We start from the raw sequence: 71,454 nt of genomic DNA on the forward strand, positions 1-71,454 counted from the left end.
CCCAAATATTTTGTTGAGACAAAATGGAACACAAAAGGGTAGAAAAAGAAGCAGGGTAGATAGAGTTCCGATTGCAGCGTTAAACATTTTGCATTCACAAGCTTACCAAAAAGAGGACATTTTCAAATCTAGATATGAAGTGAGGCCATATTCCTAAAAGAGTGTCTCGAATGAACGTTGTCTCAAATGAAGTTATGAAGTTGCAAACTTAGTTTAAAATAAGTGCCAAGCTCACCTACCAGCTTATTGTGACAACAACATCAGGGATAATTTTTTCTGAAACTTTCGACTTTGATCCTATGTGAAGAAGCCGCAAGTTGAAGTTAAGATTCTTGAAAGGTTCTCGTCTGAGCAATTTTCCATCTAATTTCACTAACGGAGCTTCAATTTGGGGCTTTCTATGTTCCCTGATCATTCGGCGACCTTGACATTGGGTAAGAGTCACTCGCGTCTGGCCCGACGGCCATGGAAAGTGGTCCGACTAGTTGAATATGCTCATCAATTCATACTTAAACCTGTCAAACAAATGGATTTGATCGAGTTTGGATTGGGTCATAAATGGTCCGACCAAATCGACCCATTTAATCCGTTTATGATCCATTTATCGTAATGCAAAATTCTTGACCCATACCCAACCCAACCATTCTCAACCCATTGTCGACCCATTTAACTAAACCTAAGAAAGCTTATTTGTTATGATTTTTTTTTAAATGGTATTGCTAAAATACTTTCATGCAATACAAATCTAGTGGACAATTTTAAATTTTAATATATATATATATATATATATATTAAATAAGCTTCCGTTTGTTTCTTAGAAAATATTTTCCAAAAGTATTTTTTAGGAAAATTAAAATATTTTTTGGCTTTTGCTTGAAATTTGAAAATCAATTAGAAAATAATTTCTACCATTCGGTATGAAAAATATGATTAAATTTTCCTCGTACACTCATTTTAATAATTTTTCTTTTCTTAAAAAAATTTATAATTATTTTTATTTTTTAAATCAAAATTTAAATTATTTCTTTTTTTTTCTTTATATTTTTTAAATAGAATATTTAATTTTTCTGTTTTCTTTTTCCTTCTTCTTCGGCTAGTCACCACCATGAGAACAATTGACGACTAGCCATAGGCAAGCTTGAGTCTCGCCAGATTAGTAAGGCTTAAGCCTTGTTGGACGTGTTGACACATAATTTGTGTTTTCAAGTACATAAAAAATTCTTTTAAAAAAATTAACTAATTAATTAATTTATAAAAAAAAAAAAAAACGTGGAAGGGGTGGGTTAGGCTAGATCTAAGAAGAAGAAGAAGAAGAAGAAGAAGAAGAAGAAGAAGAAGCCCCCTCATTTCGCGCCATCGTCGCTCCCGCAACCAACAGCCCGAGCCTCCTCATTGCGCCACCGCTGCCCTTGCAATCGGCCCTTCCCCCGAAGAAGAAGAAGAAGAAGAAGAAGAAGAAGAAGAAGAAGAAGAAGAAGAAGAAGAAGAAGAAGAAGAAGAAGAAGAAGAAAGCCCGAGCCCCCTCGCTGCGCCATCGTCGCTCCTGCAACCAACAACCTGAGCCTCCTCATTGCGCCACCGCTGCCCTTGCAATCGGCCCTTCCCCTGCAGCTCGAAGCTGCGACGCTGCCGTTCCCCTCCGAACACCGACCTACAGCACCCACTGTTGCTGCTGTTGACGCCAGTAGCCCAAGCCCTCGGCGCCTGCGACCCGCTCGCCACCCTCTTCCTTCTGGGGGAGCTCTCAACATTGACCCCTTACACTCAATGCCTTTGCTGCTGACGCCAGCAGCCGAAGGTCTACCCTGCCTCAACCCGACGTCATGCTGAGTTACTCATCGCCGCCTCCATCGGGTATTGCTGCCAAGCCCAAGTCCAAGCTAAAGACCGTCGCGAAGCCGAAGGCGGCTGCTCCCAAGGCGAAGGCTGTTGGTGCTGTCGCTGCCAAGCCCAAGATAGCTAAGAAGCCGAAGTTGAAGCCCGTAGGCAAGGCGGTGAAGACTTCCGCGAAGGCGACGCTAATGAAGAAGGTCGTGAAGAAGGTGGCTGCCGTGAAGCCGAAGAAGACACATGTGAAGAAGCCTAAGAGCATGAAGACGCCGGTGAAGAAAGCGAAGAAATGCGTCCCCGCTAAGCTGCAGTCCACCGCCAGAGTCCTTGGCTGGTCGCTGACGTGCGGTGTCTCCTTAGCAACCACCGATGCCGTTCATCTCAACCAGCCTCATCAGCGCCACATAAATGTGAGCTAAGGAAGACAAGGGTCTGACGGGTCAGAGTTGGTCGGGCATGAGCCTCCAATCGGGTAGGGTTTGACCCCAAACTAGGTCGGGCTTGGGTCACTCTTTGGGCTGAGTTTTAGTCATAGGGCCAGCAATTGTTGGGCTTATTTTTGTGCAGGCTAGGTTTATTTTAATGAATTGGGTCTAGAGAATTTGAGAGAGCCCTCTTACAAGAGGATTGGGCCTCTTTGGTTGGGCCCAATCCCAGCCGCACATAGGCCCGACCACCTCTGGTGGGGCCTAGTCCCTTTCGGGCGGGCCGACCGGCCTCCCCTTGACCAACTAGCCTAATCGGGTCAAACCGGACCCGACTTGGTTCGCCCCCAAAAAATATTTGTTCCAATTTTTTTTTTTGAAAATCTAAAAAATGCAGGGTTTGGTTGGGAATTGCCATTTCTTACATTCTTAGTGTAATTTAACCCTTTGTTTGCTTGCATATTGATTATATCGCATGTTTAATTCGTATATTTGATTACGTTTGTGGATGTTTAATTGCTCGTGCTCATTTTTATTGTAATTAGGATCTTGGTAGCTATGATTATTATTTTAATGATTGCGCACCCGCATGATCATCTCACATGTTAGTGGATAAAATCAATCCAAATCGCTTGACAAAAATATTTTCTTTTAAAATGAACAAGATTAGGTATTGAAATGGCACTAATTAATCAATTAGTGTAGTCAAGTCCCCGACCTTAGATTTCTCTAGTTGCATAGGAAGCGAGGTATACTCTCATGCCTTACTTGGTTTCTAGCCGATCCCAATAAGCTAGTGGCGACTCATTTTGGCAAAATTCTTAAAAATATCCCCAACGTCATGGGATGTATGGGCTTGGGAGAGCCCATACCTAATCATGGGCCATAGGCCCGTCATTTTAGGCAATACCCCTAAACCTATTCCCTCCCACGAGGGGTAGGTCGCGATAGCTTGGCGACTTCGCCAGGACTTGGTTTAAATCTTAGTGGACTTAGGCCTAAATCTATCTTGTTCAAAAATAATTTTTATTTAGCAGCGAGGATATCGAGTATGTCCCTAATGTGAGTGTTAAATGTTTTAGTAGGTGGGGGTTATAAGGGGAGGAGTGATTGTTAACCCCTTGTCTTGCAGGTGTGAAGTTGGGAATTAATGTTTATGTTTTGAAATTATGAAGTGTTGCTTGTTTATAAACTATTATGTATGTATTCTTTGCACTGTACTACACTAGCACACATGACTTGCCGTTGGACTTAGGCTGCATAGGATCACTTAGGATGGTGTTGAGGTGGATACCACTCTGACTACAACCATGTAATACGAGTCGCCCATTTCAACCCCGAAATTTCCTTCATAATGTCTAAGGTCCTCACCCTGGTTTGCAACCATGCGACACGGATCGGTTCTCTGATGAAACCAGAGTCAAGGGTAACACGACTTAGCCACAAGCTTGATGGTTTGGTCTAGTGATCCTATGGCTCCATTTTGAGCCATATAGAGTAAAAATCGAACCACATCTCATGTGCCTGTTTATGTAATTAAAAAAAAAAGAAGAGAGAAAAGTCGTCCCTCCTGTAAGTATCATTCTTCTTTTTATTCACTTTTTTCAATTGAATTTCAATTCGTGGAGACTAATCGAATGTCCTCAGTTATGTAGGCCTATAATTGAAAAAATTGCAATCACTCTTGATAAGTGAATATTGAATGCAAGTTCTAAACACTTTGATTTGGCCTTGTTGAACATATGACTTTGTCTAAATTTTCAATTATGAGCTCAAAACCACTTTTTGTTTAGGAATTCTTTCAAGTCAAGATTATATTTTTGGGCGCAAAAAAATTGAGATAATATTTTCGGTCAAATTCTTTCTTTCTCACATTCGGGGATTGAAATTCATGTAATATTTTGTGTATAGATTTCTCAAAACAAAAGTCACTTCATTTTTGCAAGAGAGAAATCATAAATCAATCTTTAAAAATCAATGCCACTTTTGCATATGAAACTTTTAGAATAAGTGTGGATGTTCGATTGATGGTCATTGATTGATTTTTAATGATGTCTTCTCTTATGATAAAATCTTGACAAAATATAAAAATCATGTAATAGGGACTATGGGGCATATACCGTCACCTTGATTTCATTGTAAGAGGCGACCTCATTAAGAGATCATTCTTTCATTCATATACTGATGTTGTCGTCTTTTTGCAGGTTATGTGTGATGCTCCTTGACATTCTCTTGTTTGATTACATAGAGAAGTGAACTCTAGAGCTAGGACAAGCATTGATTTTTACTTTCATCTGTGCAAGAGTTTCTTGTATTTTATCATTATCTTTATTCTTGTTAAGATTCAAGTTTTCTGTTTTGGGTCTTGATTGTGAATCCAATTGATGCTTTTGTAAATCATGCGACTCACATTTTTTAATGATGGAATTCAATTTCATGAAAATCATCCTTTTAAATAAGGAAAACTCATAAGTGTTTCAAGCGAACCTTTACCTCTACCTTAAAAATGTTTTGAAAATGAATTTCAAGAAAGCTTTGCTTAAGGCCCTCTCTTCACATGGTCGCTTTCTCAGGTAAGGTGAGGAGTTTATTTGAGACCGGCATCTACCCCTTCTAAAAGATAAAGGTGTAGACTCATGGAACTTGAGGCGCAAGCATGCGTCGATGCTTCATCGGCGTCAATCTTCCAATAGAGGCAGAATGAAGTTGAATTATGTTCTAGGAAGTTTATTTACTTGGAGATGCCTTAGGTGTCAAAATAGCCCATCGATCTCGTTCATTTTGCATGATGAGACAAATGAAGGGAGTTGCCAAGCATTCAAAAAGGTAATTCAAAGGAAGAGTAAACTGTATCGATTCCAATTATCCATTTTTGATATCGTTTCTAACATGACTTTCTTTTCATTGTCAAGAAGACATCAAGAGTACCAAGGCTTGTAACGTTCCAACAAACGCGATTGAGCATTATTAAGTTCGGTTTATCTTAAACAAAGAAAGATTCAAAAGAAACAGAGAGGCAATATTATCCCTTCCTCCATAAGGGATACCTTGGGATGTTGATCGCCCGACTTTGGAAAAGGATGTATTTCATTCATAAACTTGATTCTCTTTAGCATAAAAAATGACATATCCTTTTCTTTGGTACATGACAGACTTGAACAGAATAAAGGTTTGTCAAATAAAGAGTGGGAGAGCAACGTTTGATTTAGAAAAAATCTCTCATTCCCCACCAATGAAGTGTGCTGGAACAACATTGTCAAATTCATTAAGAAAGGATGCATCGTTCCTCAATTGAACCTAATTAAGTATGGAGATAACTCATTTCATCTCCTCTTCTTACAAGGTGATAAATGGGGAAAAAGTTGCACCTTGACCGTAGAATCAGTGCCTTCCACCAAGGAATCAAGCAATTTGGGCTTGATTGTTCATTTCTGAATCCCGAGTAGTGATCATCTCCCTTCATTGAGGCAAAGCATAAGGATTGACCACATACAATTGACATTTTCGAGAAGACGTGAAAAGTATCTCGAAAGTCATAAGAACTCCAATAGTTCAAAGAGCAAAAAGTTCAACAAAATTATGGGGCATGACAAAGCATTATGCCTGGTAAAAGCAAGGCCAATGTCTGTCAAGAAAAAGAGCCAAAATGTTGCATCTTATGTGAAAGAAAAATTATCAAAGTCCAAGTGCTTGCGTTAAAAAAAAAATCATTGCAAGAGTAAAGGAAATTATAGAAAGGAGCAAAGCTCTCATACATAAATGATTAGTCAATGGACTTTTGAGATGTGCTGTGTTTCAAAAGCCAAATGATTTTGAAAGATCGAGTGACTTGGTTACAATGCCATGATGATCACCGACTCTTAAAAACCCTCTTGAAAATTTTAAGCCTTTTGAGCCTTTCTCGAGCCAACATTACAACCCTTTTCTGAAGTCTCTTCTGATTGGGATGGTTCGAGTGAAAATAAAAATGCCACAAAGAAGCTACGGCTTGAAGGAGTGAAAGTAATTATATCTTGTCTTATCTTCCAAGTTCTCGACTTGTAAACCTGATGAAGATAGCGACAAATGTTCCTTTACTAGCCTCAAAGCAATAATCCCTTTGTGTAAGCCCATGACCAAACCTATATTGCAGTTAGCAATCAGTTACTTCCCATGTGAATGGATGGGATCAAGCAACCATTTTATCGAGAGTGTGTGAAAATCATTTCTAACTAAGAAGCTCTAGTTTGGCATGCTTAATGAGCTTTTTTCATGAGTCGTAGCCGTTTTAATAAGAACTTGACTCCTAAAAAAATTGATGATTAATGATACATCCCCGAACAAGATGACAGTTTTGCGCCACATGATGCTAATTGACATCAAATATTTTTTAAAACAGTCAGACTTAGCTTGATTAACTTGTTCAATTAATGTTGCAATATTGCCAATACGTCTCTTGATGACGTCCCAAATGACATTTGCTCAAGTTGGTTTGACAGGATTCCTAGTGAAGCCATGCAATTTTCAAGGGGTTATTGGGTGCTTCTCTAAATACCAAAGGTTCATGGTCAGCCTTAAACCATGCCGTCTTCAAAGGTTCGTGGGTCATCCTTAAACCACATGGTTAGTGGGTCTATTCTTAAATGATGGGGTTTGTGAGTCTATCCTTAAACCACACTTTAAAAATGTTTATGAGTCTATCTTTAAACTGCAATTTTCAAAAGATTCATGGTCAACCTTAAACCATGTCATCTATAAAGGTTCATTGGTTTTCCTCAAATTATGCATTTCAACTTGGTCGAAACCCGTTGTTACACGGTGAGACCTCATGTCTTTCCTTCTTCTTATGATATGGCGTGCTTCTATAGGCTAAGGTCTTCCTTCTTCTTATCACACGGCGTGCTTTTGTAGCCCGGAGTCTCTCTTTCTTCCTATGATGCGGTGTACTTCTGTAGCTCGGGCTCTCTCTTTCTTCTTATGACATGGCGTGCTTTTGTAACCTGGGGTCTTCTTTCTTCTTCTTATGACACGGCGTGCTTTTGTAGCCCAGGGTCTTTCTTTTTCTTATGACACGGCGTGCTTTTGTAGCTCGGAATCTCTTTTTTCTTCTTATGACATGTCATGTTTTTGTAACCCGGAGTCTCTCTTTATTCTTATGACACGGCATGCTTTTATAGCTTGGAGTCTCTATTTCTTCTTATGACATGACGTGCTTATAGCCCGAAGTATCTCTTTCTTCTTATGACATGACGTGCTTCTGTAGCCTGGGGTATATCTTTCTTCTTACGACACGGCATCCTTATGTAGCCAGGGGTCTTCCTTCTTCTTATGACACTGCGTACTTCTGTAGCCCGGGGTCTTTCTTCTTCTTATGACACGGTGTGCTTTTGTAACCTGAGGTCTTCCTTCTTCTTATGACACGGTGTGTTTTTGTAACCTGGGATCTTCCTTCTTTTTATGATACGGCATGCTTTTGTAGCCTGGAGTCTCTCTGTCTTCTCATGACACGACATGCTTTTGTAGCCGGAGTCTCTCTTTCTTCTTATGACATTGCGTGCTTTTGTAATCCGGAGTCTTTTTTTCTTCTTATGACACGGTATGCTTCTGTAGTCTAGGGTTTTCCTTCTTCTTATGACACAACGTGCTTTTGTAGCCCGAAGTCTCTCTTTCTTTTTATGACACATCGTGCTTTTATAGCTTGAGGTCTTTCTTCCTCTTATGAACATAACACACTTCCATAGCTCGACCTAGTGCGAGCCTATGTAGTCAAGGTCTTTCTACCGCCAAAATAATTTAGGTACCTTCTGTCTTTGAATGAAACCTCTTTAAGGCTACATTCAAAGAGGGGCAACTATTAACACATAATTTGTGTTTTCAAGTACATAATATTTTTTTAAAAATAAATTAAAAATTAACTAATTAATTAATTTATAAAAATGGAAGGGGCCCGGTTAGGCCAGATCCAGCCTTGGCCTAGCCTGCCATTTTCTTTCCTTCCCCGCCTAGCCCCACCCCAGCTTGTCCCTTCTCCAGCCATCTTTGTGCACAAGACCTAGAAAAGATAAAAAGCAAAAAGTAGAGATGGCAGTAGGAGCAGTGCATAAGAAAAGGAAAAGTAGCACGGCATAGTAGAGCGGGAGGAGTGGGACATGTGGGAGAAAAAAAAGAAGAGAAAAGAAAATAAGAAGAAGAAGATGGGCTTCTTCTGGGGTTCTTTGGGGGAGATGACTTGCTCGCTGCCCTATTCCTTCTAGGGGGAGCTCTGAACGTCGACCCCCTGCACTCGCCGCCTCTAGCAGCTAAAGCTCCATCCCGCCTCAACCCAACGCTGATACATCACTTGCAGCCACGAGCATCGCCACGCCAGCAGCCTGAGCCCCCTCGCCGCGCCACCGCCGGTCTTGCAACCAACAGCTTGAGCCTCCTCGTCACGCCACCGTTGCCCCTACAACCAGCCCGTCCCTTGCAACTCAAAGCTGCGACGCCGCCACTACCCTTTGAACGCCAACCTACAGCACCTGTCGCCGCCACTGCCGACGCCAGCAGCTTGAGCCCTCGGTGCCTGTGACCCGCCCATTGCCCTCTTCCTTTCGGGGGAGCTCCGAACATCGACCCCCTACACTCGCCGTCGTCATTGTTGACGCTAGTAGCCGAAGCTCCGCCTTGCCTCAACCTGACGCCATGCCGAGTTACTCGCCGCCACCTTCGTTCGCTGTTGCTGCCAAGCCCAAGTCCAAGTCGAAGACCGTTGCAAAGCCAAAGGCGGCTGCTCCCTAAGGCGAAGGCTGTTAATGCTATCGCCACTAAGCCCAAGACAGTTGAGAAGCCGAAGTTGAAGCCTATAAGCAAGGCAACGCTGACGAAGAAGACTGTGAAGAAGGTGGCTATCGCGAAGTCGAAGAAGATGCCCGTGAAGAAGCCCAAGAGCGTGAAGACACTGGTGAAGAAGGTGAAGAAATGTGTCCCCGCTGAGCTGTAGTCCACTGCCGGAGTCTTTGGCTGGTTGCCGACGTGCAACGTCTCCTCAGCGACCATTGATGTCGTTAGTCTCAAACAGCCTCATTAGCGCTGCAAAAACGTGAGCTAAGGAAGACAGGCGTTCGATGGGTCATAGGCGAGTCGGGTAGGAGCCTCAAATCGAGTAGGGTTTGACCCCAAATGGGTCGGGCTTGGGTCACTCCTTAGGCTAAGTTTTAGTCATAGGGCCAGCAATTGTTGGGCTTATTTTTGTGTGGGCTGGGTTTATTTTAATGAATTAGTTTAGAGAATTTGAGAGAGCCCTCTTACAAGAGGATTGGGCCCTTTTGGTTAGACCCAATCCCGGCCGCGCAGAGGCTTGACCACCTCTGGTCGGGCCTGGTCCCTTTTCGGCCCGCCCCCGATCGACTAGCCTGACCGGCTCAGACTCGGGTCTCTGGTATTCAAATTCAATTGCTATAAGTTCTAAGCCTTAGTCATCCATTTGATCAATGCGGTCTTATTATTGGAGAAGCATTTTTTAGGCTCTATTGTTGGGGTCAACCCTATCCCAATAGTGGGAAGTTCGAACTCTTCCTAAGAAGTCCCCACTTGTCTTTAAGTCAAATACCCTTGCTTCTATTCTCTTTTTCATTGCCTTACACCTTCAAAGGAAGAGTTAGAACTCATGAACTTGAAAATCTAAAAAATGCAGGGTTTGATTGGGAATTGCCATGTCTTGCCTTCTTAGTGTAATTTAGCCCTTTATTTGCTTGCACATTGATTATATCGTATGTTTAATTTGCATATTTGATTACGTTTGTGGGTGTTTAATTGCACATGCTCAATTTTACTGCAATTAGGATCTTGGTGGTTATGATTATTATTTTAATGATTGCACACCTGCATGATCACCTCACATGGTAGTGGATAGATATAAAATCAATCCAAATCACCTGACAAAAATGTTTTCTTTTAAAATGAAAAAGATTAGGTACTGAAAAGGCACTAATTGATCAATTAGTGTAATCAAGTCTCCGGACTTAGATTTTCTGGTTGCGTAAGAAGCGAGGTACATTCCTATGCCTCACTTGGTTTCTAGCCGACTTTGATAGGTTAGTGGCGATTCCTTTTTACAAAATTCTTAAAAATACCCCAACGCCACGAAAGGTATGGACTTGGGAGAGCTCACGTCTAATCATGGGCCATAGGCCCATCCTTTTAAGCAATACCCTTAAACCTATTCCCTCCCACAAGGGGTAGGTCGTGACAGACATCAGCGAGCTCAAGCTCGCCCAAGGCTAGGCAGCTCGAGTCTCGCCCAATTGGTGAGGCTCAAGCCTTGCCAAACATCGGCAACCTCGAGCTCACTTGAGGCCAACAAGCTTGAGCTTTGCTGGCTATTGCCACGCCAGCCACCCATTGAAGATGGAAAGAGAAAGGAGAAAAAGGAAAGAAAAAGAAAAATAATTATAACTTTGATTTTTATAACATTAAAGAGGGAAAGAGAGTGTGTGAGTTGTGGGTTGGAAATGGGTTCTAAGTCCTATCCAATTAGACCCATTTTTTTAGGCTTTCAATTTTTAAATATTTTTTAATAGGTTCTTCAAGATTTAAGTGACCCATTCATGATCCGTTTATGTTTTAAATAAATATATGGGTTTAAGACCCAGTTTAACATCTCTACTCATACCCTTCATCGATTAGGCCCTTTAGTTCTTCTGCTTCTTCACTCATATGATCTAATTCATATTTGCGTCCAAACACTAAGACATTATGCCGTGGAGTGAAGCTCGCTTGAGGACTTGGCGGACAGGGAAACGTAGATGATTGCTACAGTGATCCAACAATGAAACCATCCTAGGTACAATGAATGGCCGAAATGATATTGATTCACCTGTCCATGCAACAATTTCTCGATATGATATACTTACACTGGCACACATATTTTAAATTTTGACCATTGTAGCATTTTCGTAGATACTAAAGTTTATGTCATAAAACCGATGAAGAAAAATTATAAGCTTTATTTAATTAAGTCTCAAATCAACTGACAATTGTTCCCTTATAATTAAAGTATGGGACTATTGTCGCGATGCAACCCCTTGCGCACCCCAGTGAAGGTGTGAAAAGTAAGGTTTAGGGTACTTGACTATGAGAGTTTCTTCATGGTTCGCATTCCAAAAGACATCATCACCTCGCATTTTGGGACATACCTTTGTGATTTCCCTCATACATGGTCACGAGTTCACCCAAGCTCGTGCTTAGTGTGATAGCGGAAGGTGTCATGATTTGTACCTACCCGAGCGACAAACCTTAAAGGAGGAGGTTGGGTTTGGACATCGAATTTCGAGGTACCTTTACCATGGTAACCTTCCCATTAGTACTCACTCTCTATATATGGCATTACTTCATCCACCAGAAACTTTCCACAGCAAGTATGCTAAACCATGATGAGCCTTATCGAGATCCATACTTCTCACGACGGGTTTATTATTTTTATTTTTTTATTATCTAGTTGTTTAGAACAACCTAATAAGGATAGAAGTTGCCACTAGCCTCGTTTTTGGGAGTTGGCTAGAAAACCCAATCGAGAATGAAAGTAGTTCCTCAATTTCTATGCAAGTAGAGATTCTAAGTTTGGGGACTCGGGTTATACTAATATTTCTGTTATCGCCCTTTTGATACCTAATGGTATGTCGTGTTTCTTAAGGGGTCCATGCATTTTTTTATTTTTATTTTTTACTTTTTCGGGGTCGATTATACTACCTAAGTGGTCATGCATGGATGGTTGGTTTCATGCAATTCTATTTATATGAAAAAAAGAAAAGAAAGCATAACGTTGAAATTTAAAGATAAAGCAGTAAGTAAACAACCAATTAAGTAGTTTAAGGAAAGCGATAAATCTAACATGCAATCCTAAACAACATAGGAAATGAACAAATTAAAGCGAGAGAAGTAAAACCCACACCTCGTTGGGTATTTATACAACACAAGGAAAACTTGAAATATATGTTGGGGATGAATAATATAATATTTCAGTCGGATAAGACATCAACCTTTTACCATCTTCAAATATTGAGGAATCTCCATCTCAAAGGACCTAATTTAATTTTAATTTAAAACTAAGACTAAATTAAAAGACCTTTTTATTTTCCAAATATTTTTAACAAGGAAGATTAATGAATTTGGAATAGATCTCATGGAGATGATTAATCCTAATTCAACATGCAAATTGATCCAAAAAAATTATAAAAGAACAACACTACAAAAAGTTGTAACACAAAATCACAGAATAGGGCAAACAAAACTGACAAAATTGACAAAGGACCCATTGATAATTTGTCCTAAGAAAATTATACAAGGCGCACGACATCATGAAGAACAAACTTCATTAAGAATTTTTTTGAAACGAGACACGTAGGCATTTTTAAAAATTCAATGAAGTTCAACATCGCATTAGAAATTCACCAGGATAGTAGGATATCAAGACACAATAACAGAGGTTAAATCTAGAAAATGAAGTCCAAAAAATGTGAAATTTCACCACATGTAGATAAAAAACTAACAATCAAAGTTCATTAAGGGTCCGATTTAAGAATCTCTACCTAGAAAATCACACACAAATAACAAAAGTCTGACTAAACAAGGGGTAAAACTGGGGTTCCGAATTTAACCTAAATCAGATTTCTAACCTAATTTGGTAAAAATGGAAAAAGGGGCCAAATGATAAGCGAATCACACAAAATCAGTGGCATTGAAAGGATCTAGATGAGTCCTACGACTTCTTAGAAAGGTTCGAATCCAACTGAGTTCTGATATTCGAAAATCGATATTTGTGAAATTGCATATGTCAGCCACTAACAAGATAGAATGTGGTGCATGCTTAATAGTTCAAAAGACCATTTAAATAATGCATGAATGGTATGAAAGTCGCATACAACAAAAGATTAACTGCGAAAATGATTGGGTAAAACATCTAATCCTAGGTCAGGATGCAAAGGAATCACACGATTCATCAATATTGCAAAATGACTTAGAACTAAAAATGACATGTTCAATAAGTTTCAAATGCAATTGGCCTAATTAACGCATGATGTTCACATAGCAAATGAAGTTCAAATATGATATGCCATATATAGACACGAAGTTTATAACATGCACTTTAAATGTCAAGGAGGCATTGATGCATGATTTAGTCTTTAAGAGATTTAAACAAATGTGTTTTAGCATACTCGTAATAAGCCCCCAATCTAAGACAACCATCACAGAACATGCTTAATCTTGATGATCTAATGACGTGTGAAAATCTTATGAAAAATTCTATATGTGGAATGTGAGATGAACATTTTTTATGAAGAAATCTAAACTCAATTCAGATCACACAAGCTTACACAAAAATAGAAAAAACAGAGGCATATTATGAGATGCACTTGTAGCAGTACCTAGATACATTCGTGCATGCAATCGACATACCAAGTGATGTTCAAATCATGCAAATCATACCTCTTTAGAACATATACAACATGTATTACAAATCTCATGGAGGACATGAAATCAAATAGAATCATCTACAATCTCAATTTAACACAAATTTAATTCAGAGCTAATGTAGGGCAGATCAACATAGGTTTTGTTTACGACAATTTTACCTAATCAAAACATCTTAAAAAATTCTGGAAAAAATATATGTTGTAAACAAGATAATTTCGTACAAATCTTATGAAGAAAGCTTTTCCAGAATCCAATCCCAAAAATCAGTATGACAAATAATAATACAGCGAGTCGGAACAAAGTCAGAATCACAAATCAACCTAACACTGCTACATAATCAATCGATTTCGGAGGTGTTTTTTAGTGACCAAATGACGTCTGTTCAAGATGTGTGACTATCAAATCGAAGTTTGGAAAGTTATTTTCTAGGCCTAGAAGAGCTCGACGTAAGAAATGTTCATTTACTACCTCGTTTAAGCTAGAACATAAAGTTACTCACAGAGGTACGAAATTGCATATTAATGAAGATCAAATTCAAACAACCACAAGTTCAGCTTCAATGAATATCAAACCTCAACAAATCATCAATCACATCATTATTCTTAGATCTAAGCATAGTTTGTATATCTAAACTTGAATCCTAACCCTATCGGTTAGGCTAATCTCGCCTCATCGGATTCGAGATTCAGATGGTTTACATTTGCATTTTTCTTCGATTTTAGATGCAGTTAGATGAAATCAATGTCGCCGGAACATGATTGGAACTTTCAGGGCGATTGAACTAATGTGGATCACCGAGGGTTTTGATTAGGGCCGGATGACCGCCGATCTAAGGCTAGATAGAACTAGTCTTATTGGACCGATTTAGGAGTGCGGACGAGGAATAAAGCCATCGGATGAGTTCTAGTGGCTGTCCGATCAACTACTAACCTCCAAGGAGTCAGGAATGCTTCAAAATGAGGATCAGAGGTGGCTGGTTCACCATCGAATAGCAACTGGCCATCAGTCGGTGAGAAGGAAGTCGCCCTCCAACCGATGGTTCAACCGCTGATTTTGCATGCCGTGCGAAGAAGAAGCCACAAGATGGTTGAGGTGAATGGAGCTAGGGAATTTGACCACCAGTAGGTTAGACGAAGAGAATATAGCCACTGGGGGGGTTGGTCGACGGCGGCAGAATAGGCGACACGCGGTGGTGGACTGGCGTGTGGCTAGCATGCGAAGGAGAGATAGCAGGGAGATTTGGGCAGGAAAGAGGAGAGAGGAGAGAGGTTTTTCTTTGCAATTTTCATATGAAGATTGATCAAAGGAGCCCCTCTTTTGTGTTTTGGAGGGAAAAAACCTTTTATGCTGTAGTCCAATCATCAAATCTTGACCGTCGATTTAATTTGACAGTCAAAATTTCGATTTAATGGCCAAGTTAAATTCCTTAAAAGCTAATCATACTTAAAATGTGTCTTATGACCGAACGGACGGGTTCGATTCGCAAAAGTCGGGGTTTAAAACAAGAATCGTGATTAGGGCCTAATTGGGGGAAAATCGTAAATTCACAAAATTCAGTGGTCATTTGTTAAAAATCTGAAAAATGTAAGGGTACGGGGTATAATACGCAAGACAAGGATCCTAGAATTAATCATTGGTGAACTAGAAATGGCTGGCAATGGGCCGAACCAGTGTGCTTCACTAGCGGCCGGTTGGATTGGTTAGACTAGTTCATCGGTTTAATCGGTTCTCGACTGATTCCTGATTGGTTCTGACTGGTTTTTAGCTGAGTAGTCCCTATGGGATTAAAAGTTATGTGATTTGGTCCCTTGAGGATCAAATTAAAAGGAAAACTTATCCAATTTTGAGGAGAAATTGTTCGATTTTAACTAAATTAAGCCAATTAAACCCTATAAATGCAATCTATGGTTTTTATTGACCTAATTGAATGACTATCGTGAAAAAAAAGTTGACCTAGGGCATGAGTTCATGTAATTGAACCTATAGGCCAGAATGGGCAATTTTTTGCAATTTTCACTTGAATTCGCAAATTATTTGAAATTGAATTTAATTAATATTTTGATAAGCCTATTTGACTAATTAACCCATGCTTAGGATAGTCTATTGCATTCAAACTGACTTTGAATTGAACCGCAAGACTTAGGCCAAAAATGAATCGAGGTCTAACATTGAAATTGGATCTTAATTGATGAAATTAAATCTTAATCTTAATGGGCTTCTTTGTATTTCTTCCATTGAAGCTCAACAACTTGATTTTTCCTACATTTAAGAGAGACAACTCCCAAAATTGGGTCGCGATTTTCCTCTCTCGTTTATGTTAGAGCTTCTTCTCGCGTCATGCTCGAGTCTTTCTCAATGTCTTTGATATACCCAGATGTCTTTCTGCACTTCGCGTTCTGTTTGCAACACCATCGCCTCCTTCTCATTTCACCATAAATGCTCCCTATCTTTGTCGATACCTTTGCATGTGAAGTTTCTTTCATCCCCTCCAGACATCGCCATCTTCTTTCTCGCCCTAACCCTTTTCTTGTTACTGTTGGTCTTCTCAATTCCACAAAAATCTGCAAATTCATGTATGCATGTTGGCGATCTGGAACATGCAACCCCTGAGAGCTTATTTTCTGTAATCTGTTCCTTCCAATTATCCATACTAGTGAATTACTGTAATTTTGGATATGGAGGAAAGTGACAATACCTCGCGCATTGCTTCATTATGTCATCGTCTAGGCCGTCTGTGTTCGGAATAGGAATTAGAGGTTTGGGATGACATACCTGCTTCGGAAAAACTGAAGGACTGTCGCCTTATACTAGTGGGTAATATCTTTACAAATCCCACTGTCAATTTATCTGCTTTTCAAGTTGCGATGAAGAAAGCATGGCGAGTTGATCATGTAGAGATTTCTCCGGCTAATACCGGGCTATATATCATTAAATTCAGATCTGAAATGGAAAAACGACACATATTAGAGGGCAGCCCTTGGTTATTTTCAAGTCAATTGGTTAACCTACGTCCATGGCAACCTAATACTCCCTTACAATGCTACGACTTTTCCAAGTGCCTGTTCTGGGTGCATGTGATAGGCTTACCTTTGGAGTGGACTACTCCTCCCATCCTACGAAGAGCTGTGCAACAGGTTGGTCGAGTTCTAGAAGTGAAAAATGATACATCTGCACGAATTCGAATAGAATTAGACCTGAAAACTCCTTTAAAGTCAGGAAAACTTATTAGCATTGAAGGAAAAACCCTATGGCTTGACTTTAGGTATGAGCGATTATCTCATTACTGTTATTCATGTGGAAGGCTTGGTCATTATGCAGCTTCCTGTCCAGAGTACCAGTATGACGAAGCAAAATTTGAAGGCCGTGACACGATGGTCTATGAACCCTGGCTAAGAGCAGAGGTTAAATAGTTTAGCCCTTATCGGGATGCTTTTTATCATCATACAATACCTATAGAGCAGATGGAAGAGACAGTACCTGAAACTCCACCTCAATGCAGCCTGCTATCCCGGCTCTCCCTCCCATTCCTGCCTCCGAGGCCACTGCTTCGACCCCTATTCTACCTCAAGGGACTTCCAAGCCTCTGAATCCTGTCAATCCAACTACTATTACTACTAATTTAGTACCTACAAAGGCAAAGATGAAGAGCATTCAACCCCCTCCATTGGACATTCCTCAACAGAAGAAACCCAAAATCCCTCGACCAATGCCAATTGGGGGATCAAGTAAGAAAACGAAACGATACTCACCCTATGACATTAGACTTCTTTCCTCTACAGATTTTGATGAGACTCTCCTACTGGACACTTCGGTCTTGGAGGCAGACAATCCTGCTCCTTGGGCTTTGGCGGCTGGCCCTCAACAGCCACCGTGTTCCAAATGAAATTCAAGCTCTAAAGGCGATGTTAGCCTCTTAAAAGCCCAATGTCGTGTTTTTAATGGAAACTAAGAATGCACAATCAGTAGTGAATAGTTTACAGCGAAGATTTAAATTCCCTCACTCTTTTTTGAAGGACCCAGTTGGCGTCTCGGGTGGTCTTGCTGTGTTCTGGAATGATTTCTTTGAAGTTACTCTTGTTCAATCGGATGATCATTTTGTTGATTTCATAGCCCTTGACCCTTTGACAGCTACCTCGATGCATATCACGTGCTTGCACACACCTTCAACTTATTAGCTATGCTAGGAATTTTGGGATACAATTAGGGTCATACATGCTGCCAATCATTTACCTTGGCTGTGTGTAGGTGATTTCAATGATTTCCTTTCCCCATGGGAAAAAATGGGCAAGAGACCAACCATAACTTCGCGAATGACATCCTTTCGAAATGTAATAAATGACTGTGCTTTATTAGAACCGCATAGTAAAGGATGTGAATTTACCTGGTCAAATAATCGAGCAGGGGATGCTCTGTTAAAGGAGAAGCTCGATCGTGTTTTTTGTTCCACGGAATGGCTGATATCTTACCCTTCTGCAGAAGTGTTTGCCCTACCACCTGTCGGTTCGGATCATTGTCCTATATTGCTGCACACTTGTCCACCATTTGTCAAGCGAGCAAAGACCTTTCATTATGAAGCTTTCTGGAATCAAGATAAGGAGTGCTAAGAAGTAGTCAAACAAGCATGGGAGAAAAGTAATCCCTCGTTGATCTCTAAATTACAGGTAGTTGCTACTCGATTAACTAGCTAGAGCAAGGCACGGTTTAGCAATTGCCATCAGCGAATCTCTCAATTGCAATATCAACTGCAGATAATTATTAACAGAACATATTATCAGACTGGAGATAAGGAGCAAGCCACTGCTATTAGAAGTGAAATTCAGCAACTCTGGAATCAAGAAGAGCAGTTCTGGGCTATGCGTTCCCGTATTCAATGGTTGAAATGGGGAGATCATAATTCAAAATTCTTTCATGCCTGCACTATGCAAAGAAGACAACGCAATAGAATTACTATGCTTAAGGATACTAACCAGAATTGGACTAGAGAACCAGAACAACTCAAAGCTATAACAATGGGCTTCTTTTCTCAATTATATCAATATGAGGGATACCGAGATTTTCGTCCATTCTTAGAGCAGTGTCCAGTAGTGGTAACACCTGAAATGAATCAACATTTGATGAGTAGGGTAACAGAGGAGGAGATTTACCAGGCTACCTTTCAGCTGGGGGTTTCGAAGGCTCCTGGACTTGATGGCCTTCATGGCCTCTTCTATCAGCAACACTGGAATATCATCAAAACAACCATCATTAAAATAGTTCAAGATTTCTTCGCAACAGGTTGTATGCCTCCTAGACTAAACAGAACAATAATTGCCCTAGTTCCTAAAGTTCAACACCCAGAAAGCATTGAACAGTACCGACCCATCAGTCTTTGTAATTTCGCTTATAAGATTATTTTGAAAATTCTGGCCAACAGACTTAAGCCTTGGCTATCTAGTTTGATATCAAAAGAACAGGCAACATTTATCAGTGACAGGCAGATACAAGACAATATCATGGTGGTGCAAGAAGTGCTTCATCAGTTTAAAGTGCGAACATGCAAGAAAAGATTCAACCTTATTCTCAAAACAGATATGCAGAAGGCTTACGATAGGGTTGAATGGGATTTCTTGGAAGCTTATTTGAAGCATTTGGGCTTTAATGATAGATGGGTTACTATGGTTATGGCTTGCATTACTACGGTCTCTTTCAGTATTCGTTTTAATGGGGAATAGCTCCCTTACTTTCAACCTACTAGAGGGCTTCGCCAAGGTGACCCCCTATCTCCATATATCTTCATTCTACTTGCCAATGCTCTGTCAACTACTCTCAGTCAAGTTGTGGCTATGGGACATATACAGGGGATTCAATTCAATAGAGCATGTCCTAAGTTATCTCACTTGTTTTTTGCTGATGATTTAGTATTTTTCCTAAAAGCCACAGTTTATGAATGCCAAAACCTTGCCAATCTCCTAAACCAATATTGCCTCGCTACAGGCCAACTCATTAATCGGAACAAATCAGGTTTGTTCTTCAGCAAACACTGTCCTCTTACTTTACAACACAATTTAGCACAAGAACTCAGAATACCTATTATCAGTAAATATGGTAAGTACCTGGGCATTCCCTCGGATTGGGGCCGTTCCAAATGAGAGATGTTTTCCTGGATCCTGGCAAGAGTCAATGCTAAATTAGCAGGTTGGCAAGAAAAATTCTTATCGAAAAGTGGCAAGGAAATCTTACTGAAATAAGTTATTTAGGCCTTACCTCAGTATGCCATGTCTATTTTTAAGCTTCCCTTGTCGCTCTGTAGATTGATAGAAAGAAAGATATCAGCATTCTGGTGGAGTAAACATAACAGTCAATCTGGAATTCATTGGAAAAATTGGACAGAATTAAAGCACTCAAAAGCATCAGGGGGGATGGGATTCAGAGATTTAATTAATTTTAACAAAGCTATGCTTGGTAAGCAAGCTTGGCGTCTTTTTCAGCAACCTAATGCTATCTGGAGTCAGCTTTTTAAGGGATTATATTTCAGGTATTCATCCTTTCAAACTGCTCAATCAGGATATCGCCTTTCTTGGGGTGGCAAAGTTTATTGAAATGACGAGAAGCTATTACTCCTAAACTTCGTTGGTTAGTTGGGGATGGATCACATATTCGTATCAGAGAAGATAACCGGTTACCAATTGGTCAGATAGGAGGATTAGCAAAGGAGGGAGAACCTGAGGTAGTTGCTGATCTCATAGACTTACCAAAGTCCAAATGGAAGACGTCTCTTGTTACCACCTACTCCTCTCAACCCTTCACTCCTGCATGATTAATTAGTTTGGACTGCTACGTCTTCAGGTACCTACACAGTGAAAAGCTGTTATCATTATCTCTCTTTGACACATCAAACTCAAATAAATGTAGCATCATCCTCTTATACCAACCCTACCTAATTATGGAGGAAAATCTGGCATATGCGAACTGTTCCAAAGCTTCGGGTGTTTCTTTGGTTATCTTGTAAAAACGCCATTGCTACAAAAGAGAATCTCTATCAACGCCATATTTCCCCTCATCCCTTCTGTTCACTATGTAACAACAACATTCCAAAAACGATTGAGCATCTTTTCTTCTTCTGCCCTTGGACAAAAGACATCTAGAATCATGAAGAAATTAGGGTCACGATTTTACCTACCTCAGTTCGGTGTTTTGATGCCTGGGTTGCCACCCGAGCTTCTCTCTCACGAGCGTCTCCAGAGTTCGAAGTGATCGCCAGTGTGCTGTGGGAGATTTGGCGTCAACGAAATAATGCAGTCTTTCATCAGAACCAACTGGATCCACTCCAAGCCGTGGATAATGCCCTTGCCCAAAGCAGAATCTTCAAGCTTTTACACTCCTATGAACAACGGAGTAACAACAACCTTGTCAGTTTAGATCAGAGATGGAAACCGCCTGAAAAGGGATGTATAAAATGTAATATTGATGGGGCTTTTCGCATAGGGTTGAAGCAAGGATCAATCGCATGTATTTACAGAGATAGCAAATGTGTTCTTACCGATGTGATTACCAGATCTGTGCTCGCCCAATCGGCTTTCCAAGCCGAGATCTATGCTCTCATATCAGCTCTTCAATGGCTGATCCAACAGAGGCTTCATCTTCAACATTTAGTGATCGAATTTGACTGCATACTGTTGGTGGAGATCGTTCGACTGCAACAGCGGCCGCCATGGACGGAACGCCATCTCTTCGCGATTCTTAGCGACCTATTTGCTCAATGCCCTAATCTCTCTCTTCAACACGTTCAACGTCAAGCAAACCTAGCAGCCAATGGGCTGCTAAAGCCCACAGGGATCAAGGCCCACTTAGAAACTGGCTTCTTTTCCCTCCGTGTATTTTCTAGGACATTTTGTCTTCGGACGCTAGTGCATCTGCTTGTATTACCTTATAATCTAATATACGTTATCTTTCGACCAAAAAAAAAATATCCCAAAATTGGGAAGTTATTGATTGAATTTCTCAAAACAGACCTCAAATTCGGACTTATCTAAAAAAAAAACGAATGGAATATAAATGTTCGTTTACAGCTAATGAAGAATTGATTCAAATTCACTAATTAGGGCTAAAAATGGTAATTCACCTTTTGACATTACAATTCCCGAAATTGAATGAACGAGTGGATTAAAAATGATCTCTCGACCAAATGTTGTAAAAGAAACCACATCTAATTGTGATTAAAATGAAAGCAATTTTATTTGTGGTTAATTTTGAACTTAAAATTGAAAAATTCGAAAAAAAAAGGTTCTTAATAAAATTTTGTGAAATTTTTGACATTAAAGTCAAATTGACATTAAAACAAATTGTTTTGAGGATTTTTTATTTTTGATTTTATTTTTTGGTCAAAAGTTTGACCAAAAGTCAACTATTTAGTTAAATTTTTCTAAAAGGTTAATTTTTGAATCAAACTTTGAAATTTTTGAAAATTGATTTGACTAAAGTGAAATTAAAGTTATTTGACATTTTTGTTGGGCAAATAGCTAACTTTTGACTCGATGTTGACTTTTGGTCAAAAGGTTGATGAAAAAGTCAACCCAAAAGTCAATCATTTGATTTTTCGGATTTTATTGAAAATGACTAGAAAATTACTTAAAAGTGACAATGGAAAAGATAAAAATGAAAAATAACATTTTTTGGTCAAGAAATGGACTCCATCGTGATTGGAAACCCTAACCCTGTTTTTTACCTTTTGTTTAATTTCGATTAAAAATCAAGTGCCAACAAATACACGTCATGACTCAAGTATCGAACTCGAGGTAGAAAAATATAATAGACCCCAAAATGAAAATATGTGAAATTACAACTCATTAGAGCATAAACATATAAAGCATAAACATCGGGGTTTGCCAAAAAAGTATGTGACAACTTGCTACATACTTGCCTTATAGTGATACTCATTAGTCATCTTGTAAACACATCCATCATCACTTGAAGCTTCAAACTTGACCTCATAAGCAACTGACTTAATCTTGTCAAAAACTGTATCAGCCTCAATCAAAGTATACTTGCACACATGATTCTTAGGGTCAATGGCATCAATCTTGTGCTTCAAGTACTTCAAATGACTGCCTGAATTGTCAACTGTGTAAGTTAACACTTCGATTGAAACTCAATCAACAAAACACATTTTTATATGTTGGGTGTCAACTTGAATTCCCATCAAGGCTAACCTTTGGCAAAGTTGGTCAGCTTAATGCGTCCTATGCTGCCATCGCCTCTGATGAACTCGTTGTTCTTGATGCCTTGAGGAACAATATTCGGCATAAGATTGTATGAGTTAAGAACCAAAGCCTTAAATATCCCAGATGGAGCAATTGGAGTTGCAAACTCGTGGGTGTAGCTAATAATTTCATTATTTTCCTGATAAAACAGAAGAAACCAAACAATGAAGGTTTCAAAGGATTATTAATGTTGCAGAAGCTGGGGTTCTTGTTGATGATGAAGAGTACCCATCTAAGTGATACTTATAGAAGGAGGCCTTACTTTAGCGACCGATGGCTCTCCCTCGGTGCTCATACTAAGAGCACCCCAAAAATGGACTCATCAGCCACCATCCTGTACTCTTCTTCCTTTCCACATAGGGTGGAGCCATCATGAATGTAATGACAACCTTAGAATAGAAAGGACATGTGAATTATGGGCGGTGGATTCGAAAAATATCAAGTCAAATTCACATTAATTGCTTCATTTTGTACCAATAAACTTGACCGAGTCATACCATGACACGCTTTGGATTGACCCCCACATCTGGGAAATTTACTTCTGTAATTTTTCTTTTTCACATTCATGGTTTATACGTTGACCCTAAGAATAGACTTTTATCTTGGGGTCGATTTATCCACTGGTACAATGTTTGTCACTTGTTTGATGGAAAATGACATTTGCAATAGGTAACACTAGTCACCTATGACCTGGCCGTAGTAACAATGGATGATTGTACATGTCATCTAAATTTGCTCGAGCATCATCATTTCTTCTAAATGGTTGAACTTGTAATTTCCCATGTAAATTTATTAATTCTGATAACTTCAAAAAATGGAAACCCCTCCATATTAAAAATCTAGAAAAACACATTGTTTTCGATGTATGTTTCAAAGGGATGGATTCCTCCCAAGTGAAAAATCTAGTTACTCTTCTAATTTTGGAATGCAAAAACCAGTTCGAGTTTCAAATATTGACATGTTTATTTGGCAACATGCGTCGAACGAAGTCATCCTTAAAGATGGTAACGATCGTTCCTAACGATCGTCAACACCGAATTATTGCCCGTTGCCTCTCCTCAAGTCGTTAAAGATAACTAGGGACAGCCGATCCGGTCCTAAACTTGCTAAAAAATCAACACTAACTACGTATATTTGGACGGTGACGGTCACAACTCGTCAATTAATCGTACCACAGAAGAATGCCCAACTGTCCCTGAAAGTGGTAACTCTCTAGAAGGTATCAACAGCTTTCGAATAATAAGTGCAATGTTGCATTTTTTAGGTCAACTAAATCTCAAATCGAATGACAACCTCTTCCTTATCAATATAATATAAAAATACAAGAAATCTTTTCATGACCCATATCGGACTTGAAGCAGCAGAGGAGCAAGACAGACACCAAAGCCAAAATATGGGAAATTACAACTCATTAAAGCACAAAGAAAACATTTTAAGCATAGACACTGGGGTTGGCCAAAAGGTATTCCTCGACCACTTTATATAATCCCATGGCCTTGTCCTTGCCTTGTTTGATGTCCTCTTCTTTGAGCTCGGCACCTGCCTTAGTGTGGTACTCGCTGGTCATCTTGCACATGCATCCGCCATCACTTGAAGCTTCAAACTTGACCTCATAAGCAACGAACTCGATCTTGTCAAAAACTACGTCACCCTCGATCAAAGTATACTTGCACACGAGGTTTTCGATGTCAATGGTATCAATTCTATGCTTCAAGTACTTTAGATGACCACCTGCAATATCACCCATTTAAGTTAACACATTAACTGAATTTCAATTCAAGAAAACACATCTACATGATAAGTATGAAAGTGAGTTCCCTTCAAGACTAACCTTCAGCAAAGTTGGTTTGCTTAATGCTTCTGGCTCCTCCATCGCCCTCGATAAACTCGATGCTCTTGATGCCCTGAGGAACGATCTTGGGCATAAGATTGTGTGAATCAAGAATCAAAGCCTTGAACATCCTAGATGGAGCAATTGGAGTTTTGAACTCCTGAGTGTAGCAAGTAACGGCCATTTTATCGATAGAAATGAAGAAGACAAATTATGCAGTATTTGAAAGGATTACTAGGGATGCTCAGCTTAATGCAGAAGCTTGAGGTCTTGTTGGTGGTGAAGAGTACTCATCTGGTGGGTATTTATAGAGATGAATGGCCTAATTAATTTGGCTACTCATTCCACGCTTTCAAGAGTTCATACCTAGAGCCCTCCAAAACGGACTCGTTGGTCGTTAGCCACCATCCTATACTTTTCTTCCTTTCCACATAATTTATGGACCCACTACCTTATAAATAACAAAATATCGAAATGAGCGACAATCTTAAAATAGGAATGGGGACCCATGAATTATGTGCGACGCATTTGAACGGTAGAAGTCAACTAGTTTCTTTATTCCTCCTTCTGGAGCATCGCCAAATAACTTCGCCGTCAAGAGAAGGCCAAGAGAGTCGCAGGGTGAACTCTACGACCTGTTCATACGTTGAAATGTCTATGATACTGTTGTGATCATAAGAGCGAATTCCCATTCTCAGGAAATCATTACCTTCCGTTTGCAAATATATGTGCCAAATATTTTGTTGAGATAAAATGGAATGTGGTAGAGCGAAGCTCGCATGAGGACTTGGTGGACAGGGAAAGGTTGACGATTGATGTGGCGATCCAACAATGAAACCATCCTGGGTACAACTGTACATCTCTTATCCTCAAAACCTTGATTTGATTTGGACAAAGGAAACGAGAGACAGTCGTCGACACCTAAACTTTGACTCACTATTTAGGAATAGTTGCATTGATAAATATGAATTAATTTTTAGCACCTAAACAAAAAGATTAAAATTAAATTGCATGGCATATTGTTTTTTTATGAGCATTTGCATTATTAGTAATAGATGGCCTCATAAATTGCATTGGACCGGCAGTGGATGGATTTAATTAAAGGCTTTGAACTTAATTAAATTATTTGCACAGTGAAATCCAGTCAAGCATGTAGAGAGCAATATAATGGCCGAAATTCACATAAGATGGAGAGTTTCTGGGCTTGATTTGAATATATGATTAAGGCTGGAATTTATTTAATTGAGCCCGTGTGATTAATTTGAACTTTAACTAAAGGGATTTTAAGCTTAGTTGAACGGCTCAACTTGAGCCTATGAGGCAGAAATGTGTCCTCATAAGAAAGGGTTAGACCTAATTTTACACGATAAAAGGAGCTCTTAGTCTTTGACAATTGCTTACACAAGAAAAAAGGGGCCACACACGTTGAAAGACACGGCCATTACAGGGAGAGGGGTGTTGGAAGATACGCAAGATATCTCCAGATCACATTGAATATTCCTCATATCAATCAAGATCAATCAAGACCAATTAATATCAAATCTAGTTTGTACATTATATAGTTGCCTTTTTCATTATACATGTCTTGTAATATAAACATTGATCTTGTACGTACAGTGATATACAGAGAGTACAGAAAACCTTTCTCTCTTTTTTTCTTCTCTTCCATATTCTTACGTGGTATCAAAGCATCTTCTGATCCTAGTATAGCTTCCGCAACCTTTTTTCGAATTGCCTCCGGCTCTTCTTTGTTTTTGTTGTTGCAACACTTGCAAAGCAAAGCAACCTCCGGCAGGAATTCCTCCTTCAGCCTTTGTTTTTTTTTGTTTTTTTTTTTTGCCACAGAAAAACCAACCTACAGAATAGAGTTGCTGCAAATTTCTTTAAACACTCTTCATCATGACAAACCCACAAATACCTACCTCAACCTCCGAAGATCAAATAGGAAGGAATGCAACGCCACTTGCTTCCCCCAATCCATAATTGACTACTGTTACCTCCATGGCTGAACACCAGCCTAGTCAAGGGCAAATTCACGCACATCACACGCCCTGGCAACATTTTCCGACTCAGTTCAATCTAGGGTTGCCCTTCTCGGGGTATCCTTATCAGTGGATGCCATACCCATGGATTCATGGATCGAATCTAGATACATCACAGTCGGGCTACCAGAGTGTGCAGGCCGATGGAGGCCTACCAACCAACACTGGAGCAAGCTCAACCATCGGCCCGGAGTGGACGGGTGGTTCAGGAAATTCGAATGCGGTCATTTTCAATTTGGGTCAGACAACAAACAACACAAGATTCCCAACAGGCTTTCTCCCTTTTCCCTTTGTAGCCGCCATGGGTCGGTCAGAACCCGGCGATGCGCTATATGTTTCCACCGCCGATGAGCCCGAGTTGCGGCTCATCAGCAACCATCTCATAGGATCCGAGAACTACTTGAGTTGGGCGCGGGAGTTCCGGTAAGCCCTCATCACAAAAGACAAATAGGGGTTTATCAATGAAACTGTTTTCGTTCCAACCGATGAAAAATTAGAGTGACAATGGAAAAAGTGCAACCAGCTGGTTAGGACATGGATAGGGAATTGTATCAATCCAGAAAGAGCCGCCAACTTACCTCCGACAGAGGACTCAAATTTTTTTTGGGATAACATAAGAGAGATGTACGGGAAATTAGATCGGGCAAGGATTTTCTTGTTGCATCAAGCCCTTTCCGAACTGAAGCAAGGAAACATGACCGTGATGGCCTGCTTCAACAGGCTCTCAGCTCTCTGGAACAAGCTAGAGGCCGCCGAAGAAAAACTCATCGTACCCGAAGAAACCCTCCAACAGTACAAGGGGATGAAGGACAAAGAGAAGGTGGTGAGATTTTTGCTAATACTCAACGATTCTTACCTTACTTTCAGGTCACAAAACCTAGCCATGGAACCTCTGCCCCCGATTGGACGGATTTTCTAGCTTGCCGTGTAGGAGGAGAGTCAAAGATTCACCGCGACGGAAAGCAAATGACGGAGGGCTTGGCTCTAGCGGCAAGGAGCGAGAGAGGAACGAAAACCCTAGAGAAGAGGCGGAACCCGTTGCTAGGGTTTGCTGAGCAGCGACCTTTTAAAAGTCCCGCAATTGACGGCCAAGATCGCGCACAACGATCTGACGGTTCTAAAAGGGCGTGATACTCGGACAATCTGGACAGTAGAGATGGCTCCGGATCAAAAGGATCCGACGGTCCTCTTTTTCAAAGAATTTTGGGCCGAATTATGGGCCGAACTATGGGTCGAATTTGAAGAATAAAGGAAAGCTATTTTCTGACTATTGCAAATGGCCCCACCACACAATTGACAGTTGTTGGAAATTGCATGGCCAACCTGGAGAAAAAAAGAAGGAAACATCAGCAGCAATAGCTTATCAACTCATGGGATCAACTGATCAATCTATCACACATGCTGAGTATAACAATTGATGCAAGCACTGCAAAAATTGGATATTCCAAAAAGGGGGAGCAGCTATTTCTCATTGTCTAATAAATACCATATCGAGGAATACTTGGATTATTGATTCTGGAGCTAGTGATCATATTGCATGTGACAATAAACTATTTACTGTTGTTAATGAAGAACTGGATAGTCTCATTATTGTGCAATTGCCGAACGGAAATATTGTTCGTGTGACTACAATAGGGACAATCAATCTTCGCTCTCAGCTTACTCTCACAAATGTCCTTTATGTTACAGAGTTTCAATTTAACCTTATCTTTGTGTCTAGAGCCTGTGAGGAAAATTCGTGTAAGGTTTCGTTTATTACTGATAGTTGTCTCTTTCAGGCCCTTTCGACTGGAAAACCGATGGGCTAGGGTAATTTGTCTGAAGGACTATATTTCTAGAGAACTTCAGCAAATCTTGATCAATTTCGTTGTAATAAACAATCATTGTGTAATTTGACTACCAATGATAAAAAAAAATTCATTTTGCATTTTAGAATGGGTCATAGCTCTTTATTTCCTTATCCGCAATGTCATATCTGTCAACTTGCAAAACAATCCTGTATTTCTTTTCCATTGAGCACAAATCATGTAGATGATTCATTTTCCTTGCTGCATATAGATGTCTGGAGACCCTATCATACACCGAATCATGATGGGTCTCGTTTTTTTCTCACTATTGTGGATGATCATTCAAGGGCCACATGGATTTTTCTTATGCAGTCTAAGGGTCAAGTCATATCTCATTTACGGACCTTCCTTTCTCTGTCAAAAACTCAATTTGGGAAAACAGTCCGCCGAATACAGACAGACAATGGGAAGGAATTTTTTAACCATGAATATACTGGTCTACTCTCGTCTCAAGGGATCTTACATGAGAGCTCCCGTACGTATACTCCACAGCAAAATGGAGTAGTGGAACGGAAACATCGTCACCTATTGGAAGTTGCTCATGCCTTGAAGTTTCAAGCTTCTATCCCCGACAATTTTTGGGGAGACTGTGTATTGACTTCAGCTTATTTAATCAATCACATGCCAACCAAGATTCTTGACGGTCGAAGTCCTTTTTGATATGGCTAGTATAAGTACCTAGAGGGGGGGTGAATAGGTATAACGAGTAATTTCTAATGATAATCGCACAATACTAGACAGTTGATAGAAATGAGACAATTTTTCCTCGTCAATAAACAAACAACGATCAAAGTAAGACGAGAGTAGGGAAGAGAAAATTGAACATGAGGTTTATAGTGGTTCGGCTTATTTCAAGCCTACGTCCACTCTTCGCACCGACAGCCCCTTTGGCTGGATTCCACTATGAACAAAGAGATATTACAACATCTTGTTCTTCCTTGATTTCTTGGTGTAGAAGATCTACCACACTCTCTCAAGGTATCACTAAGTATAAACTCTCTTTGTGTGTACAGTTTCACTCAATATGAATCGACTAATAATCAAGGAGCTTCAAACTCTGGAATTTCTCTATCGAGCACACACTAGAATAATTGGAACGTCTTCTTTTTATACTCCTTTATGCCATCATACCCGTTGGCACTTACCAAAGGAATTCTTCCAATCTTCCCGTTGGACAGAATCAATTAAGAAGGTCATTCGAGCTATTAAAGGAACATGTCGATAGCCCATCAATCATGTTCGCCCATACAATCAGGATCTTGGTTTCCAAGAATAGAACCTTCCAAGAATATTTCGTCAATCATCGGATCTTCAAACGATCTTGATTTCGAATAAATAATCCGTTATATCAAATCCAACCAAGAGATCTTCTCCAGTTGATAAGACCAAATCCTTAACCAAACACTTTAGCTTTGGATCGCCTTCGTCGCTAGATGAGAAACTGTCAATGAGAATAGTCTTGAGTCTTGAGTCTTGTGAGCTGAGTCTAGTGATCTGAAAGTCTTCAGACTCAAAGTACAAGGGTCTGCACAGCTTCCAAACTAGACTGATAGAAACGTTTTGTCAGCTTCAAAACACTCTAGAGAGATTTCTCTAACAATCTCCCCCTTTTTGATGGTGACAAAACTTTCCTGTAAATTTGAACAACTTTGACCTGCAAAAACATTACTCAAGCAATATGGATATCTCATAAAGATTAATAACTCAACTAGATTCTGCATCCACAGAAAATAGGTTAGTCTTTCATGAGTAAAGCCATACACTTGATATAAATACTTGATCAAAATGCTTGAGTCAATTTCAAATCCACACACTCAAGTCAGTCAAATTCACCAAGTCCACCACACCCAAGTCATACTCAAAATAAGTATCCAAACAAACTAAAATTAAAAACAGATTTAAAGTCAAAGTTTAGTTCGGTTCAAAGCTGGCAATTCTCCCCTTTTTGTCATCATTAAAAAGGTGAGAAAGAGTCAAGTCTGCTTGGGAACGCGCACAAGCTGGAAATCTCCCATCGACTGTACGACGCCTTCCAGCCTCTTCAAGTCTTCCCTTAGACGAGTCACCTCTACTTCTTTGGCATTTGCTTGAATTTGATGAGCGAGGTCTTGCATTTGATCCGACAGGGTAACAGAAGACGCTTGTCCAGCATTCTTCATGACTTGAAATTCACATTCCAAAGCATATATTTGACCCTGCATTTCCAGAAGAAGATCAAGGATACGACGAAAATCTGCGGTATTGTCCGTCTGCGTGCTGGCATTTGCTCTATCAGATGGAGTAAAGGCAGACGATGGAACTTCGGTGTAATCACGCAAATTTGGCGTTGAGGTGTCATGTCCTTCCTCAGGCATTTGAGAAGCCTGAAAATCTTCTGGATTTGCTTGCGAGCGACTCACACCTTCACTGTGAGCAGGATATGGTGTAGTCCTTCTTTGCTCGTCATCTCCCCCGTTTCTAAGGCCTCCATTGGGGAAGAGTGATGGTCATGCTCGCAGAATCTTGATTGCCTTTCTCTCTAGCTTCATCTCGCAGACTTTTCTTTGATGCTTCTTCTTCTTCTTCAACTTCTTTCTCCTCTTCTTCTTTTTCTTTCTCTTCGGTTTCTCTTTCTCTCTGTTCTTGTTCCTCTACTTCTTTTCCTTTCTCCTGTCGTTCCATTGATTCGGATACGTAATGATCGAGTCTTTTCAATGCCAAGGCAGAGATAGTGAGTTCATCCTCTTCATCTTCATCCTCTAAGATTAGAGCTCTTTTCTTTTTGGATGGAGCATTCATGGGCTCCTTCCCTTTCCTTTTCGACGTAGAAGAGACTGGATGAGATTTAATTGGAGTTTTCACTTTGAACTTCTTCATTGCCTTATCAAGCTCTTTCAGACGCATTTTTGTCAGCATTTTCAAACCCACCACCATTTTGTCACAAGGTCGAACACAAAGAGTATGTGGAGATTCAATATTCAAGTGTCTGAAGATCTTGGTCACAAGACTTGAGTAAGGCAACTGGCCCTTGTCCTTCACCATTGCTCTGTACATGTGGAAGAGAGAACTTCTTCCCTGAATTGATCACGTACATCAATTTAGACACGTCTGTCTTGGATGTTGATTTTGGCCTGAGACAGTTGATCACAATTTTGTGCAGTAAGATGTTGATGGCATGCATTCTTGTGTAGGTAATTCTTCCTTCTGTACTCCTGTCTTTGACAAGTTCCAATGTGGTACGAGCGATTGAAACCTTGATTGGTTGATATCGTCCTCTTTCAACTCCAATTATGTCTGCCAACATGTCCACATCTACCACATAGTCTTGGTCTCGAACACTGAAGGATATTCTATTCGCATCTAAAAAGCTGAGATTCGAATAGAAATATGCTGTCAATTGTGCATATATCTGTGGTGTCGAGCAAAATTGCTCTAGTTGAAGCAGATTGAACTTCTCCTTCAAGTTCACATTGATGGCATCCAGAAAATCAAAATCAACACTCTGGGGTTTATACCCCTCGTTTCAACAATTTGAAGAACAGATCCTCCTGTTCCTTTGATTTGAACAACTCCGTTCTTTTTCCCTTTACCTTCGCAGCAACACCCATCCGGGTTGGAATTCACTAAACAGTTTATCATCGTCATTCCCATTAGTCGGATTAAATCCCCCTACTTGAGGGTCACTTGGAATGTTCGCAAGTGCTTCCTCAGCCTTTCCTTTGGAAGCAATTCCCAAATCCTCCATCCGTCGCAAAAAGATATACTCATTTCTATACCCTTTGTCTTTAAGGAAGACATCCACATAGTTCAGTGGTGTACCTATGCTTTTCAAAGCACGATAGAGCTTGTAAATAAAAGAGGGTTTTTTGGACTCTTATAGGGTCTGCTTCCTCGATTATTTCTTCCAGCGGTTGTTGTCCCACACCTTGTGGGGTAGATAGTGGAGATTGATGAGGTTGAGAGTGAATCGGGCTCTGTTGCTGTCTCGGTAACTCTTCTTCCTCGGTGAGATCGAAATGGGTAGGACCCTCCCTCATTCTCTGTGGTCCCCTGCTTGCGATTCTTGAAGACCTTCTAGAAGAAGACATCGTTTCTTGTCGTTGAAAGATTCCTTGACTCGCTTTCCCAAGAAAAGATGACAACTTTCTCGAAGATGAACACAAAGTCGAGACATGATTGGGAGGAGAATGCCTTTTTAGGGTTTTGGAGTTAAGTGAAGAAAACAACTGATTGTATATAACCCAGTTAAAAAAGGAAAAACCAATCGACATAAAGGAAAGTGAACAGTCGTCCCTTTTTAAAAACGATAACTGCCTTTTTAAATAGAGGTTATCTTTTTGAAAAGACAAGATTCCGTTTTTCTCGGAAATTAAAGATAAATCAAATATAACTGAACGAATGATCGTACCTTTTCGAGATTGAATATTAAAACAACTTACGAGTCTATGGTCGTGAATGATTGAGTCGAGAGTCCGAGAGTCTCTAGACTTTGATTTCCTCAAGCTTCAAAATGTTGAGTTTGGAACGGATGATATCAAATTGATTCTTCTCCAAAGGCTTTGTGAATATATCCGCTAGTTGGCTCTTTGACTCAACAAATTGAATCGAGATTTCTCCATTTTGAACATGATCTCTAATGAAGTGATGTTGAATCTCTATATGCTTTGCCCTTGAGTGAAGGATTGGATTTTTAGTAAGATTGATTGCGCTGGTGTTGTCACATCTAATCTCAGTGCATGAGTCTTCAATTCCAAAGTCTTGTAGTTGTTGTTTTATCCACAGAATTTGCGAACAACAACTTCCAAGAGCTACATACTCTGCTTCTGTTGTAGAGAGAGCCACGGTGTTTTGTTTCCTTGAAAACCAAGACACCGTCCCTGTTCCCAAGCAATTGGCAAGTTCCCGAGGTGCTCTTTCTATCAACTTTTGCAACCGGCTAGATCGCGTCTCGAATATCCAAGAAGATTAAAGTCTCCCTTCTTAGGATACCAAAGACCGATGCTTGAAGATGAAGCAACGTATTTAATAATCCGTTTCGCAGCACCGAGATGAGATTCTCTAGGGTCCGATTGAAACCTAGCACGAGATGCACACACTCAACAAAATGTCGGGTCTAGAGCGGTAAGATAAAGAAGTGAACCGATGATACTCTGTACAGCTTTTGATCAACTTTCTTCCCTTCTTCATCTTTGTCTATCTTCAAAGAACTTGACATTGGTATGTTGGTCTTTTTGCACTTTTCCAGTCCAAACCTTTTGACAAGATCATTAGCATATTTTTCTTGATGAATGAAAGTTCCTTCCTTCAATTGTTTTACTTGAAGTCCAAGAAAGAATGTTAACTCTCCCATCATACTCATTTCAAACTCATCCTGCATAGACTTAGAGAATTTCTTGCACAGACTTTCATTAGAGGATCCAAATATAATATCATCCACATATATTTGAACAAGTAAAAAGCTTTTGTTTTCCTTTTTGATAAATAGAGTAGTATCTACTTTACCTTTGACAAAACCATCCTGTATTAAAAACTTACTTAGTCTGTCGTACGATGCTCGAGGTGCTTGCTTTAAACCATACAAAGACTTTTTCAGTCTGAAGACTGAGTCTGGTTTCTTTGGGTCTTCAAACCCTAGTGGTTGTTCCACATAAACTTCCTCATGGATAAATCCATTTAGGAAGGCACTTTTGACGTCCATTTGGAATAACTTGAAATTTTTATAACAAGCAAAAGCAAGCAATAATCGAATAGCTTCTAACCTTTCTCTTTGGTGCATAGGTCTCATCATAGTCTATCCCCTCTTCTTGCGTATATCCTTTGGCCATGAGTCTTGCTTTGTTTCTTACGAGTTTTCCTTTCTCATTCATCTTGTTCCTGAAAACCCATTTAGCTCCAATAACATATTTACCTTTTGGTTTAGGAGTCAATTCCCGGACATCATTGATCTTGAATTGCCCGAGCTCTTCTTGCATAGCTTCAATCCAGCTTCATCATCGATAAAGCTTCTTCTATGCTTTTGGGTTCTATTTCGAAACAAGTGCCACAAAGCACTAGACTCTTCACGCCTTTTGGATTTGGTGCGAATTCCTTCATTAATTTCGCCAATAATGAGATCTTTGGGATGACTGGACTTATGCTTCCGATTCTTAGTTGATTTGTCTCGATTGATGATCTCTTTCTTTACTTGAATCTTCACGAACAACTTGATGCTAGTCTTCCAGAGTCTGAGATGCTTCTTGAGTTGTAAGCTTTGGAGAGTCTGGAGTAGGTTCAGACTCTTCATGTTGAGTTTGACTGGATTCATTTTGCATTGAATCTTGAAATTTGGCATTCATTGATTCCTCCACTGATTGGCTCTTCTTGTTATAGACTCTGTAGGCTTTGCTTGATGTAGAATATCCAAGGAAGATGCCTTCATCTGATCTTTCTTCAAACTTACCAACTCGATCTTTTGCATTTTTCAATATAAAGCATTTGCAACCGAACACATGAAAGTACGAAACAATAGGCTTCTTACCTTTGAATAACTCATAGGGGTTTTCTCTAGAATAGGTCTTAAAAAGACTCTATTTATGATATAGCACGCTGTTGAAACAGCTTCAGCCCAAAATTGTGAAGAAATCTTACTTTCAATTAAAAGAGTTCTAGCCATTTCTTGAAGAGATCTATTCTTTCTTTCCACAACTCCATTTTGCTGAGGAGTGTATGGAGAGGAGAACATATGCTTGAAGCCAGATTCATCACAAAATTTTGTAAAATCTTGATTTTCAAATTCACCTCCATGGTTTGTTCTTATACTTGAAATAACATATCATTTTTCATTTTGAACCTTTTTAGCAAAATTTTCAAAATACGAGAAGGTTTCAGACTTACTCGTAAGGAAATATACCCAAGTAAATCGGGAGTAATCGTCCACGATTACTAGGCAATATTTCTTACCTCTAATGCTCTGGGTTCTGGTTAGTCCAAAGAGATCCATATGCAGCAACTGCAGTACATGATTAGTAGAGACATGATTTATTGGCTTAAATGAATTTCTTACCTGCTTTCCCAATATACATGGAGTGCATAGATCAGACTTTTGGTATGATAAATTGGGTAGACCACAAACAAGCTGCTTTGATGAGATTTTGGCTAATTGCTTCATATTGATGTGACCAAGCTTTCTGTGCCACAAGCTTGCTTCGTCTTGAATTGAAATTAAGCATTGCGATTCATCCGGTTTCACATCCAGAAGATAGATATTTCCATGCCTTCGACCCATGAAAGATCGAGTAGAGTCTTTACTTGGTTCCCTGAACATATTCCTTCTTGAAAGAAGATCTTAAAACCGGTATCACATAGTTGGCTGATCTTTGAAGAAGATTGTAATTGAGTCCTTCTACTAGGGAAACATTACTTATTGTGAGATTTCCAATTTTCACAGTTCCAAATCCCACAATCCTTCCTTCTTGTTTCCTCCAAATGAGACTTTTCCACCATTTACTTGAACGAGCTTTACAAAGCAATTTGAGTCTCTGTCATATGTCTTGAGCATCCACTTTGTCCAGATACCACTTTACATTTTCTTTGATGGAGACCTGCATTTAAAAGAGAGTCTCAAGCTTTCTTTGGTACCCATATTTTCTTGGGTCCATTGGTGTTAGTAAGATAAACAAAAGTATTAGCCCATGTTTTCTTAACGGGTTTCCAAACCATAGGACACTCTTTTTCAAAGTGATCCGGGCTATTGCACTTTGAACACTGAGAGCATTTCGACCTACGAGACTTTACAAAAACCTTCTTGAAATGATTTTTGTAGGCCTCTCTTGAGGGTCTTTGCTTAATTCTTTCTTTTACTTTAGGAAAATCAATCAAGGGAATAGTTTCCGTGAGTCATACCTAAACCAGACTTATTGAAATAAGGTCTTTGAGCTGAAAGAATTTTTTCAAGTTTCTCGGACCCTATTGAAAATTTCTTTGAAATATTTGATGAGTCAATTTTTAAAAGTGCATTTTCTTTCAAAAGATTTTCTTCACTTTCTTTAAGAGTAGAAACATTCATGTCTAAACATTTAACTCTTTCTTTCAACACATTTTCCTGTTGTTTTAGAACAACGTTTTCCTTTTAAGTTCGGAAATCCTTTTAAGAGAAGTCTTAAGACTAAAACACAGCTCATCAATATACTTAGAAACCTTGACAGGAATTTTAAAATTACTTACCTCAAATTCACTTGCCCGAGTCGATTCGAGTTTGAGTCGAGTCGATTGCGCCATCGACACAAATTGGCATATTCATCATCACTTTCTTCACACTCTGTATCACTCCAGGTTTCGGCTTTGAGAGTCTTTCGAGACTTTTCAGCTTTTCCTTTCTTCTTCTTTAGAAGAGGGCAGTTGGGTCTGATGTGTCCATTTTTCTTACATTCAAAGCAAACTATATCTTTGTTTGATTCATCATCATCAATAGACTTGGTTTGTTGTCTTTGAAAGCTTTGTTTCTTTGAGTTGAATCTTCTTCCTTTTCTATTCAGCTTTCTGAATCTTCTTATCATGAGAGCAAGCTCCTCATCGTCCATATCATCTTCAGAATCTGTAACATCAGAATCATCATTTGATTTTAATGCAATGGATTTCTTACCTTTTGGATCTTCGTCTTTGTTAATTCGTTCCACTTCATAAGACTGAAGAGTTCCAACCAGCTCATCGATAGATAGTGGCATGATTCTTTGCGTCTCTCTTATTGAAGTCTTTATGTGATTCCAATCCTTGGAGAGTCCACGCAGTAGCTTGTTTACCTTCATGGGATCAGAAATTGGTTGTCCTTGATTTTCAAGACCATTTACAATTTCTGTAAAACGGCTAAACATGTTAGTTATAGATTCTCCAGGTCTCATTTTGAAGGCTTCATATTGACCGAGAAGGATGTTGATTCTGGTCTCTTTTACTCGATCAGTTCCTTTATAGGTGATATGTAACCTATCCCAGACTTCTTTTGATGTAACACAAGAAGATATTCTGTTATATTCAGTAGGTGACAAGGCACAATATAAAGAATATATAGCTTTTGCATCAAGAGTTTGTCTCTTGATTATCTCTTCCTGAGACATTCCGTTGGTCTCAACGGTTTCTTTCCCTCTTTTAAGACGGATGCAACTTTAGGAGTGATTTCTTTTTCTACAACGTCCCATTCCAGAGGATCCTTTGATCGAAGAAATGCTTTCATTTTGTTTTTCCAGATGTTGTAGTCCTTTCCATCAAAGTAAGGAGGTCTGGTATTGCTTTGACCTTCCACCAGCCTTGGAGCTAGCATACTAGCCATGGATCTTTTACTCTGAAGTAAAACACTTCAAATAAAGTGAGTACACGGGCTTTGATACCAATTGATATGGCTAGTATAAGTACCTAGAGGAGGGGTGAATAGGTATAACGAGTAATTTCTAATGATAATCGCACAATACTAGACAGTTGATAGAAATGAGACAATTTTTCCTCGTCAATAAACAAACAACGATCAAAGTAAGACGAGAGTAGGGAAGAGAAAATTGAACACGAGGTTTATAGTGGTTCGGCTTATTTCAAGCCTACGTCCACTCTTACCGACACCCACCTTTGGCTGGATTCCACTATGAACAAAGAGATATTACAAGACTTGTTCTTCCTTGATTTCTTGGTGTAGAAGATCTACCACACTCTCTCAAGGTATCACTAAGTATAAACTCTCTTTGTGTGTACAGTTTCACTCAATATGAATCGACTAATAATCAAGGAGCTTCAAACTCTGGAATTTCTCTATCGAGCACACACTAGAATAACTGGAACGTCTTCTTTTTATACTCCTTTATGCCATCATACCCGTTGGCACTTACCAAAGGAATTCTTCCAATCTTCCCGTTGGACAGAATCAATTAAGAAGGTCATTCGAGCTATTAAAGGAACATGTCGATAGCCCATCAATCATGTTCGCCCATACAATCAGGATCTTGGTTTCCAAGAATAGAACCTTCCAAGAATATTTCGTCAATCATCGGATCTTCAAACGATCTTGATTTCGAATAAATAATCCGTTATATCAAATCCAACCAAGAGATCTTCTCCAGTCGATAAGACCAAATCCTTAACCAAACACTTTAGCTCTAGATCGCCTTCGTCGCTAGATTAGAAACTGTCAATGAGAATAGTCTTGAGTCTTGAGTCTTGTGAGCTGAGTCTAGTGATCTGAAAGTCTTTAGACTCAAAGTACAAGGGTCTGCATAGCTTCTAGACTAGATTGATAGAAACGTTTTGTCAGCTTCAAAACACTCTAGAGAGATTTCTCCAACACTTTTGAATTGCTTTTTAGGAAGAAGCCAAACATGAGTCATATGAAGATTTTTGGCTGTCAATGTTATGCCACTATAGTAGGACCTAGAGATAAGATGGGTCCCCGTGCTTGCCGTTGCACATTCATGGGATATCCCACCTTACAAAAGGGATACATGATATATAATTCATCTCCAGGAGAATTTTTTGTCAGTAGAGATGTTTTGTTTCAGGAGGATATTTTTCCTTTTGCTGCACAGGAACCAAGCATAGATAGTTAAGGACATCATTCTTCGACTCATGTTGAGGAAACCACAAATGATCTAGGATATGTTCTATTTCCTACATCAGCAGATAGAAGGAACCCCTCTGCATCAACCATAGAATTAACACCTCCGCTGGAAATCACCAACCAAACCTTGGATGATGAAGTTGTGCTTGATTCCACTCCTGTCGATACTGGCACAAATCATTTATCCACTCTTGTTGATACTAGCGCGGATCATTTATCCCCTGAGAACACCCCACCAAGGCGTTCCCGGTGAACCATGCGTCCACCAACTTGGACTAAAGACTACATATGTGGCGTCAAGAACTCGCCAGGTATTCTTTTTCCCATCTCCTCTTATGTGTCATTTGATCGACTGTCGATGGAGCATCATTGTTGCATTTCTCACAATTTTGAGGAGCGAGAACCATCCAACTATGATGAGGCGAGCATTGATCCGAGATGGAAAAAAGCTATGCAAGCAGAATTGCAGGCTTTAGTGGACAATCAGACATGGGAACTTGTCTCTCTACCTCTAGATAGGAAGACAATTGGATGTAAAGGGGTATACAAGATCAAGTATCGAGCAGATGGATCGATTGAAAGGTACAAGGCTCGATTAGTGGCTAAGGGTTTCACACAACGGGAAGGTTTTGACTATCACGAAACCTTCTCTCCCATTGCCAAAGACGTTATGGTATGCTCATTTCTCTCAATAGTAGCTTTTTAGGATTGGTCGTTACATCAGATGGATGTTCACAATGCCTTCCTACATGGAGATTTAGACGAAGAGATTTATATGGATGTGCCACAGGGTTTACGGAGACAGGGGGAGAATAGAGTATGTTGTCTCTGCAAATCCTTGTATGGACTTAGGCAGGCTTCTAGATAGTGTCATGCAAAATTTGTTAAGTCCCTGATAGCTGCTGGTTTCCAACAATCCAGATTTGACTATGCTATTTTTACACGAACTAAAGGTACGTCATCTATATACTTAATGATATATATAGATGATATACATAGTATGGGAAACAATGAAGTAGCTATCAAAGATTTTAAGGAATACTTGCACTCTATCTTCCACATAAAAGATTTGGGTACACCCAAATATTTTCTTGGAATAGAAATTGCACAATCAGACCAAGGAATATCTCTCAGCCAGAGAAAGTTTGCATTGGAAATCATATTAGTAGCAGGTTTATTAGGATGTAGGCTAGCTGTGATTCCAATCGAGCAAACTATTAAACTGACTACGGCAGATTATGATGCTGAAGTGTCTCAACAAGCCGATCCAGTACTCAAAGATCCATTGGGTTATCAAAAACTTGTCGGGAAACTTATATATTTGACTATGACTATGCCAGACATTAGTTATGCCATACAGACACTCAGCCAATTCATGCACAAGCCAAAGCAGTCTCACATGAATGCTGCATTGAAAGTCATGAAGTATTTGAAGAAATGTCGTGGACTTGAGATTATTCTTTCCAAGAAGTGTGATATGAGAATGGCAGCATGTTGTGATGCAGATTATGTGACATGTCCGATGAGCAGGAGATCCATAACCGGTTTCTATTTTAAATTAGGGGATTCTTTACTTTTGTGGAATACCAATAAGCAACCAACCGTTTCTTTATCCTCGGCAGAAGCAGAATACCGAGCTATGGCGAAAACGACATGTGAGATAGTATGGCTACGAGGATTGCTTCGGGACCTTGGAGTACAAGTCGAGGGACCAACCAGATTATTTTGTGACAACGATGCAGCTCTCAAACTAGCACCAAATCCCATTGTAAATGAGAGAATGAAACATATAGAAGTGGACTGCCATTTCACTCGAGAGAAAATTCAGGAAGGTATAATCGAGACACGAGGGATTGGAACAGAAGAACAACCTGCAGATGTCTTCACCAAGCCTCTATGTCAAAGTTAGCATGCATATCTCTTAAGCAAACTCGACGTCTTGGATATCTACAAGCCACCAGCTTGAGGGGGAGTGTTGGAAGATACGCAAGATATCTCCATATCACATTGAATATTCCTCAAATCAATCAAGATCAATCAAGACCAATTAATATCAAATCTAGTTTGTACATTATATAGTTGCCTTTTTCATTATACATGTCTTGTAATATAAACATTGATCTTGTACGTACAGTGATATACAGGGAATACAGAAAACCTTTCTCTCTTTTTTCTCCTCTTCCATATTCTTACAAGGGGCCACGTTCGCATCTTTCATGCACGTTCGTGTCTTTCATGCACGTTCACGTCTTTCAGGCCTCAACGTGGAACGCTCCCTCTCTTGCAATTCGTAATGGCACCAGCGGCACTCCTCTCTCTTTGGTACTCTCAAGGCGGTCCTAGGCATCAATTCAGCCTCTACTCCCTCCCATCCGTGGCTTGTCAACACTCAACACTCCCTAACCCAGGTTGGGAAGAATTTCGATGAAGTTCGATTATTTTGGCATTAATTGCGAAGCGGAGTGCAGGGCTGAAGAGAACACCAACAAAAAGGAAAAGTCAAAAACAAGAGTCCAAGAGGTGAAAATCCAAAGACAGTTTCGGTCAAGGAACGGAGGATTCTCTTTTACTGGATTTATGGGGTCTCTTTCCTCCGGGACATGACACGCCAAAAAGAAGAGGACGACACACGTCCATAGAGAAAAGGGAGAATTTTCGAGAGGAAAGCCATCGTTGACGATCACTGTCGAATTACTTGCTGCGGTTACTACTGTCCACGCGTCTGCTCCAGTTCTCATCGGGTGCGACATGAACAGACGCCCCTTTCCCTGGGCCGGATCTCGCCTTCTCTATGTTCGCTCCGCCAAGGTGTTGCTAACAAATTTCCTTGTTAGTCCAGCGTCTTTTAGCGTCCCTGTAGGTCTCCGGAGCCGCGCCCAGTGTTTTCCACAATCACCGCACCGCCGTGACGTTCCTGCTGTCACCGAATTGCCGCTACCTTTGCCGAGACTACACCGAGACGCCGATCACCGAGAGTCTCACCAACGGAGACCGGGAGCTTCCACAATAAATCGTACCATAGAAGAATGCCCAACTGTCCCTGATAGTGGTAACTCTCTAGAAGATATTGACAGCTTCCGGATAGAAGAATGCCCAACTGTCCCTGATAGTGGTAACTCTCCAAAAGATATCGACAGCTTCCGGATAATCAGTGCAATATTGCATTCTTTATTTCAACTAAATGTCAAATCAAATGACAATTTTTTCCTTATAAATAAAATATGAAGATACAAGAAATCTTTTCGTGACTCGTATCGGACTTGAAGCAGCAGATGAACAAGACAAACACCAAAGCCAAAATATGGGAAATTACAACTCATTAAAGCACAAAGAAAACATTTTAAGCATAGACACTGGGGTTGGCCAAAAGGTATTCCTCGACCACTTTATATAATCCCATGGCCTTGTCCTTGCCTTGTTTGATGTCCTCTTCTTTGAGCTCGGCACCTGCCTTAGTGTGGTACTCGCTGGTCATCTTGCACATGCATCCGCCATCACTTGAAGCTTCAAACTTGACCTCATAAGCAACGAACTCGATCTTGTCAAAAACTACGTCACCCTCGATCAAAGTATACTTGCACACGAGGTTTTCGATGTCAATGGTATCAATTCTATGCTTCAAGTACTTTAGATGACCACCTGCAATATCACCCATTTAAGTTAACACATTAACTGAATTTCAATTCAAGAAAACACATCTATATGATAAGTATGAAAGTGAGTTCGCTTCAAGACTAACCTTCAGCAAAGTTGGTTTGCTTAATGCTTCCGGCTCCTCCATCGCCCTCGATAAACTCGATGCTCTTGATGCCCTGAGGAACGATCTTGGGCATAAGATTGTGTGAATCAAGAATCAGAGCCTTGAACATCCTAGATGGCGCAATTGGAGTTTTGAACTCTTGAGTGTAGCAAGTAACGGCCATTTTATCGATAGAAATGAAGAAGACGAATTATGCAGTATTTGAAAGGATTACTAGGGATGCTCAGCTTAATACAGAAGCTTGAGGTCTTGTTGGTGGTGAAGAGTACTCATCTGGTGGGTATTTATAGAGATGAATGGATGAATGGCCTAATTAATTTAGCTACTCATCCCACGCTTTCAAGAGTTCATACCTAGAGCCCTCCAAAACGGACTCGTTGGTCGTTAGCCACCATCCTATACTTTTCTTCCTTTCCACATAATTTATGGACCCACTATCATGTAAATAACAAAATATCGAAATGAGCGACAATCTTAAAATAGGAAAGGGGACCATGAATTATGTGCCACGCATTTGAAAGGTAGAAGTCAACTAGTTTCTTTATTCCTCCTTCTGGAGCATCGCCAAATAACTTCGCCGTCAAGAGAAGGCGAAGAGAGTCGCAGACTGAACTCTACGACCTGTTCATACGTTAAAATGTCTATGATACTGTCGTAATCATAAGAGCGAATTCCCATCCTCAGGAAATCATTACCTTCCGGTTGCAAATATATGTGCCAAATATTTTGTTGAGATAAAATGGAATGCGGTGGAGCGAAGCTCGCATGAGGACGTGCTGGACAGGGAAAGGTGATGATTGATGTGGCGATCCAACAGTGAAACCATCCTGGGTACAACTGTACATCTCTTATCCTCAAAACCTTGATTTGATTTGGACAAAAGAAACGTGTGACAGTTGTCTACACCTAAACTTTGACTCACTATTTAGGAATAGTTGCATAGATAAATAGGAATTAATATTTAGCCCCTAAATAAAAAGATTAAAATTAAATTGCATGGCATATTTTTTTTTTAGGAGCATTTGCATTATTAGTAATAGATAGCCTCATAAATTGCATTGGACCAGTGGTAGATGGATTTAATTAAAGACTTTGAACTTAATTGAATTATTTGCACAGTGAAATCCAGTCAAAGCATGTAGAGAGCAATATGATGGCCGAAATTCACATAAAATGGAGAGTTTTTGGGCTCAATTTGAATCTATGATGAAGGCTGGAATTTATCTAATTGAGCCCATATGATTAATTTGAACTTTAATTAAAGGAACTTTAAGCTTAGTTGAACGGCTCAACTTGAGCCTATGAGGCCCAATTTTGTCCTCATAAGAAAGGGTTAGACCTAATTTTACCCAATAAAAGGGGCTCCTAGTCTTTTTTTTTTTTTTTGGTTAGAAAGAGAACTTCGTTCATTAAAACGGAGGAGTACAACCGGTTGCTAAGGCATCAGAAATTAAAAGATCTAACAACATAGAGGGAGGCGATATGGGCTAGTTTTCAAATAGGGCACCATTTCTATGGGCCTTAGCAGCCCAGTCTGCTGTACGATTCGCTTCCCGTCGGCAATGACTACCCCTAACACAGGAGAAGCTGCACAGAAGACTAGTGGCTTACTCGAAGACGGAACGAACCTCCCACGACGGCCAGGTAAGATCATTGGCAGAATCAACCAAAATCAAGCTGTCCGATTCGATGATCAAATGATCTTGGATTCTACCGGGTTGTTTTCAGATGGCGAAGGGTGATCAACAGTGCCGTGAACTCTGTTTGAAGAGCTGAAGAGGTAGCAACACTCCTAGTAAGTCCGTCGATCAATCTACCGTTCTAATCTCGGCATATACTGGCTATTGTCCCAAGATTGGTGTGTGGCTAAAAAGCCCCATCAATATTCACCTTTAATGTACCGGGATCAGGAGGTCTCCACATTTCACCAATGTTGATCATATGTCGCACCGTGTCTGCAGGATTAGGAATGAAATACAGAGTTGATCAAGCACCTATTATAGAAGTATCCACAACCTGGCGAGGATCCAGCTGTTGTTGGCAAAAAATGAAATGATTTCGCGCCTTCTAGATGTGCTAGAGAACATATGCCAAAGTGTTTGATTCGGGTAAGGTCTATTTATTCAGAAACATTGCTACAATCCAAGTTTCTATGCTGTGTATAGCCTACATGTTGATAGGAATGTTTAGTGCCAGATCCAACCAAACGGAGATGGTCGTAGGACAGAGCAAAAATAGATGAGTTGCTGTTTCATGTGTGTTATCATAACAAAGAGGGCAAAACGGGTCTGGGGTTATGTTACGATGAAAAATGTTGGCTTTTGTGGGTAAGACATTATGGCATAGAACCCAAATAAAAAATTTAACTTTGGGGGCTATCTTCAACTTCCATAGATGTTTCCATAGTGATTGAGGGAGCTGGTAAGCATGTGAACCTTCGGACTGAATGTGGCTAACTGTTGTTTGCCGAATTGATTGATAACCACTTTTAATTGTGTAATTACTATGTGTAGTATCTATCCAAATCAGTTTATCCTCTGTATAAGAGGGGCTGACGTGGATTGTAAGGATCTCATGCACTGTGTGGTGATCATAAAATCTGTTAAGAACAGAAATATTCCAATCAGTTGTTTGGACATCTAGGAGTTCAGCAACCTTAACAAGTTCATTTTGATTCGTCGGGCCACCCAAAATACCTTTGGGCAGCCAACGGTCTTCCTTTATTCTGATTCGTTGACCATCACCTACTGACTAGCGAACCGTTGGAATAATTGAATCCCAACCTAATAAAAGACCCTGCCAGCCCCAAGATGGTTTGGTACCTCTATCATCATTTAGAAAATCTCGAGAATGGAAATAAATACCTTTGAAAAGCTTACTCCAGAGAGCTATAGGGTTTTGATTTAGACGCCAGGCTTGTTTTCCGAGCATAACTTTATTGAAATCCAAGAGATCCTAAAAGCTGAGACCTCCTTCAAACTTGCTTTTCTTAATCTCATCCCATCGTTTCTAGTGGATCCCTGATTTAGTGGATTCATTCTACCACCAGTAGTGTGCAATTTTTTTTTCAATGGACATACAAATAGAAATCGGAAGTTTGAAAATAGACATAGCGTACTGCAAGATAGCGTGAACAACTGATTTGATGAGGATTTCCTTTCCCCCCTTGGATGTTAAATGTTCTTTCCAACCTTCCAGTTTTTTATTCACTCTCTCGATAATCCAAGCGAACATTTCCTTCTTAGAACATCCCCAGTCAAAGGGGATTCCCAAATATGTCCTAGTTTTGACTAAAACTAGGACTCTCAATGCATTTCCCAAAGTTCCTTGTAGGGCAAGAGGACAAGCCTTGGAGAAATATATTCCAGATTTATTCCGATTAATAGCTTGTCCCATAGTTAAATAGTACCGATTCAATAAATTGACAAGATTTTGACATTCCTGTAGTTTGGCATCGATGAAAAATATAGCGTCATCGTTAAAGAATAGATGAGATAAGACAGAACACCACCTGTTTAACTTAATGCCTTTGAGATTTCCCATGTTGATAGATTGAGTGATAATATTTGATAACACATTATCTAGGAGTATAAATAAATAGGGAGAAAATGGATCACCTTGTCTGATGGCACGGGTCGGATGGAAGAAGGGTAACTACTCACCATTGAAACGCACACTGTAAGAGACAATTGTTATACACTGCATTACCCATCTAACCCAAATAGGGTGAAATCCCAACTTCAAAAGATAAGCTTCTAAAAAATCCCACTCCACACGGTCATAAGCTTTTTGCATATCCATCTTCAGTATTGCTTGAAAAGTTTTCTTACGTTTCCTAGTGCGCAACTGATGTAGCACTTCTTGGACAATGAGAATTTGTCTTGAATCTGGCGTCCACTAACAAAGGCGCTCTATTAAGGAGATATTAACTCAGGGAGCTAGGGCTTAAGTTTATTTGCAATCACTTTTGATATAATCTTGTAGACATAATTACAAAGACTAATAGGACGGTACTAGTCTAGGCTTTCTAGGTTTGAGACTTTAGGAATCAAAGTAATGATGGTTTTATTAAGGTCCGTAGGCACAATCCCAGTTGTAAAGAACTCATGTACTAGCGGAATAAGATCAGCCCCCGACGTATTCCAATGAGTTTGATAAAAGAGGCCATTCATATCATCTGGTCATGGTGCTTTGGTAAGTCCTAGCTGGAAGGTGGCTACCCTGACCTCTTCTTGAGTAACTTCTGCGATCAAAAGATTATTCATAGTAGATGAAACCACTTGCTGGCATTGGTCAATGATTGGTTGGAAGTCTCGGTGGCCCACTGATTGGTAAAGGTTGGTGAAGAATTGGATAGTCATATCTTTCAAAACACTATCTTCCCTAACCCATCTATGTTCATTGTCTTTCAACAATCAAATTTTGTTTCGCTGCTGTCGTTGGATGGTCGTGGCATGAAAAAACTTCGTATTTTTGTCTCCCCACTTAAGCCAACTGATTCTAGAACGCATTGCCTAGAATTGCTCCTCTTGCTACCATAAATTTTGTATCTCCGCCTTCAAGTTGCTTGCTGTCTTCTTATCGGTTGATGAGATTTTGGAATTGTATTTGTAGTATAGCAATTTGGTTTGTGGCTGTAGTAAATTTCTGACGACTCCATTTAGTAAGGGCTAGCGATACTAGCTTGAGTCATTGTGTCAGATTCTTAGTTGTGCCATGGCCAGAATTCCAAGATTTCTCAATAACTTCACTGCACTCCCTTTCTTGTAACCAAAATGCTTCAAAAGTGAAGGACTTTTGACGGCGTCCAAGTATAACGTCAGTAGTTAACAATAAAGGGCTATGGTCAGAGCCCACTACAGGTAGCGCAATAACTTCAGCTTCAAGGAAAGCAAGATGCCAATCGTAAGTACAAAATACTCGATCTAACCTTTCTTTCACAAAATCATCCCCTTCTCGATTGTTCGACCAGGTAAAAGCACAGCCTTTGCTGTCCATGTCCATAAAGGCACAGTCTTGTATAACTTGTCTAAAAGAAGACATCCTATGAGCTTCTACCGAACGCCCGCCAACCTTTTCCCAGAGGCACATGACCTCATTAAAATCACCAAGACAAACCCAAGGTAAGGTATTTGTAGAAGCAATTTGTTGAAGTTCAGTCCAAAATAATTGGTGAGGTTGAAAAGCCGCGAGTGCATGGACACATGTAAGGCGCATAGAGATGCCATAAGTAGAGTCCATATAAGACATATCGAAGAAAGCTTGAGAGGATTGAAACATGTTTACTGTGATATCATCATGCCACATAAGAGCCAGCCCTCTTGCTAGACCAACAGGGTTTAGAATATAAGAGTTGCGAAATTTCAACCATCGCTGAAGTTGAGTTATCACCTCCTCACAATTCTTGGTTTCTGTCAAAAATAAGATATTAGGCTTTTCTTTGGCCATAAGGGCCGTAAGGGCCCAACTGTCAAGGGAGAGCCCAGCCCCTGACAGTTCCAGCTAATAATCTTCATTTGTCCAGAGGCGACTGTTGAAGGCCAGTCGCCATTGCCCATTGATCAGCCTCAGTAGCCAACAAGACATGAGTCTCCAAAAGATTGCAATCATCTATCACCCCTTCGATAGGGCTACGTGAATCATAAGGAGTGTAACGTTTAGCCTTCTTAGCCACACCTGCTTTCGTGGAGAGTTTGGTATGCGTTAATTTCCTATGACTGGAAGTTTCCTTTACTTGCTGTTTGATGTTCTGAATTTCGGTGGGAACAGGAGTAGTGGTGTAGGAATCTTTACTCATGTTAGGGTGAATGGCAGAGATAGCTAGGTCTGGAACTTGCTTGAGTGGATTGTTCATACTCTGAGGTTCCAATACTAGAATTATGGGCTTTGTATGCTGAGACAAATTTCCCTGTTCTGGTACATAGAGTGCTATGCTTTTGGATGTGTCGCATGTTTCTTTGTTCTAACATGTGTCCCCTGTTCAGGTTGCTTTTGGATTCCATGTGCTGATGCATTACACGGCAGTATTTGTGGATGCAAAAGTGTTGTTGGAGGGGTCTCTAGAACCATCTCATCATCGGTAAGATGTTGCTCCTCATAAAATGTTTTCCAGTAAGGGCTACACTCTTTTACTTCTACCTTCAACCATTGTTCGTAAGCCATTTTTTCTTTCCCTCCCATTTTTGCATCAGTAAAAGGAATATCCTTACATTACATGGCATAGTGACCTATTTTTCCACAAGAATAACAGAAATGGGGGAGTCGTTCATATTTGAAATCAATCCAAATAAGTTTCATGGCTATTCTTATTAGTTTCCCTGTTTGTAACGGTTCGCTGAGGTTGATGTCGACACGAGCCTTAGTAGTTTTAAATGATGTGCCCTCTTTAGTATCCAATTTGACATCAAGCACCTTCCCAACAGTATTCACAGCTTTGCAAATCATGATGTCGGAGTACCATTCTAGTGGCAAACCATAGATATGTACCCAAAAGGCGCACATAGAGAAATCATAGCAATGGAGCGGCGTATTAGGTATCCATGGTTTGAAAATGACCAAATGTCCCGAAAATAGCCAAGGTCCCCTAGCATGTACTCTAAGTTTTTCATCTTCCAATTTGAACTTTGCAACGTAAATATCACCCTCACGTAGAGTAATTTCACCCGTTTTGTTCTCCAAGCCTTCTTTAATGTGGTCTGAAAAGCTTGTATATTCATAGAAGGATTGGAGGGGACTTTACCTATGAGCATTAACTTACATTCATCAACTTTTTTCCAGGGGTGGCAGATCATCCCGATCTTCAATTTCGTGTCGATTCCACAGTCGACCCAGCCGTGGCATAGAGCAGCAAGTCGAGGGTCCTGTTTTTCATCGCTTGGTTCCATTGGTGCGAAATCTGTTAAAAAGGAAGAACAATCCGAGCAGCTGTCAGGTCAAATTCAACCCAACAATTGTGATCGGAGTCCATGCATGAAAGGCGAAACAAGGGTTTGTGGAGCTGGAGTAAGTAGAAGATGTGGGAGGGTAAGGGTTGCATCGACCACTTCCATGCGACAGAACCTAGGTAAGAAAGAGAGGAAAGCTAACAAATAGAAAAACTGGTAAGATGGATTGAGAAAAGGAGGGGGAAATGAAGAGTGATGGTGAAATTGGCCATCGAAAGAGCCGATGAAAGGAGGAAAAAACCCAGCGAACCGATTGCAGGGCCTTGTATCAAGAAAAAAATGAAGATTCAATCGCAAAAGACAATTAGGGCTTTCATACTGAAGATTACCATGGCGGTAGGGAGGAGCTCTTCATATCGAGAGAAAAAGGAACCCTAGTCGTTGACAATTGCTTGCATAGAAAAAAAGGCGCCACAAATGTTGAAAGACACGGCCATTACAGAGAGAGGGGCCACGTTTGCGTCTTTCATGCTTGTTCACGTCTTTCGGGCCTCAATGTGGAACGCTGCTCCCTCCCATCCATGGCTATCAAGGTTCCTCCTCTTGAGGATCACAATCGTCCTCCCGCTCTTTGTTTCGCTTTGTGCGTCCAGTGCTTCCGTGTCTGCAGGAAACAAACATCAACTCTCTCTCTCTCTCTCTCTCCGTAGCTCCATCGTCTCGCATCACTCAACACTCCCTGACCAAGGTTTGGAAGAATTCCAATGGAGTTCGATTCTTTTGCATTAATTGCTAAATGGAGTGCAGGGCTGAAGAGAAAACCAACAAAAGGAAAAGTCAAAAACAAGAGTCCAAGCGGTGAAAATCGAAAGACAAGAGTTTTGGTCAAAGAATGGAGGATTCTCTTTTACTGGATTTATGGAGTTTTTCTCTATAGGAAGAAAGTCGGCGGAAGAAACGACTTGTCTCTTTGATGCGTAATGAACAATTCACCCTGGAACGAACATTGAATCACGAGCAAATGACGGATGATATGACTTCATGATGGTCCGAATGCAATCACAAAGAAACATCCAATTTTCATAGTGTTAATGCCGATTTTCTTTTCAAAGCAGTATGGAATGCCTTTTGTTCTTTGATGGAAAGAGAGGAGAAAAAGAGAGAAAACTTTATTTCAGAACGTTCTTTCTGCCAACCAACCCAACGGTTATCTTATAAAGTTATTTATATGACTTCCCTCATACCCTTTCAAAAGGTGTCTCTTTATCATAACATATCAAGACGAAATGGTGAGTCTTAATCGTATCCCATCATGGACGTACTAATAAAGTACAACATCTCCCACTCGGACATGATGAGCTAGATAGTGCTCTATTAGGAATATAAGGCATTCAACATTACTCAAATTTAGAAACAATTCATATTGGCAAGAAAGTCATGCGACTAATGAGTACACATGCATTTCAGAGCTTAAATTATGCACCTATTAAGGATGTTATAATAGCTACAACCCTAAAAGGAAATAAATAATTGATGTCTCATAGTGCCTAGATATATTTTGCTACATCAATCTAAGTATACATATCCCTTAAAGACTATACTTGATTATTTTATAACACAATGTATTTACAATTATATTCTAAATCATAGAAAGCAATATACTTGGTTGACTAGTAAATACATGTGATAGATGTAAAACAACAATAGTCTTCCTTCGCACTCATGTCTCTTTCTATTTCAGAACAACTACTTTCCTAGACATGTCCCATAAAGCCATATTTATTCATGACCGCCGGTAATATGTTAAAGTAGTAACATTGATATTTCACTTCGAGAACATAGTCAGAAGTAACACATGATATAAAATGAGATAAATTATTAATTACCTAAAGAGCTCACACAATGAGTAAATATTGATAATTTCATTAACATTCCCTTATCAGTCGTACAATGCACATGTAATATGAATTACGTGCTATAGTGAATTTCTCTTTCCATGAGAATGTATGTCATTTATTAAATATATCCACTATATGGATCTTAGCTTAAATATAATCACGTGCTTCTCACGTACTCAAGTTTAGCTTGGGTGCTATATCAGCTCACTTTATACTACTACGGAATCGATCGATTTCGGAGGTGCTTTTCATGAACAAATGACGTCTGTTCGAGATGTGTGACTATCAAATCAAAGCTTGGATAGTTATTTTCTAGAATAGAAAGTTCATATTAATCATTTATTACCTCGTTTAAGCTAGAATAGAAAGTTACTCACAGAATTACGAAATTGCATATTAATGAAGATCAAGTTCAAACAACCACGAGTTTAGCTTCAATGAATATCAAAACTCAACAAATCATCCAATCACATCATTATTCTTAGATTTAAGCATAGTTTGTATATCTAAACTTGAATCCTAACCCCGAGCGATTAGGCTTATCTCACCTCATCGGATTTGAGATAGAGGAGGTTTACATTTGCATTTTTCTTCGATTTTAGATGCGATCGGACAAAATCAACGTTGCCGGAACGTGATTGGAGCTTCGAGGGATGGCGATCAAACTTACGTGGATCATCGAGGGTTTAGATCGAGGCCAGATGATGGCCGATCTAAGGCTGGATAGAACTGGTCCTATTTGGACCGATTTAGGAGTGTGGATGAGGAATAAAGCCACCGAATGAGTTCTGGTGGTTGTCTGATCAACTACCGACCTCCAGGGAGTGAGGAATGATTCGAAATGAGGATCAAAGGTGGCTGGTTCACTGCCGAACAGCAACTAGTCACTGCTTGGTGAGAAGGAAGTCGCTGATCCAACCGATGGTTCAACCGCTGATTTTGCATGCCATGCAAAGAAGAAGCCACAAGATGGCTGAGGTGATTGGAGCTAGGGAATCCGACCACCAGTAGGTTAGACGAAGAGAATATAGCCACTAGGGGGGTCGATCGATGGCGACGGAATAGGCAAAACGCGGTGGTGGACTGGCAAAGGCTAGCGTGCGAAGGAGAGATAGATAGGGAGATTTGGCCAGGAAAGAGGAGAGAGAAGAGAGATTTTTCTCTGCAATTTTGATACGAAGATTTTGTAAATGAGCCCCCCTTTTGAATTTTGGAGGGAAACCACCTTTTATACTGTAGTTCAATCATCAAATCTTGAATGTTGATTTAATTTGATCGTCGAAATTTCGACTTAATGGCCAAATTAAATCCCTTAAAAGCTAATCATACTTAGAATGTGTCTTTAACTGATCGGATGAGCTCGATTCGCAAAAATTAGGGTTTAAAACAAGAATCGCGATTATGGCCTAATTGGGGCAAAATCGTAAATTCACAAAATTTGGTGGTCATTTTGTAAAATCTAAAAAATGTAAGGGTACGATGTAAAATATGCAAGAAAATTATTCCAGAATTGATCATTGGTGAACTAGAAACGGCCGGCAATGGGCCAAACCAGTGTGCTTCGCCGGCAACCGGTTAGACTGGTTAGACTAGTTCATCAGTTCAACTAGTTCTCAATCGATTCCTGATCGGTTTTGACTAGTTCTTAGCTGAGTAGTCCCTGTGGGTTTAAAATTTATGTGATTTGGTCCCTCGAGAATCAAATTAAAAGGAAAACATATCCAATTTTGAGGAGAAATTGTCTGATTTTAACTAAATTAAGCCAATTAGACCTCATAAATGCAATCTATGGTTTTTATTGACCTAATTAAATGACTATTGTGAAAAACAGTGGACCTAGGGCATGAATACATGTAATTGAACCTATAGGCCAAAATGGGCATTTTTTGCAATTTTTCCGTCGAATTCGCAAATTTTTTGAAATTGAATTTAATTAATATTGCGATAAGCCCATTCAACTAATTAACCCATGCTTAGGATAGTTTATTGCATTCAAATTGACTTTGAATGAAATTTGCAAGACTTAGGCCAAAAATGAATTAAGGTCTAATATCGAAATTGGACCTTAATTGATGAAATTAAACCTTAATCTTAATGGGCCAGTTTGAATTTCTTCCATTGAAGCTCAATAACTTGATTTTTCCTACATTCAAGAGACAAAATTCCCCAAATTGGGAAGTTATTGATTGAATTTCTCAAAACAGACCTTGAACTCGAACTTAACTCCAAAAAAAAAAAAAAACGAATGGAATATAAATGTCCCTTTACAACTAATAAAGAATCGATTCAAATTCACTAATTAAGGCTAAAAATGGTAATTTACCTTTTGACATGACAAATCCCGAAATTGAATGAACAAGTGGATTAAAAATAATATTTCGACCAAATGTTGCAAAAGGAACTACATCTAATTGTGATTAAAACGAAAGTACTTTTATTTTTGGTCAATTTTGAACTTAAAACTGAAAAATTCAGAAAACAAGGTTCTTCATAAAAATTTGAGAAATTTTTTACTTTAGAGTCAAATTGACATTAAAACTAAGTGTTTTGAGGATTTTTTATTTTTTATTTATTTTTTGGTCAAAAGTTTGACCAAAAGTCAACTATTTAGTTAAATTTTTCTAAAAGGTTAATTTTTGAATCAAACTTTGAAATTTTTGAAAATTGATTTGACTAAAGTGAAATAAAAGTTATTTGACATCTTTTTGGGCAAATAGCTAACTTTTGATATGAGGTTTACTTTTGGTCAAAGAGTTGATAAAAAAATCAACCCAAAAGTCAACCATTTGATTTCGAATTTTTGTTGAAAGTGACTAGAAAATTACTTAAAACTGACCATGCAAAAGATACAAATGAAAAACAACGTTTTTCGGTCAAGAAATGGATTCCGTCGCAATTAGAAACTCTAGTCCTATTTTTTACTTTTTGTTTAATTTTGATTAAAAATCAAGTGCCAACAAATACATGTCATGACTCAAGTACCGAACTCGAGGTAGAAAAATATAATTAGACCTCAAAATGAAAATATATGAAATTACAACTCATTAGAGCACAAACATATAAAGAATAGACATAAGGGTTTGCCAAAAAGGTATGTGACAACTTGGTACAATCCCATCCCCTTGTCTTTATCTTAGTTGATGTCCTCTTCTTTTAGCTACATACTTGCCTTATAGTGATACTCACTAGTCTTGTAAACACATCCATCATCACTTGAAGCTTCAAACTTGACCTCATAAGCAACTGATTTAATCTTGTCAAAAACTATATCAGCCTCAATCAAAGTATATTTGCACACACAATTCTTAGGGTCAATGGCATCAATCTTGTGCTTCAAGTGCTTCAAATGACTGCTGAAATGTCAACTGTGTAAGTTAACACTTTGATTGAAACTCAATCAACAAAACACATTTTTATATGTTGGGTGTCAACTTGAGTTCCCATCAAGACTAACCTTTAGCAAAGTTGGTCAGCTTAATGCGTCCTACGCTGCCATTGCCGCTGATGAAATCGTTGTTCTTGATGCCTTGAGGAACAATATTCGGCATAAGATTGTATGAGTTAAGAACCAAAGTCTTAAACATCCCAGATGGATTATTAGAGTTGCGAACTCCTGAGTGTAGCTAATAATTTCGTTCTTTTCCTGATAAAACGGAAGAAACCAAACATTGAAGGTTTCAAAGGATTATTAATGTTGCAGAAGCTGGGGTTCTTGTTGATGATGAAGAGTACCCATCTAAGTGGTACTTATAGAAGGAGGCATTGCTTTAGCTACCGATGGCTCTCCCTCGGTGTTCATACTAAGAGCACCCCAAAAATGGACTAATCAGCCACCATCCTGTACTCTTCTTCTTTTCCACATAGGGTGGAGCCATCATGAATGTAGTGACAACCTTAGAATAGAAAGAACATATGAATTATGGGCGGCGGATTCGAAAAATATCAAGTCAAATTCACATTAATTGCTTCATTTTGTACCAATAAACTTGACCTTTTGTACATTTGGTCATACCATGACACATGCATGCTTTGGATTGACCCCACATCTGGGAAATTTACTTCTGTAATTTTTCTTTTTCACATTCATGGTTTATACGTTGACCCTAAGAATAGACTTTTATCTTGGGGTCGATTTATCCACTGGTACAATGTTTGTCACTTGTTTGATTGAAAATAACATTTGCAATAGGTAACACTAGTCACCTATGACCAGGCTGTAGTAACAATGGGATGATTGTACATGTCATCTAAATTTGCTCGAGCATCATCATTTCTTCTAAATGGTTGAACTTGTAATTTCCCATGTAAATTTATTAGTTCTGATAACTTCAAAAAATGGAAACTCTCAACGTATTGGAAACCCCTCCATATTAAAAATCTAGAAAAACACATTGTTTTCGATGTATGTTTCAAAAGGATAGATTCCTCCCAAGTGAAAAATCTAGTTACTCCTTTCTAATTTTGGAATGCAAAAACCAGTTCGAGTTTCAAATATTGACATGTTTATTTGGCAACATGCGTCGAACGAAGTCATCCTTAAAGATAGTAACGACCGTTCCTAACGATCGTCAACACCGAATTATTGCCCGTTGCCTCTCCTCAAGTCGTTAAAGATAACTAGGGACAGCCGATCCGGTCCTAAACTTGCTAAAAAATCAACACTAACTACGTATATTTGGACGGTGATGGTCACAAATCGTCAATTAATCGTACCATAGAAGAATGCCCAACTGTCCCTGAAAGTGGTAAACTCTCTAGAAGATATCAACAGCTTTCAGATAATAAGTGCAATGTTGCATTTTTTAGGTCAACTAAATCTCAAATCTTTTCATGACCCATATCGGACTTGAAGCAGAAGAGGAACAAGACAGACACCAAAGCTGAACTATGGGAAATTACAACTCATTAAAGCACAAAGAAAGCATTTTAAGCGTAGACATTGGGGTTGGCCAAAAGGTATTCCTCGACCACTTTGTATAATCCCATGGCCTTGTCTTTGCCTTGTTTGATGTCCTCTTCTTTGAGCTCGGCACCTGCCTTAGTGTGGTACTCGCTGGTCATCTTGCACATGCATCCACCATCACTCGAAGCTTCAAACTTGACCTCATAAGCAACGGACTCGATCTTGTCAAAAACTACGTCACCCTCGATCAAAGTATACTTGCACACGAGGTTTTCGATGTCAATGGTATCGATTCTGTGCTTCAAGTACTTCAGATGACCACCTGCAATATCACCCATTTAAGTTAACACATTAACTGAATTTCAATTCAAGAAAACACATCTATATGATAAGTATGAAAGTGAGTTCGCTTCAAGACTAACCTTCAGCAAAGTTGGTTTGCTTAATGCTTCCAGATCCTCCATCGCCCTCGATAAACTCAATGCTCTTGATGCCCTGAGGAACGATCTTGGGCATAAGATTGTGTGAATCAAGAATCAAAGCCTTGAACATCCTAGATGGAGCAATTGGAGTTTTGAACTCCTGAGTGTAACAAGTAACGGCCATTTTATCGATAGAAATGAAGAAGACGAATTATGCAGTATTTGAAAGGATTACTAGGGATGCTCAGCTTAATGCAGAAGCTTGAGGTCTTGTTGGTGGTGAAGAGTACTCGTCTGGTGGGTATTTATAGAGATGAATGGCCTAATAATTTAGCTGCTCATCCCACGCTTTCAAGAGTTCATACCTAGAGCCCTCCAAAACAGACTCGTTGGTCGTTAGCCACCATCCTATACTTTTCTTCCTTTCCACATAATTTATGGACCCACTATCATGTAAATAAGGAAATATCAAAATGAGCGACAATCTTAAAATAGGAAAGGGGACCCATGAATTATGTGCGACGCATTTGAAAAGTAGAAGTCAACTAGTTTCTTTATTCCTCCTTCTGGAGCATCGCCAAATAACTTCGCCGTGAAGAGAAGGCCAAGAGAGTCGGAGACTGAACTCTACGACCTGTTCATACGTTAAAATGTCTATGATACTGTCGTAATCATAAGAGCGAATTCCCATTCTCAGGAAATCATTACCTTCCGTTTGCAAATATATGTGCCAAATATTTTGTTGAGATAAAATGGAATGCGGGGGAGAGAAGCTCGCATGAGGACTTGGTGGACAGGGAAAGGTTGATGATTGATGTGGCGATCCAACAATGAAGCCATCCTGGGTACAACTGTACATCTCTTATCCTCAAAACCTTGATTTGATTTGGATAGAAGAAACGAGTGGCAGTTATCGACACCTAAACTTTGACTCACTATTTAGGAATAGTTGCATAGATAAATAGGAATTAGTATTTAGCCCATAAACAAAAATATTAAAATTAAATTGCATGGCATATTGTTTTTTTTAGGAGCATTTGCATTATTAATAATAGATAGCCTCATAAATTGCATTGGACCGGCAGTGGATGGATTTAATTAAAGGCTTTGAACTTAATTGAATTATTTGCACGGTGAAATCCAGTCAAGCATGTAGAGAGCAATATAATCGCCAAAATTCACTTCAGATGGAGAGTTTCTGGGCTTGATTTAAATATATGATTAAGGCTGGAATTTATTGAATTGAGCCCATGTGATTAATTTGAACATGAACTAAAGGGACTTTAAGGTTAGTTGAACGGCTAAACTTGAGCCTATGAGGTAGAAATGTGTCCTCATAACAAAGGGTTAGACCTAATTTTACACAATAAAAGGAGCTCTTAGTCTTTGACAATTGCTTACACAAGAAAGAGGGGCCACACAGGGTGACATCCCAAATTTTCAATCCTATTTTCCATTGAATTAATCGGGCATTTCATCGACACGCCTATAGGGTTGTTTTCAGAGCTGATCACTCTCGAGATAACTAGACTACCCAGGGAAGCCATTAAAAATTTTAATGTAATAGACTTGAGAATTCGACCAGGAATCGGCTATTCGACCGTGCTCAGCTTTAGAGGCCATTACGGCACAATTAAAAATCGATTTGAGATCAGAGATAGGTCGATTCGACTGAGATGTGTGGCTAATTGTGGGTGACACCACTAAATTGGAAAATTCTCAACGGTCGGCATTAGACTGATTTTTCTATCGTTTTAGTACCTTGTGTCTGTATTTGAATCCTTGATATTTTCACGACAACCGAGAGTCACCAATGTGTCAAGTGGGTTTATTGTGGCTCAAAGAAAATCGACCATGAGTCATTTACACTAAAAAAAAATTCTGAAACCTACTAGGTAGCCTAGGTCAAGCTAAAAACATGCCAGATTGAAATTAACCGGAAATTTGAGTCGAATTCAAAAATTAAAAGTTATTTCATGTCACAATTAATTTTAAGAGCTTTGACTCAGTCTCAGAAGATTTTTTGCAAATCGAGACTTTTTGAAAAAAAATCGTCGTAGGGCTGTTTTTGTCCAAAAAATGCTGGGAATTATTTTTTACCGTAAATTTGAGAATCAAGTGAGTTGAATTTGTGAGGAAAAATATCAATTTGATCGGAGAGGTGTCGATTGAATTTATTGAGGCTGATTTGTGTTGAATTGAGAAACAATTAGTCTCCAATTGAAGAGGAAATTAATCAAATTCGTAGCTCCCCCTTGCCTAGAGTTTTTGGACCACTTCAAGGGTTGTAGATGGAGCATGGGTGGCTGAATTGAGGCCAAGGAAGATCGCTGTGGAGGAGGATTGGTCAAGGAGGCCATTGAAGAGAAAAAGTGGATCCCTTGTCCCCCATCTCTCTCTCTCCCTCCTCAGCCACCGTCGATCGCCCCTTCCTTCCTCTCCATTGCATCGTGTGAAGCCCAGAAAACCAGAGAGCAGAACAAGCAAGCTGCTAGAGCTATCACAACCATCGCTCGCCACAGCTTCGCCGCTCGTTGTCCCCACGACGCTGCCTGCCCCCGCGCGCGCCGTCCGCTCGCACCAACACTAGCTTCACCTTTTGTCCGAGCCCAGCAAGCTACCGAAGCTATCTTGGCCGCCGTGTGCTGTTGCCAGAGCTACCGTGGAGCGGCCAAGCCCTGGCTGGACTTGCGACCAACCTATGCTGCCTCCGCCGACCGTGTCTCGCCGTTCAACCCACCGAAGCCACTCCGTTTAGCCCCAAACAGAACCGATTCTAGTGGGTCTTGAGGCTGTTGTCGAGCCCATTTTGTTGTTGTTCCGGATCCCGAAAGTTAGGCTCGCTTTGGAGAGAAGTGAGCCTCGTTACATCCTTGACAATTTGAGCCGCTCGGATCGCCATTCAAGTGAGTTTAACACACTAATCATTGCTTAGTAGGTTAATCACGCTTAGGGGTTGATTAGTTTAGGCTAAGATGAATTAGGTGGTTAGATTAGATTAGATTAGTGAATTTAATTAATTGTCGTTGCATGTTAAGTGGTTAGTTAGTGCAATTAGCGAGGAAACACATTCTAATATTTATTTAACGAACCTTTGAATTTTTCCAGGTCTGTTTCGGCATCCAATTAAGCATTACAAGCCTAAGTTGGATTTATTGACATTTATTTAATATTTTTTGTAATTATTTATTTATTTATTTATTTTTCGAAAATTAGACCAGGATAGCCACATCCGAAATTTTATGCCGGTTATTATAGTGCAATCTATTTATTTATTTGAGCTTTAATTTGTGCTGAATTGATTTAATTGTGATTTAAAGATTTTATTCATAAATTAATTATTCTAGTAATTGTTTGGAAAATAACTAAGCATCGGTTTATAACGCCAAAAATATTTTTGGGGACCATATAAAATGGTGGGATTTATGGAAGTGAAATTATGGCATTTTGGCTAAGGCCGACCGTGTATCCACACACGGCTATTTTTATTGGGTGTGATAAAAATGAGAAATTAGCTATATGGTGAAAATGGTATACTATAATGGCCTGGGGCCCTAATTATCAGCTTTGAGCGAGCATCTATATAATATATCATATTATTAGCTTTGGGTGAGCACATATTTATCAGCTTTGGGCGAGCATATATAGTATATTATGATGGCCTGATGGCCCTAATCTATCAGCTTTAGGCAAGCATATATACAGTATACTATATTATCAATTTTGGGTGAGCTATACTATCTATTTATCAGCTTTGGGTGAGCAGTCCTGATTTGATAGGACTTTATAGATAGTATTGAATGTACCGATTAGGGGAAGATTGTGGTGACATGTAATCGACTAAGTTGATTGATCAATAGTTCGATCTGATTTGATTGGTTGGTGTAGTTTTTCAGTATTTATTAATTTAGCTGATTTGCAGGAGAATACTAAGGCCAAGGTAAGTCCTCCGACCTATGTCGTGCGTAGGCAGCCCTCAAGGCGTATTTTCTTCCTAATCGAGTCTTAGGAGGGTAGAAATTGCTGAGACGTAGTCTCACCCCGTTGTGGGACACCATTTTAGGTCCCTAAATGGCAGCACCTCCACCTCCTCCCGAGCACTTTGGTATACCGGAGGAGATCACTAAGATAGGTTATCATACTCCGATACACCATCACCCTGAAGGCTTAGAATATGTACTGATAAAATTCACTGTCTAGGTTGATATGGGTGAACCTCAAAAGGTGCCCCACAAATACCGGTCGTGGTATCGCCATTACGGTGATGGACGAAGGGTGGGCCCTGTACCAGAATATGATGTACCTCTATACATTTTAGAGGTAGCATTTGGGAAGGGGACATCAAATCCTAAGGGTGGATCGGTGGTTGATGTGAAGGATCCCAAACTTGGTAATGATCCTAACTCTTCGAAGTGCTCAGCAGTGGACTCCAGTTGGAGCACGAAAGAAGGAGAGATTATCGAGGAGGATCCCGAGGAGGACCTAGAGGAGGATCCAGATAAGGATTGAAACCTCACCCCTGTCTGCAAACCTTGTTTTATGAACCAGTTTTTGTAGGACCTGAAGCTATGTTTGTATTGTGATATATACAACTTTGGTTGTTTGTATATAAGTGTGGTTATTTCTAAAGCTTTGAAATTTGACCCTACTTTTCTATTCCATTGTTTTATTATTTTGGGGATTATTTATATGCTTCCGCATGCGTATTAAAATTAATGGGTCGGCAATGCGTCCTGCGACATCGCTATTTAATCGATCAGTTGAGGGATGGGTGCGTGCCCGAGAATCGGGGCATGACAAGGAGAGGGGCCACGTTCACATCTTTCAGGCCTCAACGTGGAACGCTCGCTCTCTTGCAATTCGTAAGGGCACCGGCGGCACTCCTCTCTCTTTGGTATTCTCAAGGCGGTCCTAGGCGTCAATTCAGCTTCTACTCCCTCCCATCCATGGCTTGTCAACACTCAGCACTCCCTAACCCAGGTTTGGAAGAATTCTGATGAAGTTCGATTCTTCTGGCATTAATTGCTAAGCGGAGTGCAGGGCTGAAGAGAACACCAACAAAAGGAAAAGTCAAAAACAAGAGTCCAAGAGGTGAAAATCCAAAGACAGTTTCGGTCAAGGAACGGAGGATTCTCTTTTACTGGATTTATGGGGTCTCTTTCCTCCGGGACATGACACGCCAAAAAGAAGAGGACGACACACGTCCATAGAGAAAAGGGAGAACTTTCGAGAGAAAAGCCATCGTTGACGATCACTATCGAATTACTTGCTGCGGTTACTACTGTCCACGCGTCTACTCCAGTTCTCATCGGGTGCGACATGAACAGACGCCCCTTTCCCTGGGCCGGATCTCGCCTTCTCTATGTTCGCTCCGCCAAGGTGTTGTTAACAAATTTCCTTGTTAGTCCAGCGTCTTTTAGCGTTCCTGTAGGTCTCCCGGAGCCGCGCCCAGTGTTTTCCACAATCACTGCACCGCCGTGACGTTCCTGCTCTCACCTAATTGCTGCTACCTTTGCCGAGACTACACCGAGACGTCGATCACCGAGTCTCACCAACGGAGACCGGGAGCTTCCTCAATAAATCGTACCATAGAAGAATGCCCAACTGTCCCTGATAGTGGTAACTCTCCAAAAGATATCGACAGCTTCCGGATAGAAGAATGCCCAACTGTCCCTGATAGCGGTAACTCTCCAAAAGATATCGACAGCATTGCATTCTTTATTTGAACTAAATGTCAAATCAAATGACAATTTTTTCCTTATAAATAAAATATGAAAATACAAGAAATCTTTTCGTGACTCGTATCGGACTTGAAGCAGCAGATGAGCAAGACAAACACCAAAGCTAAAATATGCTCATTAAAGCACAAAGAAAACATTTTAAGCATAGACACTGGGGTTGGCCAAAAGGTATTCCTCGACCACTTTATATAATCCCATGGCCTTGTCCTTGCCTTGTTTGATGTCCTCTTCTTTGAGCTCGGCACCTGCCTTAGTGTGGTACTCGCTGGTCATCTTGCACATGCATCCGCCATCACTCGAAGCTTCAAACTTGACCTCGTAAGCAACGGACTCGATCTTGTCAAAAACTACGTCACCCTCGATCAAAGTATACTTGCACATGAGGTTTTCGATGTCAATGGTATCGATTCTGTGCTTCAAGTACTTCAGATGACCACCTGCAATAATATCACCCATTTAAGTTAACACATTAACTGAATTTCAATTCAAGAAAACACATCTATATGATAAGTATGAAAGTGAGTTCGCTTCAAGACTAACCTTCAGCAAAGTTGATTTGCTTAATGCTTCCAGATCCTCCATCGCCCTCGATAAACTCGATGCTCTTGATGCCCTGAGGAACGATCTTGGGCATAAGATTGTGTGAATCAAGAATCAAAGCCTTGAACATCCTAGATGGAGCAATTGGAGTTTTGAACTCCTGAGTGTAGCAAGTAACGGCCATTTTATCGATAGAAATGAAGAAGACGAATTATGCAGTATTTGAAAGGATTACTAGGGATGCTCAGCTTAATGCAGAAGCTTGAGGTCTTGTTGGTGGTGAAGAGTACTCATCTGGTGGGTATTTATAGAGATGAATGGCCTAATTAATTTAGCTACTCATCCCACGCTTTCAAGAGTTCATACCTAGAGCCCTCCAAAACGGACTCGTTGGTCGTTAGCCACCATCCTATACTTTTCTTCCTTTCAACATAATTTATGGACCCACTATCATGTAAATTACAAAATATCGAAATGAGCGACAATCTTAAAATAGGAAAGGGGACCCATGAATTATGTGCGATGCATTTGAAAGGTACAAGTCAACTCGTTTCTTTATTCGTCCTTCTAGAGCGACGCCACTTGACTTCGCTGTCAAGAGAAGACCACGAGAGTTGTACATTGAATTGTACGACCTATTCATACGTTAAATTCTCTACGATACTGTCGTAATCATAAGAGCCAATTCCTATTCTCATGAAATTATTACTTTCAGATTGTAAATGCATGTGCCGAATTTTTTGTTGAGACAAAAAGGAACACAAAAGGTAGAGGGAAAGAAGCAAGATAGATAGATTTCCACTTGTGGTGTTAGACATTTCGCATTCAGAAGCCTACCAAAAAGAGAGGAAAATTTCAAATCTAGGTATGAAGTGAGGCCATGTTCTTAAAAGAGCATTTCGAATGGATTTTGTCTCAGATGAAGTTATGAAGCTGCAAACTTAGTTTAAAATAAGTGCCAAGCTCACCTACCAGCTTATTCTTACAACAAAATCTGGGGCAATTTTTTCAGAAACTTTCGACTTTGATCCAATTTGAAGAAGCCGCAAGTTGAAGTTAAGATTGTTGGAAGGTTCTCGTCAAAGCAATTTTCCACCTAATTTCACTAACGTAGCTTCAATTTGGGGCTTTCTATGTTCCTTGATCATTCGGCGACCTTGACACTGGGTAAGAGTTGCTGGCGTCTAGCCCAACGGCCATGGAAAGTGGTTTGACTAGTCGAACATGCCCACCAACTGATACCTAGACCCGTCAAACGGGTGGATAGGATTAGATTTGGGTTAGATCATAAATGGTTCGAGCCAAATCGACTCATTTAACCTATTTAAAACCCATTTAGTGTAATTAAAAATTACTAACTCATACCCAACCCATCCCAACCATTCCCAATTCATACCCGACCTATTTGATTAAACCTAAGAGAGCTTATTTGTTATGAATTTTTTTAAATGGTATTGCTAAAACACTTTCATGCAAGACAAATTTAGTGGACAATTTTTATATCTTTTTTGTAAAAATAAGCCTCCATTTGTTTCTTGGAAAATATTTTCCAAGAAGTATTTTTTCAAGAAAATTACAATATTTTTGGCTTTTGCTTGAAATCTAAAAATAAATTAGAAAATATTTTATGTCGCTTGGTACAAAAAATATGATTAAGTTTTTCTTTGTACACTCATTTTAATATTTTTTTTCTTTTTAAAAAATTCGAACTTATAATTATTTTTATTTTTTTTAAAATCAAATTTCAAATTATTTCTTTTTTCTTTATCTTTTTTAAATAGAATATTTAATTTTTTTTCCTTGTTCCTTCTTCTTCGACTAGTCGTCGGCCACAACAATGGTTGAGACCGGCCACAAGCGAGCTCAAGTCTCACAAGATCGGAGCTCGAGTCTCGCTAGATCAATGAGGCTCGAGCCCTACTAGATGTCAACAAGCTTAAGCTTGCCCAAGGCCAGGGAGCTCGAGTCTTGCTAGATTGATGAGACTCGAGCCTTGCCAAACATCGGCAACTTCAAGCTCACCTGGCCAGCAAGCTCAAGCTTTGTCGGCCATTGATTTTGCCAACCACACGGCTGAAGATGGAAGAAGAAAGGGGGAAAAACAAAGAAAAAAAGAAAAGAAAAAAGGAAATATAAAAATAATTAAAACTTTGATTTTTTTATAAAAAATATTTTTTTTATAAGGCTAAAAAGGGAAAGAGTATGTGTGAGCCTTGGGTTAGAAATGGGTTCTAAGTCCAACCCATTTAGATCCATTTATCTTAGGCTTTCAATTTTTAAATTCGTTTTAATAGGCTCTTCAAGATTTAAGTGACCCATTCATAATCCATTTATGTTTTAAAGGGATAGATGGATTCAAGATATATTTTAACATCTCTACTCATACCCTTCATCAATTAGACCCTTCAGTTCTTCCGCTCCTTCATTCATACGATCTACTTCATATTTGCATCCAAACACTAGGACATGATGCCGTGAAGCAAAGCTGGCTCGAGGACTTGGCGGACAGGGAAAGGTTGATGATTATTACCGCGATCCAACAATGAAACTATCCTAGGTACAATTGTACATCTCTAATTCTCAAAATCTTGATTTGATTTGGACAGAAGAAATGGGTGGCAGTTGTTGACACGTAAAATTTGACTCATCATTTAGGGATAATTGCATAGAAAATTAGGAATTAATATTTAGATCCTAAACAAAAATATTAACATTTAATTAAATAGTATATAGTTTTTTTCAGGAGCGTTTGCATTATTAGTTGTAGTAGATAACCTCATAAATTGCAATGGATTGGCGATGGATGAATTTAATTAAAGGCTTGGAACTTAATTGGACCATCTGATCAAGCCCATAGAGAGCAATATTATGGCCGAAATTCACATAAAAGGGAGAGTTTCTGGGCTTGTTTGAATCTATGATTAAGGCTGAAATTTATTTAATTGAGTCCATGTGATCAGTTTGAACTTTAATTATAGGGACTTTGAGCTTAGTTGAGCCCATAAGGCCAAAATTTGTCCTCATTAAAAAAGTGGTAGACCTAATTTTACGCTATAAAAGGAGCTCTTAGTCTGGACAATTCATGTACGGTCAAAGAGAGAAAAACATAGAGGGCAGAGGGTGGGGGCAGATCAAGAAAAGGCCTCAACGAGAAACGCTCTTTCTCTAGCATTTCGTTGGTGCACTGGCGGCACTCTCTCCCTTTGGTGTTCTCACGGCGGTCCTAGGCGTCAATCCAGCATCTACTCCCTCCCGTCCGTGGCTTGTCAAGATCACTCCTCTTAAGGATCGCAATCGTCCTCCCTCTCTTTGTTTCGCTCTGCGCATCCAGTGCTTTCGCGTCCTTCGGAAACGACGTCAGCGAACTCTCTCTCCGTAGCTCCATCGTCTCGCATCACTCAACACTCTCTATCCCAGGTCTGGAAGAATTCCCATAAAGGTCGATTCTTTTGCATCAATTGCTGAGTGGAGTGCAGGGCTGGAGACAACACCAACGAGAAGAAAAGTCAAAAACAAGAGTCCAAGCAGTGAAAATCAAAAGGCCGAGTTTTGGTCAAGGAAAGGAGGATTCTCTTTTGCTGCATTTATGGGTTTCTTTCTCTTTCCTCCGGGATATGACATGCGAATAAGGAGAGGGCGACCCATGTCCAGAGAGAAAAGGGAGAATTTTCGAGAGAAAAGCCGATCATTAACGGTTACTGCCGAATTACTTGCCGCGCGTGCTACTGGTCACGTGTCTGCTCCAGTTCTCATCGCGCGCGACATGGCCAGACGCCCTTTTCCTAGTGCCGGATCTCGCCTTCTCTTTGCTTCACGAAGGCGTCGCTAATAAATTTCCTTGTTAGTCCAGCGTCTTTTAGCGTTCCTGTAGGCCTCGCGGAGCCGTGCCCAGTGTTTTCCACAATCACTGCACCGCCGTGACGTTTCCTGCTGTCACCGAGTTGCTGCTACCTTTGCTGAGACTACACCGAGTTGAGCAACAGCAGCCATATTCGATGACGGTCATCGAGAGTCTCACCAATGACGACTGGGAGCTTCATCCCTGAACCGCCGTGAGCAACCTCACCACCATAGCTGCCCCTACCAGAGCAACCCATAGCGAGGTATGATGATGAGACCACCGCGACGGTCCCTCCTTGGCCGAGCACCATCACGTGCACCACTACCAGTCACTGTCCAACCCGCCATCCACCGATTCGAATTTGGGAACAAATCCTCCAAATTAGGTAATAATACTTATCCAATTTCATGGAATATCTTATTTCCTGATATAATTAATTCATCTAATCAATATGTTTGAGTGATAGGTGTATCTCCAACTTAGCGTATATTTTCTACTTCACATATGCACATGACTTTTAATTCTATTTATAAGATTATAGATGTAATTATTGATTTCGCAAAAATTCTTAAAATTAATTTTTTTGATCTTTAAGGTTTAAGATCAATTTACCGATTTTATTTGCAAAATTTCGATCTGATTAGATATGGTTTTCCTTGTTTGAATTGATTGGGAGATATTTTTAAAAATCTTAAATGATTTGGTGCTTATCTTAGTTTGACTCTTTTCTTTATCCTGAAAATACAAAAGGATTGCATTGCATATCATGTCATATTGAATTTATTTTCTAAATAAAATTTCATGATAAAATAGTCTAAATACTTTTATAATTAAATTAGAATGCATGTTGTGATGATATCTTTGAATTGAATTGCATGTTGGGATAAATCTCAAAGTTAAAATAAGATTAAGGTTAGCCTATTTCCTAACTTAAAATTGGTGATATCTTGCTTTAGGTAGACTTTTATTTTTAGTAATTTTTAATTACGAATTTTTATGAAAAAATAAAGAAATTCGTGCATGTCATATAATTTAAGTCTTGTCACGTGCGTGTCATTTAGAATGTATGTCATGCAGAGTTATTTGATCACTATGTCATGCAGAGTTAGTTGCTTATTAATTATTGCATGTCATCAGAATTAGGCTAGATAGTTAATTTACATGACATATAGGTAGTTTTTACTTAAATAAGAGAAAACAAAACAAAAAAAAAAAAAAAAATTGAGTGTGGTAGTTAAGTATCATTTTTAGGATTGAGTATGTAATTCTCATTAAAATTTGTTAGAGATGCTTATGTTGCTTCAAGCTAAGTAAATCCCCTTCCATCCTTGCAATTTATTCACAGCTTTGATTATTTGAGTGTTATATTAATGGTTGCACACTCATATAATCACCTCACATGTTCGAGATTATTAAACCAATGCAAGTTGTCTACATAAATAATTTGCATAAAAAAAAAGGTACTGAAAGGGCGTTAGGATAATATAGCGTAATCAAGTCATTGAACTCATTAAATCTCTTACTCATAAAAAAAACAAAGTAATTCTCTTAATATTTACTTGGGTATCTAATTGACCCATTATAAACTGATTAGTGACGACTCCAAAATAAATCAATCTTGTATGGTTAAGAACTTGAATCCTAATTTGCAAGTCGGTATAGACATGAGAGAGTCCAAGTTAAGTCTAGGCTAAGCAATTTATTAGCTAAATCCTAAGTGGTGCACCTAAGGTAAAGTCGCGATGTTTGTGACATTCTGAATTTCCAATTCTATTCTCATTTGAATAAATCGGGTTTTTCATCGATGCACCTATAGTTCTATTCTCTAAGCTGATCACTCACGAGATAACTAATCTATTTGGTGAAGCCGTTAAGGGATTTTAACGCAAAAGATTTAAGAAGTCGACCAGAAATCGACTACTCGACCATGCCAGTCTGCAAAGGTCATTACGATACAATTAAAAATCGATTAAAGACCAGAGATAGGTCGACTCGACTGAGCCGTGTGATTAAGTGTGGGTGATTCCACTTAATTGCAAAATTCTAGTCGATCGGCACTAGACCAATTTTTATGTCATTTTGGTATCTTATGTCTGCATTTGAAATCTCGAGATTTTCACAACAATCGAGAGTTGCCAATGTGTCGAAGATGTACAATGTGGCTCGAAAATAATCAACCACGGATCAATTGAACTAAAAATTCCTAAAAGCTACCTAGTAGGTTATGTCACGCTAAAATCGCGCCAGATTGAAATTAACCGCAAATTTAAACCCAAAAAGTTCTATCATGTCACGATCCATTTTACGACCGTCAACTCACCCTCCAAAGATTTTTCTGTAAACCGAGATTTTTGGCAAAATTTCAAAATAGGGTCATTTTTGTCCGGGAAAATCAGAGGACCATTTTTTGTCGCGTTTTTGGGATTCAAGTTGGTTCAAATGGTGAAGGAAAAATGTTGTATTTGACGAGGACACCTTGGTTGGATTTATAGACGTCAAATTGGATTCAATTGGAGGGGAATTGGTTCAATTTGAGGGAAATTGGTACAAAATTCGTAGGTCCCTTGGTGTGCAACATTTGAGGCATCAAAGGAAGCCTCTAAGGGAAGTTTTGGTGCTTCAAAGTTGGCTGTGGATAGGGTAAAGCTGGTGGGGGCATGCAATGATCAAGAAGAGGATATTTGTGGCCAAAGGGGGACCCTCCAAGTCTTCAACGGTTTCTTCTTCTTCTTGCTCAGCCCCACTTTATCCATTTTAGAGCGTTTTAAGAGCTTGAAGTTGCAGAGAACAGCCAGCTCCCTCCCCTGAACCGCCGACCGCCTCCCCTGCCGCTGTTGGACCTGCCGCTCCGCTGTCACGCCACCGGCAAGCCCACCCGCGCATGTCTGCCCGTTCCTACTCGTCCCACGATCCAGTGCCTCCTATCATGCCTAGCCGCATCCCCTAAGCCTCCCTGGTTGCCGTCGAAGCTTCACCGTCGCCGTCCAGCAGCCGTCGTCACCCGTCGTAGCCCATTGTAGCCGCCCGCCAGCCTACCTTGCCCTTTCAGCCCCAACCGGCTACCGTTACAGCTTGTTCGGCCCAAGGTTAGAACCAAAAAGCCAGCAAGGGCTTTGAGGCTTCTTGGCCCATTTTCAAGCCTATCCAGTCTCCGCTTGGTGTTGTCGCAAGGTTGTTTGTTGCCCGTCTCCGCGTCGCTGTCATCATGGACTCACCGGAACGCTAAACCGGTGAGTTTACTTGCTAAACTCTGCTTGGGGAGTTAATGATATTTAAGGGGTGATTAGCTTATGTGAGCATTATTGAATCATCAGCTTGTGAGAGCATTGGATCGTTAGCTTTTGTGAGCATTATTGAATCGTCAGCCTGTGTGAGCAATGATCGTTAGCTTGTGAGAGCAATATTCTATATCAGCTTGGGTGAGCTATAATATATATCGGTTTATGTGAGATATAATATATATCAGCTTGTGCAAGCAATCATTTATATCAGCTTATGCGAGCATAAATATACTTCAGCTTGTGTGAAGAGTGATCAAATTGATTGAATTGATAGATGGTATTGATTGTATCGATTGCATCAAATTGAATGGATTGAATGATCGATTGGATTGAATTAATTGGTTGAGATTATGAACTATACCGATGTGCAAGATGGAACTGAGGCAAGGTAAGTCTTCTGACTTGTGTGTATAAATGCCTCTAGGCGTATTTCCTTCCTAATCGAAGTTTAAGAGGTGAACTTGCTGAAATATTGTCTCACCCCATCGTGGGCTCAACCCTTTTTAGGTCCTTAGATGGCGGTTCCTCCGAAACATTTTGGTCGGCAAATGAGGGTTACCGAGCGGAGTTTTGAATGGGTCTATGAACTTGTGGTGACCACCGTCTGAGTCGATGAGGGCCTACCTCAAAGGGTATCTCATCGGTTCAGAGCGTGGTTTCGCTACGGTTTCAATGGATTCCGTGTGGGTCCCCTCCAGGGTTTTGAAATTTCCGTTGTGGTAGTCAATACCACTCTAGGTGAGAGTGCAGCTGACCCTCCTGATGGTGCTGTGGAGGACCCGACGCCCCCGGAGCTTATGGAGACCAAATGATCGGTGAATGTGTCCAACTAGCTGGTCATAGGACAACTTTGTTTTGAGAACCGGTCTTTTGTAGACTTTGGTCTTTAGTCTAGTCTTGTATATGAACCGAGGTGTTTATAAAAGTGTTTTGGTTGTGAATATGTTTCCTACTTTTCTATCCCGTGTTGGTTGTTGTCGGGGGTAAT

At 39.8% G+C, this 71,454-nt stretch overlaps 6 protein-coding genes across 6 annotated transcripts; 1 reads left to right on the forward strand and 5 right to left on the reverse strand.

The window, feature by feature from the left end:
• Positions 1-1,823: 1,823 nt before the first annotated feature.
• On the forward strand, positions 1,824-2,249 carry LOC104420424 (histone H1.11R-like). Its single transcript, XM_010032270.2, has one exon. It carries the CDS (start codon positions 1,824-1,826, stop codon positions 2,247-2,249), a length of 426 nt encoding a protein of 141 aa, XP_010030572.2.
• Positions 2,250-18,361: 16,112 nt separating this feature from the next.
• Positions 18,362-23,257, reverse strand: LOC120288455 (pathogenesis-related protein STH-2-like). Its single transcript, XM_039302440.1, has 6 exons — positions 23,222-23,257; positions 22,874-23,063; positions 22,581-22,784; positions 19,778-19,831; positions 18,830-18,903; positions 18,362-18,427 (listed from the first exon to the last, which is right to left on the reverse strand). Exons 1-6 carry the CDS (start codon positions 23,255-23,257, stop codon positions 18,362-18,364), a joined length of 624 nt encoding a protein of 207 aa, XP_039158374.1.
• Positions 23,258-24,200: 943 nt separating this feature from the next.
• Positions 24,201-25,045, reverse strand: LOC104418548 (pathogenesis-related protein STH-21). The gene is made up of 2 exons (XM_010029925.3): positions 24,756-25,045; positions 24,201-24,655 (listed from the first exon to the last, which is right to left on the reverse strand). The coding sequence occupies exons 1-2, from the start codon at positions 24,937-24,939 to the stop codon at positions 24,357-24,359; spliced, it is 483 nt and encodes a 160-aa protein (XP_010028227.2). The 5' UTR covers positions 24,940-25,045; the 3' UTR covers positions 24,201-24,356.
• A 17,335-nt stretch (positions 25,046-42,380) lies between these two features.
• On the reverse strand, positions 42,381-43,203 carry LOC104418551 (pathogenesis-related protein STH-21). Its single transcript, XM_010029929.3, has 2 exons — positions 42,936-43,203; positions 42,381-42,835 (listed from the first exon to the last, which is right to left on the reverse strand). Exons 1-2 carry the CDS (start codon positions 43,117-43,119, stop codon positions 42,537-42,539), a joined length of 483 nt encoding a protein of 160 aa, XP_010028231.1. The 5' UTR covers positions 43,120-43,203; the 3' UTR covers positions 42,381-42,536.
• A 13,307-nt stretch (positions 43,204-56,510) lies between these two features.
• Positions 56,511-57,331, reverse strand: LOC104418550 (pathogenesis-related protein STH-21). The gene is made up of 2 exons (XM_010029928.3): positions 57,064-57,331; positions 56,511-56,963 (listed from the first exon to the last, which is right to left on the reverse strand). The coding sequence occupies exons 1-2, from the start codon at positions 57,245-57,247 to the stop codon at positions 56,665-56,667; spliced, it is 483 nt and encodes a 160-aa protein (XP_010028230.1). The 5' UTR covers positions 57,248-57,331; the 3' UTR covers positions 56,511-56,664.
• A 5,466-nt stretch (positions 57,332-62,797) lies between these two features.
• On the reverse strand, positions 62,798-63,636 carry LOC104418549 (pathogenesis-related protein STH-21). Its single transcript, XM_010029927.2, has 2 exons — positions 63,345-63,636; positions 62,798-63,241 (listed from the first exon to the last, which is right to left on the reverse strand). Exons 1-2 carry the CDS (start codon positions 63,526-63,528, stop codon positions 62,943-62,945), a joined length of 483 nt encoding a protein of 160 aa, XP_010028229.2. The 5' UTR covers positions 63,529-63,636; the 3' UTR covers positions 62,798-62,942.
• Between the last annotated feature and the right edge of the window lie 7,818 nt (positions 63,637-71,454).

This window comes from Eucalyptus grandis, chromosome 9 (genome assembly GCF_016545825.1).
Source record: "Eucalyptus grandis isolate ANBG69807.140 chromosome 9, ASM1654582v1, whole genome shotgun sequence".
In the NCBI taxonomy this organism is placed as follows: Eukaryota; Viridiplantae; Streptophyta; class Magnoliopsida; order Myrtales; family Myrtaceae; genus Eucalyptus; species Eucalyptus grandis.

Coding starts and splice junctions, on each gene's coding strand:
- LOC104420424 (XM_010032270.2), top strand. CDS start 1,824: ATGCTGAGTTACTCATCGCCGCCTCCATCGGGTATTGCTGCCAAGCCC.
- LOC104418548 (XM_010029925.3), bottom strand. CDS start 24,939: ATGGCCGTTACTTGCTACACTCAGGAGTTCAAAACTCCAATTGCTCCA. Junction 24,656..24,755: donor GCAAACCAACTTTGCTGAAG/GTTAGTCTTGAA, acceptor GTGATATTGCAG/GTGGTCATCTAAAGTACTTG.
- LOC104418551 (XM_010029929.3), bottom strand. CDS start 43,119: ATGGCCGTTACTTGCTACACTCAAGAGTTCAAAACTCCAATTGCGCCA. Junction 42,836..42,935: donor GCAAACCAACTTTGCTGAAG/GTTAGTCTTGAA, acceptor GTGATATTGCAG/GTGGTCATCTAAAGTACTTG.
- LOC120288455 (XM_039302440.1), bottom strand. CDS start 23,257: ATGGTGGCTGATGAGTCCATTTTTGGGGTGCTCTTA. Junction 22,785..22,873: donor GCTGACCAACTTTGCCAAAG/GTTAGCCTTGAT, acceptor TAACTTACACAG/TTGACAATTCAGGCAGTCAT. Junction 18,904..19,777: donor CAATCCGAGGGAATGCCCAG/GTACTTACCATA, acceptor ATGATATTCCAG/TGTTGCTGATAGAAGAGGCC.
- LOC104418550 (XM_010029928.3), bottom strand. CDS start 57,247: ATGGCCGTTACTTGTTACACTCAGGAGTTCAAAACTCCAATTGCTCCA. Junction 56,964..57,063: donor GCAAACCAACTTTGCTGAAG/GTTAGTCTTGAA, acceptor GTGATATTGCAG/GTGGTCATCTGAAGTACTTG.
- LOC104418549 (XM_010029927.2), bottom strand. CDS start 63,528: ATGGCCGTTACTTGCTACACTCAGGAGTTCAAAACTCCAATTGCTCCA. Junction 63,242..63,344: donor GCAAATCAACTTTGCTGAAG/GTTAGTCTTGAA, acceptor ATATTATTGCAG/GTGGTCATCTGAAGTACTTG.